This window comes from Pseudorca crassidens, chromosome 14 (genome assembly GCF_039906515.1).
Source record: "Pseudorca crassidens isolate mPseCra1 chromosome 14, mPseCra1.hap1, whole genome shotgun sequence".
NCBI lineage: Eukaryota > Metazoa > Chordata > Mammalia > Artiodactyla > Delphinidae > Pseudorca > Pseudorca crassidens.
This window is the reverse complement of record NC_090309.1, coordinates 33,057,697-33,129,785: the sequence shown is the minus strand read 5'-3', so window position 1 is coordinate 33,129,785 and position 72,089 is coordinate 33,057,697. Positions and strand designations below refer to the sequence as shown.

The following is a 72,089-nucleotide window of genomic DNA, read 5'->3' as shown; positions in this document are numbered from 1 at the left end:
GCAAATCATAGCATGAAAATGGATGCTGTTAAGGGTGAGGGTTTCAGTCATATCTCTGTCTCTCTCCAAAAAATGAAAAGAGATCCCAGATCAGGGATAAAAGGAGCTAAAACTTGCAGAGCTCTCTCTGCTTCTATCTCTCTGTCTCTCTCTGTCTCTGTCTCTTTCTCTCTCTCTCTCTCTCTCTCTGTCCAACCCAGGATGAGAGTACCATGAGAAGTCAAAGGAAGCTTGGGCTCTTCACACCTCAAGCCATGCCCTAACCCATCCAATGCTACCAGATCTAAAAACCATAGTTATAGACGCAACTTTGGTCCCTAGTTTGGGTCCAGAGAAAACAGTTCTGTGATGGTTGTTTACATGCATGATCATTGGACGTATCTCAGGTGAGTTCTGCTGAAAAGCCAACTTAAGACATATAAATGTAAACTTAAAATATAAATCCAGAGGATGTTTTAAAATCTATAGAGACAAAAAGTAGATGAGTGGTTGCAAGGGTATGGGTGCTGGGGTGGGTGGGACTCAGGGGTGTTAGCTAAGGGATGCAAGGTTTCTTTTTGTGGTGTTGAAAAAGTTCTAAAATTGACTGTGGTCATGTAGTTGCACAACTCTGTGAATGTACTAAAAGTCATTCAATTACACACTTTAATTGGGTGAGTTATATGGTGTGTGAATTATATCTTGTTTAAGACCTTTAAAAGAACAAATGGGAAAAAAAAGAAAAAAGGAAGAAAAAATTTAGTTCACAAATCTTTCATCCTACTATGAAGATATATAAACCCTGTAAGCATTCTGGTGTGTAAGTCTTTCAGTCTTTTTTCCATGCTATGAGAGCTGTGTAGTAACCTACCTTTTTAAACTTAATGATATAACTTGAATATCTTTTTGTGTCAATGTGCATTTATATAATCTTTATTACATGGCTACATAATACTCCATTTATTTGCACAGACCTACATTTCCTTACCCAGTCTCTTATTATTAAATATTTAGATTGTTTCTTTCTTTCTTTCTTTTCTTTTCTTTTTTTTTTTTACTATTTAAATACTTCTTTGTACCTAAAAAACGAAAATGAACAGGGAGAATCTTTGATAAAAGACTAGATGATCTCATAAAATTGTCAGTGATAGAAGCAGAAAAACTGACTTTTTCCTTCCATTAAAATGCAGGCTTACATTGTGTAAACACGTCTCTATAATATGCATTGGGCTTTGTGCATCTTCAAATGACAGCAACTCTCTGTCCTTAAATCAGGCCTGAATTACCACTTCATAGGCAATATTCCTAATTCCTTTCAGATAATAATTCAAGGTAATGGTATATCATACACCATATAGTAGGTTGTTCTCTAAGACGTGTTTTGCTTTCACAAGCTAAACCATAGAATCCAATAATGTTAGTGCCTGAAGATCATCTATTGAAGCCCCACATCATTATATAGTAGATGTGAAATCTTAAGCCTAAAAATGTTAGATGACTTTTCCCAGGTGACTTAGTCTCTAATAGAACTGAGATTTGAACCCGATTCTCTGTGAGTCCAGAGTATTTCTGCCATTTCACATTGGCACCCACAGCCAATACCCTCTCTGTAATACCTTCCCTGCAATGCCCAGCTCTAAAAACACTTTCCTCTATCAACTCGTGGTGTGAGAGAAGGAGCTCGATCTGAAACAAAATTCTCTTTTTCCACTGCTAATTATAGTTAAGAATTGAGAGAATGCTATCTGCTAATGCAATTAACACTAAGATGTGAATGGCGATAGGTTACTCCTCCAGGGAACATACGTGTTTTAAAAGAAAAGAAGTCACCAGTATCAATACGGCCGTCTTCCAGACTAAGATGATAGACAATTTCCTCATCTCCAAAAGGAGCACAAGGCACTGAAAACATTAAGCTTATTTAAAATTCAGTTTTAGTGGGGGCCAGGTTGAAAGATTAAAAGGAAACAGATATGAGACGTTAAAAAGATAGATTTTATATTTCTTTAAAAAATTATGCACAGGGAAGCAAGACCTAATTCTCTCTAAATTCTTCCCCATGACCTCATCCCCCACTTGCTGCCCACATGAGGATCACCCCCTTTGCATTATGGGAATCATCTGCCCTGACACGTCCTGGACGCTGCTTCTCCTTCCAGCCTTTCAGCACCAAATATTGGACACACATTCTTTACAGGCTGCGGCTGCTGCTGCCTCATGCGACCAGAAGCCACACACCACAGTCTACCAAGAGTGATGGAACGGGTTATCACAGATCAAATTCCTGCGGCAGTCACTTCCTTTCCTTATCGGGGAATCGAGGCTTTTTATGAGGGACGGGGTGGATGTTAGCCCGTGCAGAGCACCAGCAGTCCTAACAAGCCTGACTTCTTGCAGTGCAGTCTGGGAGGGAGCTCTCAGCTGTGTTAAGAGAGGATGCTTTTAAAGAGGGAGACCAGACCGGCCAGCCTGGGGCCATCAGTCATGCACTCACTCACCCACAAAGGCCAACTGAACGCCTATAGTTGCCAGACCTGGCTGGGCACAGGGGAGATGATGAGTGAGGCTTGCGTGGAGGAGGGTGCGTGGACAGTACGATAAGTGTGCAGAGTGCCGTGGGGACCCTACACTGTCTGACTGTAAGAGGACCTAGGGATTATCAGGCTTTACTCACAAGAAGACCGACACTCAGCAGGTTTAGCATCCATCGTGTGGCCCTCCTTGAATGGGTTGTGCCGCCCGTATTAGAACTCAGAGCGGGCTCCCTACTCAGCAGACTCTGCGCCCTGTCCACAGTCGCCTCCCCCGAGAATCTATAGGATAAATCATAAAGAGAGAAGTTCATAGGGTCATTATTCACACACTGCTTCTCTCATTTCTGCGCTAGATCATCACGACATGTTGAGGCTGTCTTTAAACAGAGATTACCTACTCAGGGACACTTCTTGGCATAAAACTTTCGGAATATCATTCCCAGATTTATTCCCTTCAAGTCTAAACCAGCTCAAATATTCACCATTAAGAACGTTCACATAATACAGTGTTATAGTAGAAAAGCTCTCCTCTCCTTTACTTTGCCAAAAAGAATATATAAATAAACAAACGTGTTATTTCTAATCTTTTTCCTTCCCTTCCTAAACAATTTCTTCCCAGACTCATAAGGTGAGACCCAGCAAAGTTGGTGTCCATGCTGGAAGCATGGAGAGTGGGAACCATGGTGACCCAGAGCAGGGAGTCAAGGTCTGAGTGGGGTGCTTCCCACACAGGGAAGGGGTGCTGGTGGCTCTGGAGGAATCGGTCACTGCAGGATGATTGAGTCAAATCATCAAACAGGAGTCAAATCCCTCACTGTCAAAGAAGGGAGTTACAGATATGGAAAGTGGGAAACTGAAACGAACCCCATGGTGTTAAATTTAAATCAAGGTATTGGTGTTAACTATGATTTTCAATTAATATAGATCTAAATGATATATGATTGATAAACTGAAAAATTATCAATATCTATAGATATAAAATGCAGTACATATACATCTATTTCTAAACTTGTATGACTATTTTAAAATATGTGTATGTACGTACATATCCTCCCTCACTCTGACCACTGAGAAGGTAAGGGCAGAGATACTGCGATATGAATATCTCTGTGGGTACATCTTGAGCCCAGATCCTGGCTTCTGAATGTTATTCTCCAGTAAAAGGAACCAGAGCTCCTTTTAGAAACGGCTGATTCCAGGACTGGAGCAGGGAAATTACAAGATGAGCCTGGAACATCTGTTGTCCTCAAAAGACAGTAAGGAAGAACACAGGAATGATAGGGGCACTCAAAAGGAAACAGAGGCCAGCGGAAAACCTTCCCTCTAGCCAAATCAAGGACAGTTTGAGCATCCAATAAATAATCATAGTAATAGATTGCAACCCATTGAATAAAATCAGAGACCTGGCATTGATAGATACAAATAAATAAATGAATAGATTGAATATTCAATGAGAGATGGAATAGTTACATGGTTCCCGAGTATCTCGCAACAAAAACCTCATAAAGTATAAAGAGAAAAGGAGTGACTACATGAAAAAGCTTGGGAGAAGCCACCTTAATCAAGGGATCAAAGTGAGCATCTTCAGTAACAGAACAAGACAAAGCCAAGCACCCGCTGTTGGGATGCGGTGAGAAGAATACAGCATCACTTCAGTGGTACTCCTGCCAGTGGTGTATAACCTGAATTTAACCCTAAGGAAATATCAAATAAAAGTAAATTGAGGGCTTCCTTGGTGGCGCAGTGGTTGAGAGTCCGCCTGCCGATGCAGGGGACACGGGTTCGTGCCCTGGTCCGGGAAGATCCCACATGCTGCGGAGCGGCTGGGCCCGTGAGCCATGGCCGCTGAGCCTGCGCGTCCGGAGCCTGTGCTCCGCAACGGGAGAGGCCACAACAGTGAGAGGCCCGCGTACCGCAAAAAAAAAAAAAAAAAAAAAAAAAGTAAATTGAGGGACGTACTACAAAATAACTGGTCTGTAACCTTCAAATGTGTCAAGGTCATTAAAGTGAAGGAAAGACTGAGGAACTGTTCCAAACTGCAGGGAACTAAAGAGGCATAACAACTAAATGCAACTCGTGATTCTGAACTGAATCTTTTTTCTAGAAAGGACCTTAATAGGACAGTTGGCAAACTTGATTGGGAGCTTAAGAATTCGTTGGTAACAATGTACCAATGTTCATTTCCTGACGTGTGGGTTGTATTGTGGTTACACAGGTAGAAGAATGCCCTGATTTGCAGGAAATGCAAATAATTCATAGGTAATGGGCATCAGGGTGACAATTTGCACTCACGTGGGTCGGGAAAATAAGGTTCTTTTCCTTCTACTTGCAACTTTTGTATAATTTTTTAATTGTGTCAAAATAAAGATGAATTATAAATAAATAATGCGGAACTAGTGCTCTTCTGTTGATGAAATGTAGAAAGCTTTCTGCTCCACTGATTCTTTCTTATTTATATTGGCATGTGAACCCCTGGTTCCCACCCAATGAGACCATTAAAATGGGATATTAATTTGCTCAATATGTGATGTTACTTTGAACAAGAAAAGCCCCTAAGAGTGAGCGTTGCAGCATTTCCTTTTCAGCAAAGGCACGAGAGGTGACATTCAGTTGACAAGCACACTGTTGAATTATTAAAATTAAGTATCCCAATGCACATGAACTGGCTCTGGTGCTCAGTTTTTGTCTCAATGCAGTAAATAAATTGGAATAGACCCCTTGGTCTGGGAACATGGGAACAGTGTGGAGCTGTAGCTGGCCCCCTGCCAATCTTTTGCTCTGTGGCAACTGACATTGAAAATCTGCTGTGTGTGCGTGCGTGTGTGCGTGCATGTGTGTGTGTGTGTGCACATATGCACACGGAGCATAGTGGTAAAAGAGGCCCAGAAACAGCAGGCATTTGATAATCCTCCCAGCTCCAACATTCTAACATTTTCAAATCCCTTTAGGAGGGAACCCTCCTGCACTGTTGGTGGGAATGTAAATTGGTACAGCCTCTAGGGAGAACAGTATGGAGGTTCCTTAAAAAACTAAAAATAGAATTACCATAGGATCCTGCCATCTCATTCCTGGACATATATCCAGAGAAAACCGTAATTCAAAAAGATACATGCAACCCTATGTTCATAGCAGCACTATTTACAATAACCAAGACGTGGAAATAACCTAAATGACGAATGGATAAAGAGGATGTGGTACATATATGCAATGGAATATTACTCAGCCATAAAAAAGAATGAAATAATGCCATTTGCAGCCACATGGATGGACCTAGAGATTATCATACTAAGTGAAGTAAGTCAGACAAAGATAAATATTATATGATATCACTTCTATGTGGAATCTAAAAAATAGTACAAATGAACTTATTTATGCAATAGAAACAGACTCACAGACATAAAAAAAAAAACTTATGGTTACCAAAGGGGAAAGCAGGGAAGGGATAAATTAGGAATTTGGGATTAGCAGATACAACACTGAGGTCCTACTGCATAGCACAGGAAACTATATTCAATATCTTGTAATAAACCATAATGGAAAAGAATATGAAAAAGAATGTGTATATATATGTATAACTGAGTCACTTTGCTATACACCAGAAACTACCACAACATTGTAAATCAATACTTCAACAACAAAAAATATTGGAACCGTCGCATCTCCTTTTGGATGTGTAGGATCTGAATTCCCTCCTGCAAGATACAGAATAGCTCTCAGACTGAATTTCTGAGTTTTACAATACTAACTTTTATAATATAACTGAACAGAATAGGTAATAGAGTCAATTATGGAATCAGATTTGGGGCAAGTTACAAAAATTATCTGAGTCTCAGTTCCATCATCTTTAAATTAATAGTAATAAGACTCACCTCGTATACCTGATGTGCGAATTAAATAAGATGTTACATGGCAAGAGGCCAGGATGGGACTGGGCCCACAGGAATCCTTCAATGAACTGTCACTATTATGACTGTTTAGTTTGAAAGGAGGCACAGAGACAATAGCTGTGTGGCCTTCAACAAGTCCCACAGCCTCTCTAATTCTCATTTTTCAACATGAAACACATACTTAATGCTCCATTGAAAGCCATCGTCCTCTTCTGATGGAGCAGGTTGACCCACTAGCTTTAGGAGCCTGGGGTTGAGGATGCCATGGAGGTTCTATTGCTACCATCACTCCTGCTGCCCCCCAGTCTTCCTTGGTTAGTTCTTCAGAGGGAGGCAAGGGTCAGAGCTGAGTGTTGCAGAAGACAAATGGATTTTCCAAGGGAATGGACCTGGGCAAAGAGGTGTGGACCAGAGGTGCCGTCCAGGACCCCTTCAACCATATATTGAGTCCCTGTTTGGGGTTATAGAAGCAGTTTGCTGAGAAATGGCATGGGGAGTTGGATAAATGATGACTTCTGAGTTTTAATGAATCTCGAGCAACAGCCCTCTGACCCTACATGGGCAGCTTCTTCTCTGCTGCAGTCAGAGCGGTAACAGCTTCCTTACACCATCTTCGGTTTGCTGGGCTGTGCCCTCTAGTCTTTCTGGATGGTCAAAGATCCCCCAGGAACAGGTCTGGGGATGTCACTGATGCTATATGATAAGATGCAGGAACGGAGTTGGGCCACATAGATGCTGTGTATTGGAGTCTTAAGGAGCAAATATATAACACCATTATTTCCAGGTTCAGATATGGGAGTTAGACGCACTCACTAGGAGCAGATATACGGAGATCAAAATATCATCTTTAGGGCTTCCCTGGTGGCGCAGTGGTTGAGAGTCCACCTGCCCATGCAGGGGACACGGGTTCATACCCCGGTCCAGGAGGATCCCACATGCCACGGAACGGCTGGGCCCGTGGGCCATGGCCGCTGAGCCTGCACGTCTGGAGCCTGTGCTCCGCAACGGGAGAGGCCACAACAGTGAGAGGCCCGCGTACCGCAAAAAAAAAAAAAAAAAAAAAAATCATCTTTATTACCAATAAGAGGTGGGTTGGTTTCGATGTTTGCCCACAGACAGCTGCACGCCAACACACAGGGTTTGTCCCTAGGGGTTTACCACACAGCTACATGCAGAAGATGACAAGTCTGCAGACAGACATATCCTGAAGGGAGCCTGGAAGGAGGGGGCTACCTATGCCAGCTCCCTCTCCCCCATCACCAATCAGATAAGGTGCATCTCCTCCCCTAGGAAGGAGGGAGGAGGAATAGGGCAAAGCTGGAAGCGTTTCTACTCTATTGTTTCCCTCCTGAAGAATGGAAGAAATGCCCTCCGCTCCCGGGAAACGTGAGGGTGAGGGGTTACTGCTCCCACCTACCTGGCATGCCGTAGCAATAAACAACCCCCAAAGCTCAAAACTCCGACAACAAAGGTGTATTTCTTGCTAACAGTACATGTCCATTATATATCAGCTACAAATCTACCCGTCTTTTTCACTCTGGGACCCAGGAAGACAGAGTAGCCTCTACTTGGAATATCACTGTCACTTGCGGCAGCAGGAAAGGGAATATGGTGCCACAGGTGTTGGCTCCTAAAACTTCTGCCTGGAAGTGACACATCCCACTTCCCTTCACATTCATTGGCGAAAACAAGTCACGTGGGCAAGTCTGATGTCCATGGGGCAGGGACATAAAATGCTTTCCTCCCTCTCAGGGAGGGGCATCCCATATCTGAAACAATAATACAGTCTCCTTTACCTCCTTCCAGTGAGAATAGGGGAGATCGGGCTGGGTGAGCACAAACAGTTCTGCTCTGATAAGGAAGGTGGACACTTTCTATGGTAACAGGTAAATAGCTGGTGACCTGCCAGGAGAGTATATCTGATATTTTATGAACTGCTGTACTTGGCAATTAGTCTGTAGGTCATGGGCAGTAGATAGGTAATCGTGAAGGGCCTTGAACAGCATTTTCCAAAACCAGGACACTAACCAGGGAAAAAGGTTGGATATCAGGTAACTTGGGGGTCCTGGGTGTGGAAGAAAGAGGCAGAGGAATAGCTCGTTAACAAGATGGCATTATAGTTGGAGCTTGGGTAAGGACGTAGGATGGGCCTTCTCTTTATAAGGACAGGGACTTCCCTGGCGGTCCAGGGGTTAAGACTCCACGTTTCCACTGCAAGGTGCACGGGTTCGATCCCTGGTCGGGGAACTAAGATCCCACATGCCTTGCTGTGTGGCCAAAAAAAAAAGGTTTTGAAGATGGGTACAGAACAGTATTGAGTGTTGGGTGGCTAAGTTGGAAATGAGATACGATGTAAAGGAATCTCAGGGGCTTAGAGAGGGGCAAGGCTTGCAGCTGTCGTCCGGGGGGCTTGGGGTGGTCCTTGATCTTTGAGTAGGAACACGGGTGGAAGCATACGGACCACAGCCACCAAACATCTCCATCAGCCACATACAGGGGTTAAATGAACAGTGGCTGCACAGGGAGGTGACTTGACCCAAGAGAAACAATTGGATCAAGTGTTTCTTGGTCCTCCTCAACCTGCCCTAATAGTTCAAACCTCCTTGTCCTTCTCCAGGGGCCAGACCACTCCCCAATTCACTCAACAAATTACGCAGCATCCACTGTTGCCAGGCCACAGGGTCAACTGGAGCCCAAAAGAGAGGGGAAAGTGTCTTTTGCCAATTCTCCTTATTTTATTCCACTTACGTAGGAATCTACCACCATCCACTTGGGGTGTAGGGTGGGATTAAGGAAGGATGGAGTGAGGATGCTTTTGCTTTTATGACTCTTCAAATAAAATGTTTTTTTTTTTTTTAAGGTTGTGGAATGGTTGCTTTAAAAATGTTTGCTGTCTAGTGAAATTTTTTTAAAATCTAACACAGTTTCTGATTCTGTTCACCGGACTGGCTAACGCTTCCATCTTTTTCCTGCCCCTGCCCCGTGCTGGGCCCTTCGAGCTGATGTTCTCCTTTCAGAGGCATAGTTCCTGTAGATCTGCTTCTTTAGATGGTGGGAATAAACACCTCCCCTCCCCATGCCCATACCTGCAATAATGAATCCAGATTTTGTGAATTTAGAGGAAAAGAATTCACAAAACACAGAGGAGCTATGAGGCTTGCATGTGTGTGGTGGGTGAAGGAATCCTATCCTTTTCCCAACCAGAGCACAGCTCGTGTGTGTGTGTGCGTGTGCATGTGTGTGTGTGTGAACATCTGTACTACACTTGCACAGAACCCTTCTCTCAGTCCCCCCTGCAGGCTTCCCTGAGTCACAGCCCCGCCTTCCCAAAGAGTTGCCCCAATTTGCATTATAAGGCAAAACTGGGGTTTCTGACTTCTCTTCTTAAAGCTGTAGGAAGTAGAAGCAGCCGGTGCTGAGAGGCGTGGCCCGGGGTCACATTTCCACCGTGACTCAGGGGGACTTCTTGGAAAACAGGTCCCAGAGGGTGCTCTTTTTCAGCTGCCTCTCAGTGATAAGTGGTGAGGGGTTGCCCCGTGCTGCCTGGTGCTGCCTGGTGCTTCGCCCAGCATGACTGCCTGCTCTGCCCATTGCCTGGGGTCAATGGACTACATGCCCTTGGCCTTGGAGGCATCTCAAGAGGCTCCTTGTGGGTGACAGTAGAACCGAGAAAGGTGCCACGGGCGGGGCCGCAGCAGATGCGGGGAATGCTGTGAGGCAGGCAGAGCCCAGTGGGTCGGGGCAGGTGTGCAGGTTGGGAAGTTCCAGGAAGGGAGTAAGGGTCACAGAGGGAGGCGCCCTGGCCTGGGAGTAGAATCAGGTGGCAAGGAGTCTAGGGCCCAAAAGAGTTGGTGCTCCAGGGAGGCAGATGTCCAGGGAGGGTCAGGGAGACCTGCGAGGCTGGGTTAGCACCAGGCCCTCAGGACCCGAGGCAGGACCCTGGAGCTGAAAGAACTGGGGAGTTGAGCTCACAGCCAAGTCCGCTGCTCAGGTACAAGACCATTATTGGGTCCAGATATAAAATAAAGCCCCAATCCTGAGGAATAGGACAAGGGCTCAGTCACCAGATCCCTGAGTCACCAGAACCTTGAAGCAACTGGCTCAAGGCTGCCGGAATTAGCATGGCCTAGAGCACAAGGGATTCCAAAGTCTGGGTCATGGTTGAGTGTGACTGTGGTCCTGCTGACCCACGAGACATGAACTGATCTCCGGGAAAACCACAAGGTCCCTGCCTACCTATCTTTGAACAGCCCCTCACCTGCTTCCTGTTGCATCTTCCCTCCCCGAGCCCTACCAGGTAATCAGATAGCGACGACCACCTGACCATGTCACAGCTTCCCACGCCCTCGGCACCTTGTACTTCGACCCACCCAAATGTTCTCGGAAGGTCCCACCTGCTTTGAAAGCCCCACCAACTTCCCATTCAACCCCAGTCATCCCATCCTTGAAACGATAACCTTCTTTGTCCCAGTTTCCCCATCTCTGACTGACAAAAAGTGTTACCTTGGTGAAGCAGATGAGTTGGAGGGGAAGCCTGGAGTCATGGATGCCATCAGAAGTGAGGTGAAGATGATGATGTTGGGAGGAGAGAAAAGGCAGATGTGAGATATGTCACAAAGGAAAAAGCTTTAGGGACCACCTAAATATGGGAAAGAAGAGGGGGACACACAGAAGTGACACTAAGATTTTGAACATAGGGATGACGGTCCTGCACACATTTTCCTGCTGTCGTTTTGAATTTTAGCTTTCACTAATTTTGTTTTCCTTTTGTCTAGTGTGGAGAAGTCTGAAATCTGCACGAGGATGAAGTGGAAAGAGCCCTGGGCTTGGCACGGAGGGTGTGGGCACTGCATCCTCCCAGACTGGCTGCATGTCTTCATGTTTCATTCTTTCACCTCTAAAATGGGGAAAGATCACCTTCATCACCTATTCCAAGGGAAATAATGTAAATGAAATATTTGTAAACTGTGCAAAGTAAGTGTAAGGTGTTGCGTGCAGATAATTGCCGGCTCACTCTGCCACAAGCGTTCTCCTCTCTCAAGGGCTTCCTGGCTTCCCAGGTCTCTCATGAGGGGCCCGAGTTTCACCTTCTTTGCTCCTACCGCCGCCCTGTGGCTACTTTGAGAATTGCATGATACAGTTAGGGATGTTAAGCAAGAAGGGAAAAAATGACAAGTTTACAAATAGAAAAGTATTTGTTAAGTCTTTCAAAGTTAGTTAATAAATTCAACGCATTGCCAATCAAAAGGTCCTAATAAGTTGATTCTAAATTCCTATGGAAGACTGAATTGGTAAGAATAGTCAAGACAGATTTGAAAAATAAGAATAAAGAGGGGGAGGGCTTCCCTGGTGGCGCAGTGGTTGAGAGTCTGCCTGCCGATGCAGGGGGCACGGGTTCGTTCCCCGGTCCGGGAAGATCCCACATGCCGCGGAGCGGCTGGGCCTGTGAGCCATGGCCGCTGGGCCTGCGCATCCGGAGCCTGTGCTCCGCAATGGGAGAGGCCACAACAGTGAGAGGCCCACATACCGGAAAAAAAAAAAAGAGGGGGAGAAAAACATGTTAGAAAGCTATAGTTATACAAACTGGGATATTGTCACAAGAGTAAGTAGATGGATCAGTGTGGCACAACGGAAAATCCAGAAGGATCTCTGAATATATGGGAATTTAGCATACAATAAAGATACTTTAAATAAAAGGGGGAAGAATTCAATAAATGGGATTAGGACAACTGACTGCCCATTTAGACCTAAGTGACACTGTCATAAAACTTACTCCTAAACGAATTGTAGATCTAAACTTACAAAACACAATTATATAGTATTAAAGGAAAATATTTGGGGAGTAACAAAGACTTCAAAAAATTTTAAAACACACAAAACAAAACCATAGACTAAGTGATTGATAAAATTGATTACATCAACATTTTAAAAATTCTGTTCATCAAAAGAGTATAAACAAAGTTAAATAAGTGAAAGTATGAGAGAAGAATTTTGCAACAAATGAATATTATATAAAGAAACTCCTACAAATGAATTTTTAAATGACTCAGAACAGGAGCAAAGTACAAAAATAAGCAAGTCAAAAGAAAAGCAAATGGCCAATAAACTTACGAAAATATTCACTTAATAATCCAAGAAGTGCAAAGTAAAACAATTATCATGTCATTTTCACCAATTCGACTGCAAAAATTGAAAACATTTAACTGTCAGAGAGAGTCTGGGAAAAGGACACTCATTTTGTGTTGGTGCATAGTGTAATTATTCAATAAACTATGTTATATCTATATTGTGCACAAATAGAAAAGGATGAGGGAGATCTTAGCGCATGACATAGTACGATCTCTGGATGTGTTGAGTGAAAAATCACATTGAAATGAAATACATATAGTACGATACTATTAATGTGAACCATTAGAAACGCTACAGATTTTCTGTGGATGCCGGTGGGCATGTGTGTATGTGTGTGTAGGTATGCACAAGCAAAATGTCCCACCAGATGTTCACCAAACAAAATACGGTAGTCACCTTTGGAGAAGAGATGGTAATTGAGGTGCTGGTCAAAAGGGACGCTAGCCTTAACTTTCATGTTTTAAAAGGATGCATTATTTGTGTAATTAGAGACTTATTTAAAGAAGAAACTGACTAACGTGATAGATGGTATTTTCCAAAGATGGCCACAACGATATGTCCAATCCCTCCTGCTCTTGGTAATGTGAACTTGCCAATCCCCACCTCCATCAGCTTTCAAATATCAGAGCTGGCATCCAAAGCCAGATAATCTAGATGACATCCAAGCTAAGCCTATGACCACTATCCAACACTGCTCTGGCTAATTAACCCTTACAACAATCCTATAAGGTAATACTGCTAACATACCCATTTTACAGAAGAGGAAACTGAGGCTCATACAGGAATTACAAATAGCAAGGAACTAGTTAAGAAAAGAAAGAAGAAAGAAAATGTTATGGAAAAATATTCAGTCATCTCATCTATAATCAAGGAGATACAACTAAAACAAAAATAACATTTGATGTCATACTTAAACCATTAAAACTTTTAAAAAAGAATAATGTTTATTGCCATAAAATTTGTATATGCATACATTATGGGTGAAAGTGCAAATAAACACAATACTTTGAAAAGAATTTGGGCAGTGTGTATCATGAATCATAATGTGTTTCAAACACATAATGTGTTTCAATTTCAATCTACTTCTGGGAGTTTATCTTACAGAAATAATACAAAAGAATAAAAATGTTTTCACACCAAGACATTCATTGCAACATTATGCATATAATTAGAAAAAAACCCTTTTGGATTTTGTATTTATATATCCTCTGCTTCCCCCTGCTTTTTAAATGTCTTTAAATGATTAACTGAAATATATCGTTATAAAAAAAGTAGAACACCACATTTATTTATGGAAATTATATTAATAAATTCCCATGGGAAAATACCAGGAGAAATTATTCAAGAATAATCATAACTTTGTGAGAGTGTTGGGGTGAACTTTATCTTCAAGATGCTTAGTAATGGTCTCATCCTGTTTAAAGATTTATTTTATTTTTTTACAGTAGCACCTTGTTGTTTATCCATTCTATATATAAAAGCTTACATCTGCTAACCCCAAACTCCCACTCCATCCCTCTCCCAACCCTCTCCCCACTGGCAGCCACCAGTCTGTTCTCTATGTCCGTGTAGGACAAAACTGTTATGATGCTTGTCTGTCTGCCAATCTCTTTTCCTAAATCATAGTTTTTGCCTTAAAGAGGCTGGGCCAGGAAATCCCACCGTGCAGTCTGGCACAGGATGGGTTTCTTCCTGCCCCTGGGTATGATGCCGGCAGCCAATAAAGCATCAGGCCATCCAGAAGCTCGTGGGCCCCTCCCCTGTGCCCACGGAGGGGAGTCAAGCCTGGAACGTCCATGGTCCACAGTCCCAGCCCTGCATGTCTGGCATTCTTCATCATCCAGGCCTGTCTGCCGGCAGCCGAGGTCCTTGACAGTTGGTTCAGCTGCAGTGGGGTTTAAAGCCAATGTCTGCAACTACATTATTCTGTTATCTAGATTGAGGATTAACACCTCTATTGATTTGATGGGGAAAATGGCTCCGAAATCCCCCTTGACAAGCTCTCTCTTTATCAAGAAACCACTCCGATCTCACCCACTTAGCAATTCACAGTAAGTGCCTATATGAACTGAAATTAGGCAGCTCCCAACCTGCCGGCTCTGTCCAACCCCAAGAGACAAGGTAGCAATAACTCAAGCCTGGAGCCTCACCCTCACCCCAAGGGCCTGGAATGAATCTGAAATGAAGCTCATAAAACCCAGGCGCGCTTTCAGAACCCTTATTACCGGGAGATAACACGTCTCCACGTTCATTCCTACTGGCCTCCAATCAGTTCTCCGCAGAGAGCTAGAAGAGGTTTATTAAAGACCCTCTGGTGGCTCCCATCACACAGACAATAGAAAATCACCCAGGCCCAGCCTCCACGGCCGCCCAGCCTGCACCCCCCACCTTTCCCGCCGAGCCTTGGCACTTTTCCCAGCCTCTGCTGGGGACACCCTCCTGCAGGGTGACCCACGCAGCCTGGTTCGCCAGGCGCTTTCCTCTGACACTCAAGAAACCTCTCGGTCCCCAGCAAACCCAAACCGTGGATCAGGCTGCTTCCCCACCCAACCCCACACATCTAACTGGCCACACCCAGGCTTCTGGAAGGTCTTAGCCCAAAAGTCACTTCTCAGAAAGGCCTGACCCTTCCCCAGCTACTCCCCTGGCATCTGAATTGGGTCCTCATTGCTATTCTCTCTCGTGACACTCTTTTTGGTTGAGGGCACTTACGGAAATTATTTACTGCTTCACTCACCGTCATTGGTTGAGGACCTAGGTGCTATTGGTTCATGGGCTGGGGATACAGCAGTAAACAAAGCAGACAGAAGTCCCTAACTTCAGAGTGCTTACATCCTACAGGAAGAAACGGTATGAGTTTTAGAGGCAAACTGTATAGACTGATCAGTGTGACAGAGAAAAAGAAAGCAAGAGGGGAAAGAGAATGTCAGGGGTGGCATCCTCAATCTTAGACAGGGCTCCCAGGGAGGTTACATCTTGATCACAAAAGATGAGGAAGTGTCTTTATTCCCATCCTGCCAGACCTACTAGAGAATGGACTTGAGGACACGGAGAGGAGGAAGGGTAAGCTGGGACAAAGTGAGAGAGTGGCACGGACATATACACACTACCAAATGTAAAATAGATAGCTAGTGGGAAGCAGCCGCATAGCACTGGGAGATCAGCTCGGTGCTTTGTGACCACCTAGAGGGGTGGGATAGGGAGGGTGGGAGGGAGACGCAAGAGGGAGGAGATATGGGCATATATGTATATGTATAGCTGATTCACTTTGTTACACAGCAGAAACTAACACACCATTGTAAAGCAATTATACTCCAATAAAGATGTTTAAAAAAAAAGGATGAGGAAGCAAAACTCAGATTCCTGGGAGTAAATGTTCCAGACAGATGGAACAAAACGTGCAAAGGCCCTGAGCAAAGAACAGTGAAGAAGCCAGAGTAGCAGGAGCTGACAGGTGAGAGGAACACGAGTTGCAGGTGAAGGCAGAGAGGTAACAGGGGTCTGACCCTGTGGGACCCAGTAGGTCCCAGTAACTCATGTGGCTTTTATACTGCATGAGATAGGAAGCTACAGCTGGGTTTGGTCTGCCTTGGGATTTAACCGGGGTGCTCTGACAAACACTTGTTAGGAGGCTTTCAAAAGATTCCGGGGGGGCGGATTAAACGAGGGTAGTAGTAGCAGAGTTGATGAGAAGTTATTTAATTCTGTATATATTTTGAAGGTACAGCTGAAAAGATTTTCTTCTCAGTTGGATATGGGTGGGAAGGAAAGAAGAGTCAAGATGACTCCAATAGCACTGACCTTAGTGGAGAGAAGGATGGCGGCTCCATTCACTGAGATGGAGCCTGTGGGCAGCAGATTGGCAGGGGTGGAGATCAGTTCTGAACGTGTTGACTTTCAGATGATTAGGCATCAAGTAGAGAATTAGATGCGTGAGTCTGGGGGTCGAGAGAGAGTTGGGCTGGACATACACACCTGGGAATGTTTAGAGCCGAGACTGTATTCAAAGCCATCACACGGTGGGTGAAATCACTAAGTGAGCTAAGTGTAGACAGAAAAGAGGAAAGGGCCAAGGACTAAGGTCTAGGACCATCCACATTTCGAGGCTGGGGAAGTGAAAGGGAGAAGGCTGGTCAGAATGATGGAAACAAACAGGCAAACGTGTGTGTCCCGGAGGCTCACTGAGGGCCACAATGGTGTCAAATGCTGCTGTTTTCTCAGATAAGAGGTCTGAGAAATGACCTTCGCGTTTAGTGTTGTAACAGTCATTAGATTCGTTAAGGGCAGTTTCAGTAGTGTCTTTGGGCTAAGCCTGATCTCCAGAACATCAGTGACAGCCATCCACTGGATGGATCTGTTGGGACCCAGGCATCCATTGTCCATGCCTTTCGAGGTAGGGTCAACATCCCAGTCAACAATGCTTTGATTGAATGGGATGGAATCTTGGACTACGAGAATGTAAGATGTGGAACACGTTCATTATAAATGCCAAAGAAAGCCTTGCCTGCTCCAGCATTTTGCCTTGTGCTTTTCCAGAGAGAAGAGGACCCTGTCTACATAGACGTTCTCTGGGTTTAGGATCTTGAGGGAATACATCTCTTTAGATAAGGGACCAGCTTTCTTGCATCTGCAGTGACTTCTTTTTGAGCCAGTGACCGCAGTAGGAACTTCTGTGATCTCTAGGGATCCCACATCCTTTTGTGTTCGTCTCCTGCGTTGATTTCACAGGGCTCCTGAAGGCCTCTGAAATAAGAGAACCATTTCAAGAACCCAGATTTCTTATAACTGGTAATGTGCTATGGAGGTCTTTTGTCTTGATCTCAGATTTTAATCAGTTTATTTCAAAAGCAGGAGAATAATTTATTTTCACTTTTAGAAACCTTGCTTCCACTTGCCCAGATGGTTGGGTACGGCGAGGTAGGACCTGGCAGAAAGAGGCAGGATTGGGGAGGGACACCTCCCTGATAGAAAAGCTCTATAACCAGAGATATGGCTCAGCCTTTGTGAACCTCAGTTTCCTCATCTGTCAAGCAGAATCAGCAGCTGTCTTTCCTACCGGAAAGGACTCTGAGAGGATTAAATGAAGGAGAAGCCCACACTCCTTACTCCCTGGATGGGCTTCTGCTGTCCAGCCCCTGCTGTTTGGAAGCTCCCCTCCTACTTGCACACTGGACATCTCAGGACACACCCCGCAAACACAGGCTTTCTCTCTGCACCTTCCTAGACCTCCCATGCTCTCCTTCCCAAACACCATCCCCTTCACTCTTCACCTGACCTGCTCCTGATTTCCTTGAGGACACGGTTCCCTAGTCCTCCTTAAAGAGAGGCAGTCCAGGGATTTCCAACTCTGTTTTAAGCCATAGAGACTTTTCTTCCAACGAAAGATGTCACAAAATGCCACTCCATGGAATGGAAGTCAGAACTGCTCTGGCTGGAGGAGGGAGGTGGGCTCAGTCAGACTCAGCTGGAGAACCTCGGCTTTACTGCAAAACTCAGAGAGGCTGAAGGTCAGGTCCAGGGCCACGTAAGAGGTGGTCAGTGGCAGACCCAGAGCCAGGATCTGAGTCTAGAGGTCCGGACCGAGGCCTCTCCTCACCCGGTGCCTCCAGAGAGCCCTCTATCTCACACACTGGCTTCACAAGCAGGCAGTATCTTGTCTCATCCTTTCATGGCATCCCTGTGGGAGAGGGTCTATTTTCCTGCCTTACAGATGGGGAAGCTGAGGGTCATGGAGGCGGCTGAGGGCCATGAACAGGACCTTATATTTAGCTTTGTTTCTGGGGCTGACGCCCTACCCCTCCAGTCCCACTAGTCTGTTAAGGGTATGCAGAGTGCCCCGGGGGATACCTTCCCGTGGTGCCTGCAGCAGCGACAGTGCCACGGCCCCTCGGGGGCAGCAGGGCCCTGTGTGCATTGTCAGTCCTGCTGCTAGCGCTTTGCTCTGCCGCCCAGGGCCGCGCTATGCCGGGATGCTCAATGCCACAGTCTGAAGGACCAGCTATGTGCAGCACTGATGGCAAGCAGGAGGCTACTATATTGTGACTGAATGAATGACAGGGTTCTGCTGTGTTGCTTTAAGCCCCTCTGGCGGCTAAGCTGTTTAGCAAGATGGCCTGTGTCCTAGCCAAGATGGATGAAGCTGTCCAACTTTGGACGATATTAGTAAGGCCCTGGACCACCAGGTAAGTGAAACCAGTTCACTGTGGTCCCTTCCTAGTTTGGTGTTTTCCAACTCTACATCCTGACCTCCTAGGATGGTGCTGTATACACAGGGGAATTCAGTTCATACTTGTTCTTAATGCGCATGAAATTCTATCACCGTGCAAAGGACTCCAAGTTCAGTCCATGGCCCATTTAAATTACATCATATGAATGAAAATGGACCACTGAAAACTCCATACAATGACATAATTTTAGTTTATTCCAAAAGGGGTGTGAGCTACATGTTAGTGGATATAAGTCGTTGAATATAAATATTAGAGTGAACTAATAGAGTATTTTTACCCTCATGCCTTCTCTCCTCCCCTGCACACCCTTTGCACACATACACACGTGTTATCTTTAGTTTAAAATGAACCCAGACTGCTGAAGCTCTCTCCCTCCCAGCCTCTTAAATGACAAGGGCTGTCAAATAAATTCAAAAGCAGCAGGAGGTCCTTGGCAAATCATTGAAATCCGGCACCATTTGCTTAAATAACCCGCCCAGGACATTTGGGCAAAATGAATGCTGATTCTTGGGGAAAAGAATGCATTTTGGGTCACATAAAAATAAAACAGGGGCTTCCCTGGTGGCGCAGTGGTTGAGAGTCCGCCTGCCGATGCAGGGGACACGGGATCGTGCCCCGGTCCGGGAAGATCCCACGTGCCGCGGAGCGGCTGGGCCCGTGAGCCACGGCCGCTGAGCCTGCGCGTCCGGAGCCTGTGCTCCGCAACGGGAGAGGCCACAACAGTGAGAGGCCCGCGTACCGCAAAAATAAATAAATAAACAAAATAAAAATAAATAAAACAATTTGTCAATTTTTTTAAAGAGAGGTAGAAAGTATTCCCCTCATCTGATTTATAACAAGTAAATGCATGATATAAATGAAACACATTATTTTAGAGATGAGAAAAGCACTGGAGGCTGGAAGAGTTGAGAATTTAAGGGTGAAAGGAGCACAGCGTTACAGGGACACACAGGCTCACACACAGATTTTTTTGGAGTAATGTCATCACCTTGTGGTCAGACAGGGTATTGCTGCTATAGACAAAACTCAAGGGCAAGTTCATGGCTATTTTTGTGCACTGGAATAGGTTTCTCGCTCTTCTTCCTTGCTGCACCACCTCTATCTGCTGTCTCACCGTTTTGAAATGCCACCTCTTCCAGGCTTTAAAGCATTATCCATCCACTCGAGGCCTGACCTACACTGTTTTACCCAGCCGGGTCAAGGACTTAGCCCAGTACGGAGTGCCCAACAAGGACGTGTGCCGACAGGTCCCCACCTACTTTGTCCTAGAGCAAAAAGAAGGTGTGTTAATAACTTAACTAGAAACTCAAGACCATGGTTGAGGCAAATGGTGCAGTATGATTTTTAGGTGCTTAGCAAATTCTAAGGACAGTTTTCTTTGCTACTGGGTATAAAAATAATGAGCCGTGAAATGCATTTCCCCCTGGTGGCAGCGAAGATTTCCTGATACCAGGGATCACTGAGAACAGGCAGCGGAGTTAACTTGGCTTTACCAGAAGGTTGAGGACAGTCATTTCACCATCGGGATTTGACAGCTGGTGATACTCTCACCTGACCCAAAGTTTCATCCTCCCCTCCCCTCCCCCTGCCCAAGCAGCACTGTGTCGCGCATCCCCCATAAGAGGCCCACTTCTTTGGGGTTCTCAGTCCTCCTCTTTCTCTGGCCGTCCAGATGCTGGAAGGCAGGACCCTGATAGTTATAGACCACATGCTGGGAAAGGAACGGCTCAGTGGCTGGCATCCCTGCTGGGGATATGGCTGGGGGATCAATGGTGACGGGCTTGCAAAGCTACCAGATAAGACTGCAAAATCTGCCTGCCGCTCCAGATAGAGCCAGTAACCACTTCCCATTAAGCTGTTGCCTGTCACTTACATCTTAGCATAAACTAACCCATTGAACAAGGCTTCTTCATAACAGGAACTTCCAGCAGGAAAACACAGAGAGCTTGAGAGGCTGGGGGGTTAAAAAGGGTGCTTAAAGAGCAATAAAAGAAATAGGAAAAGGCATACGGAACCAGTTAGTGCAGCACCGGTGAGATCTTCCATTTTGTTCCCAAGTCTCTGGCTAGTCAAGTTGTTTTGAACATCACATCTAATTTAGGTGCAACTCATAATATATCCACTCTACTTAGGGGTCTTAGAGCGATTAAGTGATCTTTTAAATAAAATGCTTCTCTTTCTTCTTAAAGGTACTGCACTGGCTATTGACCCCAATTCCTGTTTCCAAGTCCAAATTCTGTCCTTCCTGAGACTCTCCATCTGTGGGGAGCTCCCTGGGCTCTGAACCTCCAGGTCGGCCACGTGGAGAGCGGACCTGCCTGGATGGGACCGCTGACCTGAACCCAGAGCTCAGGGACCCAGCCCACCTCTGCCGATGGGAAGCAGCTCATTTCAGACCTCCACCTTCTACTTTTTGACCCAAGATCTAGCTCTGTAATCTAAAAACGGGATACACTTTCTCCCTCTGGATTAGAACAATAAAGTTTCTTGCCTCCCTGGTCTAGCAGATGAGCCCTCCCTGCCTGCACTGTCCTCTCTCGAGTTACTGGGTTCCCATCCATGTGCCGTCCACGCCATCACACACCAACATGGTGCAATGGAGGACGTGTCTCTCCTAGAATGTCTCATTTCCAAGGGCCTCTCTTTAGGGTGGCCCTTGATGAATCCCTTCAGAATTTGGGCCGTAAATAAATAAATAACAAAAAGACACTAGCCACAGCACAGACTTAAGCTTTCGGGTCTGAGGTCACATCTCTGTCGCCTGCAAATTGATGCTGAGATCTAAGGAGGCCTATTCTGGCCCAGCCGGCACCATGAAAATCCCTGGGATCCAAGCATATGAACAAGGCCTCCCAGACCTCTCTTTGGAACTGGTCTAAACCCCTTTGTGGGAACCCCCAGGTATTTCTCTCTGTTACAAATGAATAAGGGACCTGGCCTCTTTGCACTGGTCCTTTAACTGTCCATCCTTATAGCTGGGAAGGACAGAAAGTGAGCCTCCCCCACAGCACACAGAACATCCCTGGTCCCCTCACCTTAGATGCCGGGATAAACAAGGAAAGAGTACTGGAAATACAGACACAGATGTCCACCAAAGGTCGTGCTGGAGTTTGGAGTAAATAGGACAGGACCGGGGTGGGGTGGGCTGAACAGCACACGCGGGTGGAGTGGAAGGCCTCAGGGTGACGTCAGCACCGATCTGCCAAAGAAAGAGCTGAGTGCAAGCTTTGCAGAGTCGTGATGTGGTGTGGTTACCTACAGTCATGAATGGAAAAGTGACTGCATGGGAAAGGCCCAAGATAAACCTCTAACTGGGCTTAAATAAGTTATGGTTGGGCCGGCCAGGGGCTCTGAAACTATGGATTTGGCCACATGCAGCTTGTCGAGGATAAGGCAGATGGAGATACCTGCACGGAGCATTCAGGGTAGAAGTATCGGATGTGACAGGCCAAGGCTTGGTCGACCAGAGGCCCAGAGAGGACCACAAAGCAGGGTCCGGCCCCCAGGGCTTGGCCCAGTGAGTCCCGGAGTTAGGTCCCCATGGCTGTCAGTCCATCCTTGACCGGTATCTGCCGTATCCCTGACCTCTATCCTCCAGCAACTTCAGGACCAGTCCCTGTCTGGTCCCATGTGCCTGAGTCCCTGTTACCATTGTCTGGACCCCTGTTCCCGAGTCCTCTGCGATGGCATGTGGGCTGCTGTCTACTGACAGCTCTGATGTCCATCGAGCCTTCCCCTCCGGACTTCTGAGCTTCAGCTGCTCCTGAATTTCCCATCATCTCCGGGTTCCACCTGATCATTATAACATACCTGTTACTTCCGGGAGACTTTAGACAACCCCCACCCCCAGGCACCCACCTGCTTATCTCCATCTGTTACCATCCCTGCAGACACTCTGCCAGCTAGACTGCTTTCCTCCAGGAAAATCTAGGTTCAAGGCCTGCTGCCCTCCTAGGAATCACCACCCTTGGCTGTCGTTGACTCCCCCGTAATAGCTCTGTACCAGCTCTGAGAAACTGTAAGTACAGCCTTCTAGACCTTACAGGGCTTGTCAAGGCAGATTTTGGTCCTTCAGGTTACAAGCTCAATCTTTATCTTATAAAGAATCTTCTGTGCGTGCAGCAGGATTTAGATCCTTTGGGAGTTGGGATTGGAAGGAACAAAATTCCAAAATGTCATAGGCTGGGTGACTTGTAAACAGCAAGCATTTATTTCTCCCAGTTTTGGAGGCTGGGAAGTCCAAGATACAGGCACCAGCGAATTTGGTGTCTGGTGCGGGCCCACTTCCTTGTTCACGGACAGTTGTCTTCTCACGGTGTCCTACTAAGGTGGGAGGGACAAGGGAGCACTCTAGGGCCTCTATTCTAAGGGACTAATCTCATTACATTGGGGATTAGGTTTCAACATATGAATTTTAGGGAGACATAAACATTCTAGTTTACAGCATCACCCTACTGATGACCACTGTTAACGTTTATCCTTGAGTTCACCTAATCCATCACTCAATGAAATTTACCATATTTGAATCTCAAACCAGTGCCCATCATCCTGACCCAAACGTATTCCATGTGTATCAAAATGTTTAAAATACAATTCTGTTTAAAATACAATCACACTGATATTCACAACAGACTGTTTCCTCTATCTGTGATTGAGGAACTCAAGCTTCTTGCTAAGTCCTTTGCGGTAATCTTGGAGTGTCCCTGGAAGGGCCTAGGAAGTAGCTAAGAATTAGCTCACTCATCTTCTAAGCGGGGAAATCTTTTACTCTCTCTCCCTTTTTTTTTTTTTTTTTAACCTTTTTTCCTGTCTTGGCACAGCTGCTGTTACTGACCTCTGCCGACATCTCCAACGCTTCCTCTTAGGACTGGGCCGAGGGGGCTGGGAACCCACAGCCTGCTGTGCTCACCGCTGAGCCATCCCCACCACCTGCCGCTCCCCCACTGACCACGCGGCCTGGGCAGACGCCCCCGTCTTAGCCTCGGCAGCCAGAGGAACTTGGGCCTCTGGACTCATCTCGAAATAAGGAACTGTGTCTCTCCCGTCGCTTTGGTGTCGGTCGTTCACACTGCTGCAACATATGCGCTGGTTCCTTAGTGAAAAACAGGCATTTCTCTTCTTTGGCTTCTGTTGTTTCTACTTACAGTCCCCACCCACCACCCTGGGGCCTGGAGCATGAGCCCTTTGGACACTGGACTGGGGACACATCTGAGCACAAGACATCACAGCGTGCTCGGCATTTCTCCTCCCGTCTAGGACTTGTTGGGTACGACCGTATCCCAGCTCCCTCTCTCCTGAGAGTTCAATCTCCCTTGGCTCTGTCCTTATCTTCCTGCAGACATGCACTGGAAGGATCATCAGAGGTCCTTGGTCATGTCTACAGCCCAGCTGGGAACTGCACAAAACCCTCCCTCCAAGAAATCTCTGAGATTCTTGCAAAAATTCCACCCTTGCCCAGGAGGCCCTTCTCAGAAAGGAGGCCCAAGACAGAGGTCAAATTCCCTGCCTCCCAGTTCAGAGAACGATGCTCCAATGACATGGTTCCTTGTAGGGGGAGTCTTGCTCCCTTCACTAGCCCCACCCCTTCCACCCTAGATGGAGGCAACCCTAACTGCCCTCATCGCGCCTGCCTCTCCGCAGCCTCGGGGGAGAGCCGACTGGCCCCGAGCCCCAGGTCTGCGTGGGCTGGCTCACCAGCCGAGGCTACTGGCTGCTCAGTGCTCATTCTCTGGCTCCCTGCCCACTCCATGCTCTCAGCTTCCCCAGGGGTCAGGAGTGGGGCCCATTATCCTGCCAGGAATGTGCTGCTTCTCTTCCTGCTGCTGCCTGGGGTAGAGAGACCGTCCCACAGTTTAAGCTGTATCTGGGCAGTTATTCCTATGGGGCATCTTCATTGGCCTCGTCAGTTTTGGGGATGCTTTTCATCCAGGCAGTGCCCCCAGCCCTCCTCCTGGAGCTGACCTGTTGCTCATGGTGGACCCGCGTCCCTCCACAGCACTCGGCCCCTGGCCTGGCTCCGGGCACGTGGGGCTGGAGCACGAGCCTTTCAACGCCGCTCTGGGTTTCCTACAGCAAAGGCCAACTTGAGGTGTTTCCTAAGACTGCCACAGACTGGGTGGGCCTTCTTTGTATTCAGTTGTGTTTTACATTTTAAAAATATATAAACGTTTTAAGTGAGGTATAACATACAGTAAAGCATACAGATTTTAAGTACAATGAATTTTTACGTATATACACCCATATAGCCATCACCTAGATGGAGATGTAGAACGTTCCCTACACCCTAGAGGTTTCCTTCATGCTATTCCCAGACATACCCTCCCCCAAGCCTCACCCCAAGGGAGTAGAAAGGGACATTGATGGAATCTGAGGAGCTCTTAGCAAAAATCAAATACACCCTGGCAGGACACATAGAGTGAGGGCCAGCTTCAGACTGTAAAGGGCTGGCGACTACCCCAGGATTCTCCCTATTATAGCAATCAGTCAGGGCAAACAAGAGAATAGCGAGGCTCCCAAAGGTAATTAACAAGAGGACAGGATGCTTGTCCATTGACCAGGCACCATGTACCTGAGGCCATGCCCTGATGGGTGAGGCAAAGGGAACTTTTCAGAGGAAGGTTGAGAGCTGGGCTACATCATTAGAGGTAGTGAGGTGTGTCACTTCACTAGGTCACATGCTACAGCATGAGCAGAAGGGACCCATGCCAGGGAACCCTTCCCCAGTGGTTAAAAGGAAACAGGCTTACCACCTTACAGTGGGGTAGACCCCTAGACCCCCAAACCCCAAGAAACCCTTGATTCAGTTCCTGTATGTGTCCTGAGCCCTTCACATCAGAGTTTCTGCAACCTCACACATGGTTCCTGAGGGAGCAGCAGGGCATGGTGTCTGGACTAATAAAAGGAATAGCAGGCCAAGCAGAGCTAGACAGTGGGCTCCAAGTACCATTTATTTCTCAGTCATTCTGTGAGTGGCACAGAGCACTGCCTTTCTACGGCACATGTGCAGCAATGTGGTGAGCCCAGAATTTCCAAAGGAGTTGTAGGGGTAAGAGAAGTAGAGGCAGTAGTGTTGGGGTGGACCCAGATCCTGGGATATGTGTGCCAGTTGGACTAACTCCACCTCTTTCAGGTGTATTTGTAAGGAATGCTTTTTAGCTGCAAATAAAGAAAATACAGTCACAGTGACTTAAGCAGGGACTGATCTGTATCACATGAGTCCAGGGAAAGAAAATCCCAGCTGGTGCTGCACTAGAATGATGTAATCAGGCATTCTAGCTCTTTCTTTCTTTCCTGAACTTTCCTCTCCAGGATCGCTACCTGGTGGTCCCCAAATGGCAGACACATCTCCTGGCATCAGCATCATGTCCACATTGAGAGGAGGACAGTAGGAAAGGACAAAGGGCAGAGTTGCATGACACCTGAGTCTGTCGCTCTTTTTCCTGGAAGCCCCACTTAGCAGACTCCCACTTAGATCTCACTGACCAGAAGTGAGGATTCATGACACCCATAGACCAATCATAAGCTAAGGAAACTGACATTACCTTCTTTTCTTAAGGGAAATAAGATTTAGCCCAGGCTTTCTTAACCTAAACGCTATTGGCGTTTGGGGTCAGAAAATTCTTTGCTGTGGTGATGTCCTGTGCATTGTAGAATGTTTAGCAGCATCCTTGACCTCTCTCTACCCACTACATCCCAGTAGCACCCCCTTCCAGCTGTGACAATGTCTCCAAACACTGTGAAATGTCTCCAGAGGAGAAAAGAAAAGACCATACTCCAACTGAAAAACCACTGATTTAGACCAAGCATTACTGAAGACTTGGAACTAAAGTAAGGAATATATCCCTAAAAATAAGGTTTTTTTTAACAGATACTTAAACAAACTGAGGTTCTGCTGGAAGGAAACAGGTGGATAGGGAATGGAAATTAAGTAGTCAGTGGATTTTTTTGCTATAGAAATTAGGAAATTCTGATCAACAATAGATGAATAGGAGTGGCCAAGACGGTGGAGTAGGAAGACCCTGTGCTCACCTCCTCCCACAGGCATCCCTCAAATTAAATGTATTTACAGAGCAACTATTGATGAGAATGACCTGAACACTAATAGAAAAGATCTTCTACTAAAGATGTAAAGAAGGAACTACAACAAGATGTGTAGGAAGGACAGATGAGGTAGAGTCAAGACCCATACCCCAGGTAGGTGACCCACAAACAGGAGGATAATCACAATTGCAGAGCAAGTGGTCCAAACCCTACATCGGGCTCCCCAGCCCAGAGGTCCTGCCCTGGGAAGATGAGACCCCAGAATACCCAGCTTTGAAGGCCAATGGGGCTTGCATTTGGGCAAGCCTGAAGGCTGTAGGGAACAGAGACTCCTTTCTTAAAGGGTCCACACAAAATATCACACACTTCAAAACCCAGTAATTTGAAAGAAGCCTAGGTCAGATGCACTTTTTGACCTTGGAGGAATTCTTGGAGAAGCAGGAGGCAACTGGGACTCACCCTGTGGACATAGGTGCTGCCAATAGCCATTTCTGGGAGCTTGTGCTCCCACAGGGGCACTGGAGCTGGCAAACACCAGTTTCAAGTCCTCCTTCTAGCCTGTTAATGCTGGGATCAGGCCTCACTCACTAGCAGTCCAAGACTCCACAGTCCACCAGCCATGTGGGGACAGAGCCCCATCAACCAGAGGTCTAGCACAAGCCAAAGGCACCCCCACTAGCAGGCCAGCAATAGCCCTGGAGCCTCCAGGCAGCCACTTCCAGTCATGTTAGGGCCCAATTTCACCCACCAATAGCTGTCAACCTCTGCACTAGGCAGGGCCTGGCATCCAACCAGCATGCGGGCAGGACCCACCTACCAGTGTGCCCATGGTAGTCAACCCCACCACAAGAGAGGGGCCCACACAGCCCATATAGAGGACACCTCTAGAGCATATAGCTCTGGTCACCAGAAGGGTGTGTGCTGCGAACCCCATAAGATGTCTCCTACATATCACTTCACCAATACAGGGAAACATAACCAACCGACCTAATACATAGAAGTAAAAATAGAGAATCAGGCAAGATGAGGTGACAAAGGAATACTTTCCAAATGAAGAAATGAGATAAAACCCCAGCCGAAGAACTAAGCAAAGTGGAGATAAGCAATTCTACCTGATAAAGAGTACAAGGTAATGATCATAAAGATGCTCAACGAATAAACAACCTAACCTACTATCTAAAGGAATTAGAAGAAGAAGAACAAACAAAGCCCAAAGTCAGCAGAAGGAAGGAAATAATAGCGATCAGAGAGGAAATAAAATAGAGACCAAAAAAACAATAGAAAACATCAATGAAAACGAGAGCCAGTTTTTTAAATAAGATTTAAAAAAATGATAAACCTTTAGCCAGGCTCATCAACGAAAAAAGAGAGAGGACCCAGATAAACAAAATAAAAAATGAAAAAGGAGAAACAACAAGCAATATCAAAAAATCATAAGAGAATACTATGAACAATTATATACCAAAAAATTGGACAACCTAGAAGAAATGGACAAATTTCTAGAAACATACCACCTTCCAAGACTGAATCAGGAAGAAATAGCCAATCTGAACAGACAAATCACCAGTGGTGAAATTGAATTTGTAATTTAAAAAACTCCCAGGAAACAAAAGCCCAGGGGTGGACAGCTTCACAGGGGAATTCTACAAAACATAAAAAGAAGAACTAATACCTAGCCTTCTCAAACTATTACAAAAATTTGAAGAGGACGGAACATTCCCAAATTCATTCTACAAGGCTACCATTTGCATTTTGATGTATTTCCTCCAAGTGTCTACATATTTTTTAATTGAAATATAATTGACCTACAACACTGTTAGTTCCAGGTGCACAAAATAGTGGTTTGATATTTCTATACATTACAAAATGATCACCATGATAAGTCTAGCTACCATCTGTCACCATACAAAGATATTACATTATAATTGACTATATTCCCCATACTATGCTCTTATTTTGTAACTGAGGTTTGTACCTCTGAATCTTCCTCAATTATTTCACTCATCCCCCTTACCCCTCTCCCCTCTGGCAACTACCTTTTTGTTCTCTGTATCTATGAGTCTGTTCTGTTTTGTTATGTTTGTTCATTTGTTCTGTTTTTTGATTCCGCACATAAGTGAAATTATATATATTTGCCTTTCTCTGTATGAACTATTTCACTTAAGATAATACTCTCTAGGTCCACCCATGTTGTTGCAAATAGCAAGATTCATTCTTTCTTTAGGGCTGAGTAATATCCCATTTGTGTGTCATTTACTGTGAGGAACAAAACGTCATAGGAAATAAGAACCCCATCTACAAGCCTCACCAAGATTTCTGCAAAAACACCTTTGGCACACTCATATTCTGGATCATGCCTGCTCTCTTGGGCCAGCTTTATTAGAGAGATAAGCTCCTCTAGCATCCTTGATGCTTTGTTGTGGTTCGAAAATTTGATATCCAAATCAAAAAATATAGAGTGGTTAAATAAATAAAGAACAAGATCCAACTATGCTGTCTAAAAGAGACTCACTTTAGATTTAAGGACACACATAGGCTGAAAGTGAAGGTATGGAAAAAAGATATTCAATGTAAATGAGAACCAAAAGAGAGCAGGAGTAGCTATACTTATATCAGACGAAATAGACTTTAAGGCAAAAACTGTTACAAGAGACAAAATGTTGTGATATAATGACAAAAAGCTCAATTTACCAAGAAGATATAACAATTATAGATATATGTGCACCCAATGCACTAAACATAAAAAGCAAATATGGATTGATCTAAAGGGAGAAGTAGACAGCAATATAATAATACTAGGGGACTGCAATACCCCACTTTTAATAATGGGTAGATCATTCAGACAGAATATCAATAAGGAAACAGCAGGCTTGAACTACACTATAGAGCAAATGAACCTAACAGACATATACAGAACATTCCATCCACGAGCTGCAGAATACACATTCTCCTCAAGCGCACAGGGAACAGGATTCTATGCTATTCTATTCTCCAGGATAGATCATATGTTAGTCCACAAAACAAGTCTTAACAAATTTAAGAAGATTGGAATCTTTCCAGCTATCTTTCCCAATCTTTTCCAACCACAGTGCAATAAAACTAGAAGGCAATAACAAAAGGAAAACACAAAAACTCACAAGTACATGGAAATTAAACCACACACTCTTAACCATTGGGTCAAAGAGAAGTCAAAAGAGAAACTAGAAATACCTTGAGGCAAACAAAAACAAAACAGAATTAATATTTTCCCTCCCCAACCCTTAAGAAAGGGCTCCTTTCTGGAGAAGGTTTAATGGAGCCCCAGCTTCCTTTTAGCTTACATTTGGACTCACTCCTCTTAGGCATGTGCCTGGCCTATTCCACCTGCTTCTTGTAATAGGTATTCAGCATGACACCAAAACTGAGCAGGGTCAACTGATTTAAGGAAAGCAGAGGTAGGAAAAAGCAGAACTCAAAGTTCTGTTTTGAGTTTCACTTTTTAAATTTTCTGCTTTTAAAATGGTAATAATATTATAAAAACTAATAAGGATAACACAGTTCTAAGCAGTAAATTCCAAAGAAAGTTGCCAATCACAACCCTTCCCCTACCCCACTCCCACCAGCCCCAGCCAGAGGAGTAAGAACGTGTACCCACATGATTCAGTGAGGCTCCTTTCCAGAGATTTTTTAATTAAAGCTAATCTGAAATTAGAACTAAGAGTCCATTTCCTTTCTGATGATGACACAAGGAAGATGGGGACCTTGGGGCTCAGAGTGATGTTGGTTTTACCACCATGGAGAAAGCCAGTGTCAGATCCTGAGGCAGACATGTAGAGAGAACGAGAGTTTAAAGTGGAAAAATATAGTCTGGCCACCTTCAAGCCTCTAGTTCTAACTACCCAACCAAGACCAGAATATCCCTATCCTTCTATGGTGAGATGAGACAATAAATTGCAGCCACCCCCACCAGAATTTAGCTCAGTTATTTTAACTTTCTTTACTATTGTAGTTTTGCCAGCATACCTAGCCCAGTACTAACGGTTATTAAGGAGTAGATGTATAGTGTTAGGAATAGGAGCAGTTGATGAAGACAGAAATTCTTGTTAAAGTAGTTCCTCTTTGCTCTGAACTTGCACTCACTGACTACTCCATACGATAACCAACCATACGATCTGGGAATTTGCCCACATTATGCAATTTATTTGAAATATTAAAAATTGTTTTCCTTCTATATATTGACTTGACATTCCCAGTTAGGGCCTCACTCCTGTAAAGATTTTCAGTAATGGGCATCTTTCTCTGGGTGACGTGTGTTCCTCTCTATCTCTCTCTCCTCACTCTGGGATGAAATATATCATGATAGTGTTTATTAAGTTTGAGTCTACTGCTTTGATGAGCTAAAAGGTATGTGAATGGCTCTCAAAGCTGGGTGCTCTGTCAGAGGGCACAGTTTTCTTCACCTGAGCAGTCAAGTTGTCTGATAAGGGTATAAATAATCCATCCCCTTCACTAGGTGAAGGTCAATGCCACCTGAGCCCCTGCTCTACCTAGGCTGCCCAGTGTGTTGGTTGGACAGATGGGCAGCTGGTCTAAGTGTCAAATGCAAAACTGAAGACGTGTACATAGCTGACCAGACTGTATGTGACTCACATATATTACCTGGGAATTTTCACACTATGCACTTTACTTGAAATCCTGGCAATTTCTTTCCTTCTATATATTGACATAAACATTGTTTGGCTTCCCTTTGCTGCTTACAAGAAAAGAAAACACCCAGATATCTATAAATATCGTACTTATGTTTTACTACTGAATCTCAAAATTTGTTGGGACGTTGACAAAGAATTTAATTTGGCCGTTGAGTGGAAACGTGTATTTCTCTGAAAAGATGAAACCAGTGGGCTGATGCCTTAAATGTGAAGGTCTGCACAGATGGAAATTCCCAAGATGCCCAGGAGCCCAGCCTTTGCACAGCCTTCAGCCCAAGTATCATCTGAAAAGGGGAGAAAATTTTAAAGAAAGAGAATTAAGAAATTACTAGAATTCAGCAAACCAATGCCCTTTTGTAAATGTCTTGACTAGGGGGTGTACATGTAATTTCATGTTCCCCAAGATTTTAGCTATACTTGTATTGCAAAGAATAATAATATATTAGCTTAAATATACTGACAATTCCCAGAAGTGCTCTCTGGCTCAACTCGATTAATGCTATGACATTCTGCATTAATGGCATGCCTGCATGCCTTTACTTATAAGTACTAATGACCTTATGAAAAGTAAAAATATCTTAATTTTTTCTGGGCAATAGGTAATAAATGCTAATTCTTTTCTTCTTTACCTTCCACTACTCTGGGGAATTTCTCTTGTTACCTTTGTCATCTGTGATCCAGCTTTTCTTTCACTCTGTCACTCTGCCATACTTAGCAATTTTGTGTAAAAATACCAGTAATGACTGCAGTGACGTATGTTACCTGCATGAATCAGTTTTTATTCCCTGTCAGTCCACTTTGCCTGCTCTTTCTTGGACCAATTTTATCTTAGATCCTGAGACTATTTTTAAACGTTTTTGAGAAATAATTGACAAGTATATCTGTATATATGTGAAGTGTACAACATGATAATTTGATATACATGTACATTGTAAAAGCTCAAGATAGCACATCCAACACCTTGTGTAGTTAACATATGTAACTTGTGTGTGTGTGTGTGTGTGTGTGGTAAGAATGCTTAATATTTACTCTCAGCAACTTTCAAGTATGCAATATCATATTATTAACCAGAGTTACCATGCTGTACTTTAGAGAATCCAATAGCTTTTCATTTGTCCTCATGAATCTTTTTTATTCCATCTTCTGTCTTAAGTCACTAACTTCTCCATCAGACTATGTGTTCCTTGGAGGCAGAGTTGTTTCATTTCTGTCTCTCCCTAACATTTAGCACTATTTCCACACATGGTAGATATTTAATTCCCAAAGTAAACCAAACTGAGTCATGTTTCATGTTTATTTGTATTTCACACAGCACCTGGAAGAGTGGCTGACATATTGGAGCTGTCAGAAAATATCTGGTGAAGGAATGATTTATTGGTACTCACGTGTCTTTTCAGCCACTTCCCCTTTGTACAAGGGGATATGTTCGCAGAGCTGCCTGATGGGTGATCCAAACAGGAACCAATCCACATCTGTGATCAGAGACTGCAGTGGGTTATACTTGACCCAGATGTATTTGTCGGAGAACATGTTGTTCAAAGCCTAGATCAGTAGGAGTGGAATAGGATGAAATAAATTGACATAATCCGGTGTAACTTATTCTAAATTGTGACTTTTTCTCTTTTGAATTATTAAACAGGAGGTGGTCAGGAATCTCAAGATATCATCTCTTTTTGACCACTTGGTCTGTAGAGAAACCTCATTATTACCAATGTTATTTTGCAGCTGGTGACAATGAAACCCAGAGAGGGTGAATCCTGTGCCCGATGAAAAGACACAAAAGGAGAAATAAATCTCAGATTCCTAGCCTCACACAGTGTTTGTTTATTCTCACTATGCTGTATTTCTTTGCACCATTGTGTCATTGGATATCATCACTCATTTTTTCTGCCCATCACTATTTCTTAAAGCCTTGCTCTGAGAAGAGAATGTTTAGTCCTTTCTACAAAGACACTGGAATTTATTGTAAGTTTTTGTATTGGGGGCTGTAGGGTGGAGCTCAAGCTAAGAGATTTATTCCTGCTCTAAAATCAATAAATGTGAAGATGCTTTAAAGTGGAGGGTACCATAGCCACAATAAGGTATGATATTATGATCTTCTCCCCTTACCCTCTTCATTTCTCTATGGGCACCAGTATTCCCTGGCTCAAGAACAAGGAATACTAAGGGTTACCCCAGACTTACCTGCCCCTCAAAGATGTACCGTTGGAGTTGGTCCAGAGCAGGGATGGCCTTATGGTTCATCTTCAAGATGTAGCAGGCTCTTCGGGAGAGCACCCTGGAGGCGATGTAGCCCTGAAGCAGCAAGAGCACAGTTACTGCCCCTCCCGGTTCCCTGGATTCTGAGCTTGGTGAGGATGGGCCTTGCAGAAAGCCTTGAGCATGCGTAGTGATATTTTCAAGCTGCAGTCAGTTCTATCCATTCGACTTCTTTTACATAGTCGTTTTACTTTTTCACTTGTCATTTCTATCTCTGAATTTGTGTAAACCCACGATGTGTGCCCCACTTTTCATTTTGGGTCTACAGTTTGGGGTTTGAAAGCTTGAGAAGAAGGCGCTCTCTGTCTCTTTCTATTGATTTTGTTCTGCCTTTTCCTCCATTTGGAGTAAATACGGTATTCTTTAGAACTGTGCTTTCCAATATGTTAGCTACCAGCCACATGTGGCCATATAAATTTAAATTCAAATTAAATAAAATTTAAAATGTATTTCCTCCATCACACATTTCAAGTGCTGAGTAGCCGCAAGTGGCTAGTAGCTTCGCAGAAAGTTCTACTGGACAGTGATGCTTTAGAAGCTCTCCTCAACATACCCACACCCTGCACACCCACCACACATACATTTTCATTGACTCTCCCCTCCCCTCCTTTACCATCCATCTTCTATCTTTTCTCCACCTAAGACTGGATTAGGATGGGTTGGAGGAAGTTGGGATTGGAAGAACAATGGAGGGTGAGGTCCTTGGAGCCAAAAGGAACCTTCTGGAATCTTCATACAGAGTGGAATTTTCTGTACATAGTTCCAAATAATTACACAGCCTATAAGAGTGCAAATATCATAAATCTTTCTAGTTCCTATTTTTCAGTTCTCACAAATTTCTAGTCCTTAAAATCCAAAAATTGACTGAGGCTGAACCTGATGATAGTGGAAGAGGTTTTAACCAAATTCTCACCTATCCTCACGCTATTTTTTTTAAAGATACTTTTGTGATTTCCCTGACATCTGCTTAAAAAGAATTTCAGCACAACTTCCTTGTAAAGCATATCTTTCAAAGACTCTATGCCTTCAAATGTGTCGTGGAACTCCCGCTACCAGTGGGGCAGAGGGAGTGAGGAGGTTTCTATAAGAAAAGGAGAAGAAAGTCACGTTCAAATGTCCAGTGCAACGGACTCCAGACTACTTATATCCACAGTGCATAGCTCTCTCCATAGGTGAAAGCGGGCTCATCACCCAGGTGGAACAAATGGAAAACAAACAAAAGAATAAATGAATCAAGGACAGAATAAGTTTCCTGAGATTTATTGTTAATACCAGTAACTGAAACTTGGAAATAGTTTAATGTTTTTAGTTTAGATATTTTCATTCTCCCAGAAGCAGTATGATTTACTGCATATACATAGTCAGCTGTGTAGAGTTGTTCTGGATTTCTGCTACTTTGTGACTGTTTGCTGCATTATTGTTCTCTGTCTGTATAATTTTTTTGTATAAGAAGCCCTACTTCATTCATTCAGTCATTTGACGAATATTTTTGAGAGCCTGTGTGCCAGGCCTGGCCTTGGGTTTTAGTCACTCTTCCAGGCGCTTTCTGAGCCTGTAGTTAGCCAACATGATTGTGCTTTCCACCTGAAAAGGTCAAGCGAATTTGTATGCTTCCTGTCTCATCACATTTTTTAATTAGAAATGGTTTTGTTTGATTGGTTTTTAATCAATTGCTTGATTATTTAAGGGGAAAAGCAGAAGGAAGGATATTGTGAAAGAATTGCAAGGATAGATCCTGGAATTCAAATGCACAATAAATGGCTGCCCCTCCACGCTTTAGAAGTGCATTCTTGAAGAATATAAAATATTGCTGCTTACATGTTTATAGTCAAAAATCGTGGTAGAGGAGCATGATCCTGCATGGATGTTAATCACGGCGGTATTTTTTTCATTGTCAATTGTCATTGTCTCCTGAATAGGGCCACCATTGTCAGTTGGGCTGATGATGTTATAAACCTAGATTGACAAAAGACATAATGGTTTTTTCATAAACTATGTGCATTGGAAAGGCAACCGTCCCTGCAAAGTAAAGCCTTCTATTGCTTCAAACAAGAGATTGAAACTTGAAACATCTCCACTGGCATCCCAGACCAAAAGCCGATGCTAAAATTAGAATGCAAAGGTCTTCCTCATAGTTCACTGCATTATATATGGGCAAAGCAATGGCATTACATGAGAAATGAAATTAACCACATTTAAAGCAATGGGGTATGTTTTTTAAGGTATTGTGATTGGAAAGAAATAATCAACCTCATTGTTTCTGTTATTGGTTATTTCTGGAATTTCATCCCCCATAGGACATGTGGACTCTCTACTGTCCTTCACATTATCTCATATCTTCTTTTTCCTCTCCCAATACCTCTAAGATATAAAGTCTATAGTGAACCAACTCACCTCATATCCATGAGATTGTGTCCCAAAGATGGCCAGTGCCACCAGAAATAGCACCTGAAAAACCAACCAGTCACATCTATTCACAATAGGGCTGTCACTTAGGGTGGGAACATGAGGTGACATTGGACAAGACAAGCACAAATATCACAGAAAACATATGCTTAAGACACTGGTGGGAGGCCATGGATGGTCAACACTCCACTTCCAAAATGTGAAATACACATTCATTCATTTGACAGGCATTTGTTGGGTTCATGCTATTTTTCAGACACAGGTTCTACCTTTGTTACCAAATTCCCAACCCTTCCTAACAACACAACCTTCTAGAAATCATAGTTCTTATGCCAGAAAAAAAAAAAAAAAAAAACCTTGGGGGAGGTGAGCAGTGAGGAAGGACTCATTTTACTAAGGGGAGGACCCTAGTGGTATTCACACTGGCTTTAGTATACAGGAGTCAAGTTTTGTTTTTTTGGTTAAAAAAATTACTTAGTTCCTTGAGATCGAGAGAGTAAGACAGATTTAAGTGGATTCATGGGTGATAGCGATACAATCGATTCCTAAAGGCAAACTATGAAAATCCGATGCTTGGAGGCATGACTAACTTCTGAGGCTGACATCAAGGAAAACCTCCACAGTCTCCTTAGTGATACCATCAGACAAGTGTTAGGCCAGCAGACCGTGAGACTGACATGGAGGCACTGCTGACATTTTGTTGCAGTTATATGAGAGACTCATCCAACCTGCTGATCCCAGTTTTGTGTTCTCTCTTCTGAACATCACAGTGTACTGCACGGTCATCGAAATTGCTGATGAAGGAGAAGGCAGATATTTTTAGGACCTGTCAGTGGGATTTTCCTCCTTCCTTTTGCATCTCACCAATAACATTTTTCTGCTGGTGACTGTGGGTAGAATGTCTAACATGGACCTATATGCAGCTGTCCAACCTGCCTACTTGCATAGAGACAACCTGGACTCCTGGACAACCTCTGACACTCCTATGTATTCTGTTTAATGGATCTAATACAGAGGTCTGAATAGGTGGGTGAAGGGCTAGCCACCTTAGCAGTATGATTAGAGAGAGCTCAGGAAGTGTCCCCTGCCCCCAAGTAACCCCTCACCCAACACCATGATTAATATACCACTGTTCCAGGTTTGTGTTTTAGGGTTAGGTATCCTCTAAAAAAATCAAGATACCTTGGGAGAGGCGACTCTTTAAGCTGACAGTCTTTAACACCTTACGGGGAGGTATTATTTTGCTTTCTCCTTCAATAGCTCAATGAGAATAAGGGATAGAGACTGGGGGAAGGAGTTCCATTCTGGATCAGAACATAGTCAACTAACCATCCATGGAGTACCGCAATGTGGAGCTATGGGAGAATGGGATCAGGGCTGGGATCAGCTGCAGTGGTCATGGCAGGATTACTTTGCCATGATTGCTTGGTAAGTGGAGCCTAAGATGGGGAAATTTCAAGACTAAATCCCACATTTACTGGCCTGGGGAAATCACATTCCTCTGTGCCTCAGTCTCCTCACCTATAGAATGGGGCAATACTACACAGCTCATAGAATTGCTTAAGTGAATGGATGAAATGATTCATGCAAATGTTTAGCATAGGGCCTAGTACACACTTGGGAAATGACGGCTGCCATTATTATTATTATTATGGATATTATTATTTTAAAATCACCACTTCTTTTTTTTTTTTGTGTGTGTGTGTGTGTGTGTTACACGGGCCTCTCACTGTTGTGGCCTCTCCCATTGCGGAGCATAGGCTCCGGACGCGCAGGCTCAGCGGCCATGGCTCACGGGCCCAGCCGCTCCGCGGCATGTGGGATCTTCCCGGACCGGGGCACGAACCCGTGTCCCCTGCATCGGCAGGCAGACTCCCAACCACTGCGCCACCAGCAAAGCCCACTACTTCTCCTTTAGATAGTAAATACAGTTGTCCTAAAATGCCTACATTCCCTCCAAGGTTCATAATAAGGAATTATTACCAAAATATTACAAATTAAAGTTCCCTAGATATTTCCAGTTTTTTTCTTTGTAATTTTTTAGTAAACATCTCAAGAAACAGACAATGGACAAATAAATATGGACAAATTAATATTCAACATTATTCCTGCCAAAGACAGCATTAATTCAATCACAGAAGTTTAGAAGCATGCAGTGTTTGTCCGAGACCCCTGAAAGCCAAGGCATATTAGATATGAGCATTCTCTGCAAGCAGCCACCATAAGGGTATAAAGAAACATAAACAAATACTCACAAGGATTTTCATTTTGCCTGAAAGGCAGAAGCTGCTGGAGCAAATGAGGCTGCCCATGCAACTTCTACCCTTTATACTGGCTTTAAGGTGTGGAAATCTCTTTCCAGAATGATCACTTTGGAAAGAGCCATGTCCACATCATTAACACACCCCAGCAAACTCCTTTATCGGGATTGAGACCCAACCACATAACCTGATATCAGCAAAGTTCATTATTCACTAGTAAAAATTTGCCACTTGGTTACTCTGTAAATATTCCCTCTTATCTGCTCTATGGTACATTTGAGATTTCAATGTCCACCCTTTAAAAATATTACAAGATGCTTGTTCTACACAAACATCTTGTCGTCATTTATATCTAATATTCCTAAATCTCCCCTGAAGGTAAAGTCCACCCTTAAGACCTAAGTTGAGCCCTCACTCAATGCCTTTTCATCCCTGCCTTGTTTGTTGAATTCTTCCACCCAAGGGATGGATATGGGACTAGAGGCAAGGACAGTGTCTGGGGCCCTGATTTGAGGCTTTATGACTTTATTTCTCCTCCCATTTACAGTTGGTGCCAATTTCCAGAGATCCATGAGGAGCGAGGCTCAGACATCTCTCTGCCCAATTAACATCATTAACCGAATTTATCATTAAACCTTGCCCAAAACTCCATCAAAACTATGACATATAATTCTCGTTACCTTGAGATGCACTGAGAAATCCTCAGATTAAAAAATAGAGAGAATACAGTTTAATTCGAGTAATTTTTATAACGCCACGTCAGAAATGGCTAGCTAGCATTAGGGTGGAATCATGAACTTAGAGGTGGGGAAATACAAAAACAAATAGTACCTGTAAATGGCAGAATTGTTCAATATTGAAAATTATTACAGTAAGCAAAGCAATAGCATAAATGATGCTCTTGTTCTACAGCTGGAATGACGTCCAGCAGCTTTTTAAAAATAGGGCTTTGGGCTTCCCTGGTGGCACAGTGGTTGAGAGTCCGCCTGCCGATGCAGGGGACACGGGTTCGTGCCCAGGTCCGGGAAGATCCCACATGCCGCGGAGCGGCTGGGCCCTTGAGCCATGGCCGCTGAGCCTGCGCATCCGGAGCCTGTGCTCCGCAACGGGAGAGGCCACAACACTGAGAGGCCCGCGTACAAATTGGGCTTTTACAAACTTATGGTGACCAAAGGAGAAATATGGCAGGGAGGGATAAATTAGGCATTTGGGATTAACATATACACAACTACTGTGTATAAAATAGATAAACAGCAAGGATCTACTGTATAGCTCAGGGAACACTGCTCAATATTCTGTCATAATCTATATGGGAAAGGAATCCGAGAAAGAATGGATATATGTATATGTATAACTGAATCACTTTGCTGTATACCTGAAACTAACACCACATTGTAAATCAAGTATAGTCTAATATAAAATAAAAATTAAATTAAAAAAACAAAAGGCAAGTTGGAAAATATTCATATGAATCCAATTTTCATGGCAGAAAACTTTACTCTATGTGGATAAGCATGAATCAAAAGGGAAATATGTATTGCTTGGGGGAATGTAAAATTGATAAAAGAAAGCAATTTGCAATATTTATAAGCTCTAAACATGACCATTACCTGAGGAAATAATTCTACCATTAGAATCAATCAGAAAAATTAATCAGAGGTGCAGCAAGTGACTTAGTGTATATGGTATTTATTTATTTATTAATTTTTTTTTTTGCGGTACGCGGGCCTCTCACTGTTATGGCCTCTCCTGTTGCGGAGCACAGGCTCCGGATGCACAGGCTCAGCGGCCATGGCTCACGGGCCCAGCCGCTCCACGGCATGTGGGATCCTCCCGGACCGAGACACGAACCCGTGTCCCCTGCATCGGCAGGCGGACTCTCAACCACTGAGCCACCAGGGAGGCCCCAATATGTGGTATTTATTTTTAAAAGATGTATATCAATTAACTGGAAACAATTAAGTTTCCAGTGATATGCTTATATTTACATTATGGCACATAAACATATTACTATGTTCCATTATGTGTGTGATGCTTTAAAGCTCATTGTATGACACAGGAAATGCTTAAAATATGGTATGTTAAACAGTAGTACAAAGAACCTGTAACAGAACATAGAAAGAGTAGCACGTAACACATGTTTACCTATAACACCAATGCTGTAAAAATATTGAATATGTATTTATGTCTCTGTGTTTAATATATATGTGTATATATGTGTGGTTCAGGGTTTTTAATATAAAAGTAGTCAATGGGGGCTTCCCTGGTGGCACAGTGGTTAAGAATCCGCCTGCCTGGGCTTCCCTGGTGGCGCAGTGGTTGAGAGTCCGCCTGCCGATGCAGGGGACACGGGTTCGTGCCGTGGTCCGGGAAGATCCCACATGCTGCGGAGTGGCTGGGCCAGTGAGCCATGGCTGCTGAGCCTGCGCGTCCGGGGCCTGTGCTCCACAGCGGGAGAGGCCACAACAGTGAGAGGCCCGCATACCGCAAAAAAAAAAAAAAGAAAAGAAAAGAATCCACCTGCCAGTGCAGGGGACACGGGTTCAAGCCCTGGTCCAGGAAGATCCCACATGGCGCAGAGCAACTAAGCCCGTGTGCCACAACTACTGAGCCCGCACTCTAGAGACCACAAGCCACAAATACTGAAGCCCGCGCACCTAGACCCCGTGCTCCACAACAAGAGAAGCCATCTCAATGAGAAGCCTGCGCACCACAACGAAGAGTAGCCCCTGCTCGCCACAACTAGAGAAAGCCCGGGCACAGCAATGAAGATCCAACGCAGCCAAAAATAAATTAATTAATTAATCAATTTTAAAAAATAGGGCTTTTAAAAAGCAGACATTTGGGCAATTTTGGGGTTACCCTACTTCACTGGAATTCCCCTACCCTGGCTATTCAGCTGGGGTGATTGTAAAACGTGGTGTCTTATTAAATCTTTCTAAGATAGCAACAGCAAGAAGGATTACAGTTTTGTAGTACATCTGCAAATTTTCTCCCATAACTGGCTCCAAAGTCCCCCAGAATCACACCTATAGATATTAGGACAGTCAGAGATGTTATACTCTACCCTCTACTTTGTCTCCTGTCCCCAGGAGTTCTGAGTCTATAGACCTAATAATGACAATAGTTAGCCTTTATGGAGCACTTAATGTGTTCTAGCACTTTGCATATATTAATTCATTTGATCCTCATAACAATCTTATGTGTTACTTTCTAACCATGTTTCATTTTACAGGTAGGAAAACTAAGGTCCAGAGAAATTAAGTAACTTTTCAATGGTACACAACTTTTAAGGGCAGGAGTCAGGATTTGACCGCAATCAGACATCAGAGTTCACACTGGTAACTATTACAAGTACCATCTGTCCTCTCTTATTTGTTGCTAAGTGTAACTTATTGCCTTGCTGAGATGGAGGCATTAGCAAGGAGACTTCTGGTTCCAGAAAGCTTCTTGACCAAAAGATAGACTTGAAAATAGGCCTACCCACAACTCAAGGGTGAAACTTTTAAACTAGATGAATAAAACACTGTGCTTGTAAAAGTTGTTATAAATGAAATTCAAGAGTAAGCTGCCCAGCTCCTCACTGAGGGTGTGAAATAGCTAACATGGAAGAGCCTCATGCTGGCCTTACCCACACCTTGGACACTCTGATTCAATGTGTCTGAGAAAGGGGCACAGCCATGTGGACTTTTAAACGCCCATGGGTGATTCTAATTGGAAGAACTGTTTCAAGTCCTTCCCCAACCCCTCTTGAGGAAACTAAGACTCAAACAGGTTAAGAAACTTGGCCAAGGTCATTTTAGATACAATTAGTGGCAAAGATAAGACTTTTTCTTGCTATTCTATTGTTCATACTAAATAGTAAGTCCACTCCCAAATACGGATTTTGTTAGTTGCCTTTCTTTACGTAAGTTTGAACCCATTTTATCTATTACCTTTTTATTATGAGACCTACATCCCCTATTTTTTCAATCTTTCTTTCTCTCTCTTTCTTCTCTCTCACTCTCTCTCACACACACACACGTGCACACATGTGCACACAATTTACTTCTGCAACTCGTTTTTTAATTCGTCAGGCATTTACATTTAGATATACTATAATATATGAGACTCAATCCATCTAAAATAAAAGTTGTTATATTCTTTCCCCCAACACAGTCTTTTTTTCTGGACATTGTTATTTCTGCTAACAATTTCCTCCAGGAGTTTAGGCTTACCTTGAATTCATCCTTCCTTCTTCTGCCATTTTTCCTCTGTAATGCTTCGCCCATTTGTGTTTTTCTTTCCAATCCATGAGCTCAAACTCCATTTCTCATCCTCACCACCACACACTGTCCCTGTCAAAATGACTTTAATTAGTCAGAATGGTTACACTAGCTGCTGTAATAAGCAACACCTAAATCTCAGTGATTTGACAACATAAACTTTTATTTCACATTCACATAAAGTCCAACACAGATGACTTCATGGTGGATGGCTCTCCTCCAAGGGATGACTTTTGTGGCTTCCATCTTCTTCTTTACGTGGCTTCCCCATTTTCAATATGTAGTTTCGTGGTTATCCTAGCATCAACAAGCTGGCAGTTGAGAGTTTAGACTAAAAGCATGAAGAAAAAACATCTGCTCTTAGCTTCTTCAGAATGAAAATGACCACATCTATGCATTATCCATTGGTGAGAACCAGTCACAGGCCCTATCCAGATGTGAGGGAAATGAAACTTAGCTCTGTGCCAAAAAGAGGAAGTCAGTCTTTGGGTATAAAAAAGGCCAAAACTGTCTTCCTGTTTCCAGGCTTTCCATTGTTCCATCCTCAAAACCAATTAATTCAAGACCTAAAAGCACCATTTTGCCTAAATTGCTCTTGTGTTCAAAGAATTTTTAAAACTCTCCATCAACTGTAGGATGAAGTTGAAGACTCTTAGCTTGGTGTTTAACTCACTATTATAGTCTTCTCCCAAACTAACTTCCCCAAGTGCTATGAGTGGGAACTACTCTAAATGAAGGAGAGAAGATGTGTTTATAGAAGTAGAGAGATGTTCATGTATTCAATTGCCACAAAAGACACTCAAACCATTCAACTATACTTTCCTGTCCTTTCCCTCCATATCTTAGACTCCCTGCCTTTCTCCATGTTATTTTCCTTTCATATTACCTTTACCTATTTTGTCTTTCTTCTTTTCTCCTTCCTTCATTTATTTCTCTTCTTCCTTCTACTCTTAATGACAGCCTACCTTGTGAAAATCACCATAAACATATTCTGAAATGGATAGAAGAGTAAACCAGACCAAATGAGTATCTGTTCTCAGTTTGCTATTATAGACATAAATAACTATTAAAATATAGTAGATGTTATACACAATACTATATATAAAATAGATAACCAATAAGGACTTACTGTATAGTACAGGGAACTATACTGAATATTTTGTAATAACCTATATGGGAAAAGAATCTGAAAAAGAATATATATATGTGTGTGTATATTATATATACACATATGAAACACTTTGTTGTACACCTGAAACTAACACAACATTGTAAATCAACTATACTTCAATTAAAAATAATAATTTAAAAAATATAGTAGATGTTAAGTATCAGAAGGGAGGCACAAGTAATTTGCAGTGACATGGATGGACCTAGAGATTGTCATACTGAGTGAAGTAAGTTAGACAGAAAAATATCATATGATATCACTTATATGTGGAATCTAAAAAAAGGGTACAAATGAACCTATTTACAAAACAGAAATTGAGTCACAGATGTAGAAAACAAACTTACGGTTACTAAGGAGTGAAGGAGGGGAGGGATAAGTTGGGAGATTGGGATCGACATATACACACCACTACATATAAAATAGATAAGTAATAAGAACCTACTGTATAGCACAGGGAACACTATTCAATACGCTGTAATGACCTATATAGGAATAGAATCTAAAAAAAAGTGGATATATGTATATGTATAACTGACTCACTTTGCTGTACACTTGAAACTAACACAATATTGTAAATCAACTATACTCCAATTTAAAAAATTAATTAAATAAAAAACAAAAAAATAAAAGAGAGGCACAAGTAGAATGATGTAATAATTCAAAATACAAATTGCATTGGCCATCTCTATCAGCAAAAACACATTTATATTCTCCATTGTTTCTACATTATATAATCACCTAAAGTCTTTCCTTTAATGACCCTAAATTCACATACTGAGGCCCTAACACATCCCTGCCCCTGCTCCCCCACTCGCTTCTACTTTGATATGGTGCAGTCAGCCTATGAATTCATTTCTATGTCATTTTTTGCCATACCCAAGAAAGGGCTCAAAACTGATGTTAGAAAGGAAAAAAAATCCAAATCTAAATGGCCCTGGGATGAGGATATAGCTATTTGGGCAAGATAATACAGATCTTATGTAAGAAAGATTAATTCCAAAGTAATTTTTTAAATACATACAAACAATGTACATGATGTAAAAGAAAGAAAAAAGTAGAAGAAAATACAATAAACTTTGATCCGATTTTGGCAATGCAAAAGAAAAAAGATTTTCTAAGCCTAAAAGTATTAGAATAAACCACAAGAGAAAAGATACATAAACCTAGCTGTATAAAATGTAAAAGGTAATTAATTGGTTCTTTTAAAGCAAAACTGTACACTTGAAACTAATATGTCATATGTCAATTATATCTCAATAAAATTTTTAAAAAGGAATTTATTCATCCTAATAAAGGTCAAGTATAAAAAAATTTCACCTAACATCATGCTTGAAAAGTCATGAAAGAAAATTACTATATTGGACTTCAATAAAGTTTAAAATTTCTGCCCTTCCAAAGATACTGTTAAGAAGATGAAAAGGAGGGCTTCCCTGGTGGCGCAGTGGTTGGGAGTCCACCTGCCGATGCAGGGTACTCGGGTTCGTGCCCCGGTCTGGGAGGATCCCGCGTGCCGCGGAGCGGCTGGGCCCGTGAGCCATGGCCGCTGGGCCTGCGCGTCCGGAGCCTGTGCTCCGCAAACGGGAGAGGCCACAACAGTGAGAGGCCCGTGTACCGCAAAAAAAAAAAAAAAAAAAAAAAAAAAAAGAATATGAAAAGGAAAGCCGCAGACTGAGAGAAAATATTGCAAAATACATATCTGATAAAGAATCTATCTATACTATATATAGAACTTTCAAATTTAATAATAAAACATACATTTCAATTTTTAAAATGGGCAAAAAATATGACAAGATGGTTCACCAAAGAAAATATACGGATGGCAAATACATACAAAAAAACAATGCTCAGCATCATTGGTAATTAGGGAAATGCAAATTAAAACCATTATACTTCTATTAGAATGGCAAAACCACCACCACAACAACAAGAAAACAAAATTTAAAAGTCCAAGTGTTGTCAAAGATGTGAAACAAATGGAACAATCATACATTGTGGGCAGGTGTGCAAGATGCTACAACCACTTTGGAAAACAATTTGGCAATCTCTCATAAAATTAATATACACATTGTATAACCCAGAAATCTCACTCCTGGGTGTTTACCTAAGGGAAGTGAAAATATATGTATACATTAGAACCTGAACATAAGTATTTATAGTGGCTTTATTTGTAATCACCAAAAACAAGAAATAACCCAGTTACCTTTCAGCTGGTGACTGGATAGGTAACATGTGGTACATTTATATAATGAAATACTACTTAGCAAAAAAATAAAAATAAAAAGGACCAACCACTGACACACAACTCAGATGAATCTCAAATGCATTATATGGAGTGAAAGCAGTGAAGATCAAAAGACTACCTACTGTATGATTCAATTTATATGGCATTTTGGAAAGATAAAACTAAAAGGACAGAAAACAGATGAGAGTTTGGCAGGGGCTGGGAATGAGGGGTAAGATCACCTATAGAGGGCACAAGGAACATTTTGGGGGGTAATGACAATGTTCTATATTGATTGTGCTGGTGGTTTCATGACTGCATGCATTTGTCAAAACTCATAGAAATAAGGATAAACATTCTAGATATTTATAAATTATATTTCAATAAACCTGATTAGGAAAATAATATTCATTAAGTGTAAAAAATAAGCAACATTTACAACAAATTGAAAACTGAGGGAAATATTTTCCACATATATGAGGGACAAATGATAATATTCTCAACTTATGAAATGTTTTACAAATCCACAGGGAATAAAGGGAATAAAATGAATACACGTAACATGTCTTTAATGGACAAAGATATGATTAGAGGGAACGAAATAATAGGAGATGGTTATGAGGTAACCACACCTGACACATCTTGCCTGGATTTGAATTGTCTAGGTTTTCCAGTTACTCACTGTGTATTCTTTGGCAAATTATTTAACCTCTCTGTTCCTTAATATCTTCATCTCTAAAGAAAGGGTAATAAAATGGCTCCTCACAGGGTTACTGTGAAGATTAAATGAGGGTACACATAGAAAGCACTTAGAAGAGTAGCTGACACAGTAGGTGCTCAATAAATGTTATCTAATAGTATGGTCACTATTTATTATTCATAAGACACATTCAATCTTGTTAGTTATTAAGAAATTGCAAACCAATTATTTAATAAGAAACTATTTATTTCTTTTAGTGAGCATAAGGTGAAAAAAGGTCCATCTTCTGCACACAACCTCCATAATTACTCCAGCTTAAAGAGCTCACACTCCTCTGAATGTTTTGTCTCTACTGCTCATTTGGAGAAGCTGCAAAGCATAAAAGAAACAGTACAGGCTCCTGGATTACATGAAAACATTATTCCATTTTTTAACTGCCATGTGACCATGGACAAGTTGAAAAGCCTCTCAGTAAGAAAATGGCCATCAGAGAGGAAATGAGCTCTCGCCAGATTATGGATCTGTTGGACTTCCCAGCCACTAGAACTATGAGAAATAAATATGTATTGTTTATAAACCACTAAGTCTGTGTCATTTTGTTATAGCATCCTGAATGCCTAAGACAATCAGACAAGGAATAAATGAAGGTAAAATCAAATCTTTTTTTCCTTATTCTTGATTGATTTAATAGATAACTGTTCAAATATAATGATAAACTATTGATTTTTGGGTGGTAATGATGTGCCAGTGTAGGTTCCTCAGCTGTTAACAAACGTACATTCTGGTGTTCATTTGATGAGGGCGGCTATGCATGTGAGGGCAAGGAATGTAGGATATCTGTACATTCCACTCAATTTTGATGCTAACTTAAAACTTCTCTTTAAAAAACCTGTCAAAAAAACAAGGCAAAAAAGAAGGAAAGAAAAAATAAACAAATGTAACGAATACAAAATAGTTAAACATGTTAAATATTAATCCAACTATATCAATAATTACTTTAAGTATGAATGATCTAAATATACCAAGTAAAAAAGAGATTGTCAGAGTGGATCAGAAAAACAAGACCCAACTATATGTTATATTCAAGAAACTCACTTTAAATACACAGACACTGATTATATGCAAAAGTAGGTTAAAGTAAAGGGGTAAAGAAAGTTAACTATCTAACACTAATTTTTAAAAGTTAGAGTACCTATATTAATTTTAGAGAAAGCAGACTTCAGAACCACAAAAATGTATGAGGGATAAAGAGGGGCATAGGGCTTCCCTGGTGGAGCAGTGGTTGGGAGTCTGCCTGCCAATGCAGGGGACACGGGTTCGTGCCCCGGTCAGGGAAGATCCCACATGCCGCGGAGCAGCTGGGCCCGTGAGCCATGGCTGCTGAGCCTGCGCGTCCGGAGCCTGTGCTCCGCAACGGGAGAGGCCACAGCAGCATATTTATTTCTCATAGCCCGTGTACCACAAAAAAAAAAAAAAAAAAAAAAAGAGGGGCATAACATCATGATAAAGCAGTCAGTTCTTTGGGAATATATAACAATACTTAACACCCATGCACCTAACAAGAGCATCAAAATACATGAGGTTAAAAACATACAACTACAATGAGAAATAGAGAAACATTATTCTAGCTGGAAACTTTGAGTAATTGGTAGATCAAACTGGCATAAAATCAGTAAGCATACTGGTGCTGAACTGAACAACAGCATCAGTTGACTTGATCTAATTGGCACATAGAATACTTCTTTCAGCAACAGCAAAATACACATTCTTCTCAAGGTCATGTGGAACATTCAACAAGGTGGACCAGGGCTTCCCTGGTGGTGCAGTGGTTGAGAATCTGCCTGCTAATGCAGGGGACATGGGGTCGAGCCCTGGTCTGGGAGGATCCCACATGTCGTGGAGCAGCTAGGCCCGTGAGCCACAGCTACTGAGCCTGCGCGTCTGGAGCCTGTGCTCTGCAACAAGAGAGGCCACGATAGTGAGAGGCCCGCGCACCGCGATGAAGAGTGGCCCCCGCTTGCCACAACTAGAGAAAGCCCTCGCACAGAAACGAAGACCCAACACAGCAAAAATAAATAAATAAATCAATAAACTCCTACCAACAACATCTTCTTTAAAAAAACAAAAAAACAAGGTAGACCACATTCTGGGCCATAAAACACACCTTAACAGTTTAAAAGAACAGATATCGTACAAAGTATGTTCTCAGACCACAATGAAATTAAGTTAGAAATCAATAGCAGAAAGACAACTGGAAAATCCCAATGCACTTGAAGACAAAATAACACTTCTACATAATGCATGGATCAAAGAAGTCTCAAAAGAAATTAAAAGGAAATAACCTAAAAAGTAACAGTGATTATTTCTGCAGAGTAAATATGTGTCAATATTTTCTTTAATAATTTCCATGTTTACTATAATTTACTTTTATGATCAGGAAAAAAGGTTTTTATTATTTCTTAAATGAAATATTGAAAAGGTAGAATTTATAGGCTCTGGTGACCTATAGTGGAGGAGGAAGGGGGTGAGAAATCAGAATTGAGGATATCCTGATTGGCTGTTAGAAATGCCACTAAACTAAACAGAAGTTATAGAAATGCCGCGGAGCGGCTGGGCCCGTGAGCCATGGCCACTGGGCCTGCGCGTCCGGAGCCTGTGCTGCGCAAAGGGAGAGGCCACAACAGTGAGAGGCCCGTGTACCGCAAAAAAAAAAACAAAAAAACCCTATCAGTGAGTGGCAACTGAATACAAGCTCGGAGCTCCCACTGATTCTGCATTATGGTGAGTTGTATAATTATTTCATTATATATTACAATGTAATAATAATAGAAATAAAGTGCACAATAAATGTCATGAGCTTGAATCAACCCAAAACCATCCTCCCCCACCCCACTCCCCAGTCCGTGGAAAAATTGTCTTCCGCGAAACCAGTCCCTGGTGCCAAAACGGTTGAGGACCGCTAATAATACATACAGTTGTAAAGTCAAGTCTGAAGCTTGGTAAGGTTTGATCTGTTTTTCCAACATGTCGGGGCGGCTCAAGTGTTCAGAATAGAGGAGGTCTTCCAGCAAGAATGAGACAGGTAATGAGAGAAAAGGATCAAGCGTAGAATCCAACGGCAACCCTGAAGGGACAGTTGGAAGAAGAGAGGCAAGCAATTGTTCAGGTGGTAGAAGGAGCAGTTGAAGGAGAAATGGGTGAAAGGGGTGTCACAGAAATTAAGCTAGGAGAGAATTTCAAGAAAAGAAGAGACTATCATGGTCAAAAAGTAAAGAGAAGTCAAATCATGAGTACTGAAGAGATACGAGCATATCAGAGATTTCAGGGTTACGCTCCTTGCCTGGTTCACTTTGAATCCCGGCCCTACCAGTTACCCTTCAGACTTGAAGCCAAATTTCAATGGGTTGAGCTAGGACTGGGAGGTGAGGATGTGGACTTGGAAAAATGACATGATCCTTTTAAGAGATGTAAAGGGAAGGGAAGTTATAAAGTCTCTGTTTATGAGGAAGGTAGAGTTAAGGGAAGGTTTTCATGTTTATTTTTGGCTTGCTTTTTTAGTACTGGGGAGATTTGCCCATACAAACCAAAAAAGAAGTAGCAAACCAACAGGAAGATATTAAAGGCTGAGAAAAAGGACAGCTATCTGATGGAGGAAGGTGGGCATTGGAGGTGGAGATATTGTTCTTGGAAACTGTTAGGCACACATTTCTCCAAAATGAGAAAGAATGAAGAATGGGTGAAGATAGTGATCAGTAGATGAAGGCATGTCAGTTCAAGAAGCCTGATACCAGGACTTCCCTGGTAGCACAGTGGTTAAGAATCTGCCTGCCAATGCAGGGGACATGGGTTCTAGCCCTGGTTGGGGAAGATCCCACCCAGCACAGCCAAGAATAAATAAATAAATAAATTTATAAAAATAAAAAAATGAAGCCTGATACCGTTTATATTCCTGGTACAGTAGGCAGGGTAGGAGTGATGTTGAGGACTTGAATAGGTTGGCAAACTATTTTGAACATTTGCTGAAAGGGAGAGGGAAGAAGCTTGCTAGAGATAAGGAAAGCTGAATTCCACTGCGACTATTACAGGCCCAAGGAGAATAATTTTTTAGTTTAAATTCTTTTCTTTTTTTTTGCCTCCCATCCAAGAAGAGAGAGGAAATTGTTTGGCTTTTTCTAGATTTGAGGAAAGTGGCCAAAATTAGGAGAATCTTTTTTGTACATGAACTTAGGTTGAAATCATCCTTGATTGAGCCCTACTCATATGGCAAGAACTATGATAGACACACAGAATATGAGTTCTGTCACAGCAGACTAATAGCCTAGTACACATCCAAGACCCAAGGCATCCATCCCACATCATCTACACACACATTCAATCTATTTTAGAGTGAGACATGAAATTCTACACAATAAATAGTATCTGCATTTCTAAAATATGCATACCTGTTTAAATAACTCCCTGAATATGTGCCTTCATGAAGAGATCAAATTTAAAGGTGTGTCAAAAAAAAATGAGTGATTGCTTTTTTAGAGAAACACCCATGGTCACCAACTAAAATATTATTTTACTGGGAGGAGCTCAAGGATATTGGAACATATTGGTGTGGGAAAGAGTCAAGAGCGTTCACACATGCAGGGAAGTATGAGATTGGCATACCTGAGCTCAGAGGCCAGGGAGGAAGAGAAGTGTCTTGTGGCTATTGGTGAAGATTAAATCCCTACAATAGTTCGAGCTTAGTTAGTGTGTAGCAAATTGTCGGTTCTTGATAAGTGGAATAGTTCTGACTCAACTTTTCTTTATCTAATTGTGATTAAATGGGATCTTTCATAACCATAAAGGTGAATCTGAGAGTACTAAGAACATTATAAGGTGGTCCTCACTGAACGCCCCCCTACAGTTCACACCACCTGGCTCTGCTGCTCCCCTAGGCTGATGCTTCATCCCTAGGTGTCTATACGGCGTGTCCCACAGGTCTCAACCAAAGGTCCATTTTCTGCATGAAACCTCCATAACGACTCCAGTTTAAAGAGCTCACACTCCTCTGAATGTTTCGTCTCTACTGCTCATTTGGAGAAGTTTCAAGTCATAAAAGAAAGAGTGCAAGCTCCTGGATTACATGAAAACATTATTCCATTTTTAACTGCTATGTGACCTTGGACAAGTTGGAAAGCCTCCCAGAACGTTCCTCTTACCTTACTTTGATATATCCATGTTATGTGCATGTCTTGTCTCCTATCAGAGACAGCTACTTAATCTGTGAAGCCCAGTGCAAAATGAAAATATGGGACCCCTTGTTCAAAAAACAGAAAAAAAGCTTTTTCCTTTCTTCCATAGTTTCTCTCTTTCTCTCAACCAACGATGGTGTTTTTGATTTGCTCTTTAATATCACACTCCCTTGCTCATGGGGATACTTGCAAGATAATTGCAAATCCTCAAAGGCACACAGAGCCCCCCACTGTGACTCAGCATGCAGGTGTACGTGTCTGACCTTGATCTTTCCTGCATCTGCACCCAGACCCCACAGTGGAGGTAGACGAGTGGGTTGTGGAAAGCACACCCAAGGAGGTAGGGAGAAGCAGGAGGTGGGACCACACATGAGCCACAACTCCAAGTCCCCAGGGCATGCTGCATTGTCCCATTGGACTTTACTTACAAAACACAAATTCAGAAATATAACTAATAAGAATTTCAAGTTGGCAACTTTAAAGTCTTAAATATGGGGCTGTCTTCTGAGTATGAGTCCTGGGTAACTACGTTGATCACATGTCCAAAAAGCCAGCCCTGCTCTCAGACAGATTTCAGGATCTTGGAGTATTAGTCCTTGTTGTTTTATATCTTTGAATCTTCTGTAGCACTTGTGCTTACTACATTAGCTGGAACATGGTTAATTTCTGTTAATTGATTACTTTTCAATATGAGAAAATGAGTAAAGAATTGTAGGCCAGCACAGCAAATGAAAAAATTTCCCTGGCCTGGATGAGGGGAGTTGGTTCCTTATTTAAATGCAGTGGGACCTCTGAAGAAAAATTACACTCCAGAATAAGTCTGAATAGATAGGTTTTATTAAGCATTTCCAGGAATTGGAGACTGCAGATGTGGGTAGGAAGAGTATATAATTGAATAAACATGGAGCTCAAAATTCCCTGAAGTACCTCTGAGGATCCAACATTTTCCTCTGAGCATGTGTTCTTCCAGACGTGAACAGATTACACACCTGTGTATATTTTCTATCTGGGATGCAGAAAAGCAAACCAGTTCGGATCAGTCACTCTGCAGAAAACTCAATGATTCACAAAACCATGCTTCATTGTTCAGTCTTAGGGCAAGTCTTTTACTTTGGCCTCTTCTGCCAGGGAAGCCATGGGGATAGTTCCATGTGGGGACCACGGGGTCCTCACAAGACCTGGCCTCCAGGTGTGGCCTTCGCAGCTGTAGCACTTTGGTCCTCACCGCTTAGAATCTGATTTTCATCTTCCAGTGTTCAGTTCAGTCCTTTCCAGGCCTGATTGCTATGGCTGAAGGACCACAGCATCTGCATAGCTTTCACACCACTTTCTCTAAATTGCCTCAATATGAACAATGAACAAGGAAAGTGTTATTAGCTCTAAGATAATTATAAAGTAACATGTTACTCTCATTTTGTGATTTCTATTCCTCACGTGAGCATATTTTCTCCAATTCCTTTTCAGAATGAAAGTACTTAACCAGGTTCGATTATTCTTCATAGTGATGAAAAATGAACTTCTTAGTCAATATTCTCTTTATCTCTACTTTCATGTGTTTTTTAGAAATGATGTCATCACTCAGCAGACATTCTTTTAGCAAGATGCTTCCAAACTCTGTTTACAGCGCTCTCAAGGTTAACAACCGATCAGAGGTATAATATATCTCTGGTTGCCTCTGAGGGGATCCAGAAGGTTCAGCAGATGCAATTGGACAGACATACAAGCAGCAACAGAAAGGCAGGGTTATATATATTTTGGAAGGCCATCGTCCTGAAGGAAATAACAAAAAGAGAAGGCTTTGTGATGCCATAAGAAAGAGCTCCTTCCACGTTGCTGTAATTTGAAAAGAATTTCTCTCTTATACAAACAAACAACTATGTAATAAGCACGGATTTTCTGGAATTAGAAGCTTTCTAGCAATAATTATTAAACTGTTATTCTACATGTATGTGTCATTCCTGGTCACAAATACATATGGAAGATACGATAGGAGTACCCCACTGCCACAAGCTCTGAAAACTGTAGCCACAGGGACAGTAACTAGAGTCTTAGCTGCAGACTAGTAAACTGAGACCATGGGATAGGACAGAAGTTCTCCGCCCCGACTCCCCACCACCAGGTGACAAAGTGTGTCCAGATCTCACAATGAACCACCTGACTTGGGATCATCACAAACTGGTGCTCAGCAAGACAACAGAGGCAGAGAGACTGAGACAGAATCTCTGCATGAAGGGGCTTCCATACGCCAGCAAAGAAATTATAGAGTGAAATGAAGCAACTGAACAAAGCAAATGAACAAAGAGGGCTCCCACCCATACAGGGTGTGGGGAGAGGTGAGGTCCTGGCTGTGTGCACTGTGAGATAAAATAGGGCCTGGTTCTTGGCATGGCCTGGCTTCGAAATCTGTGGGCAGAGCAGGCTTTATTTACTCAGGGGCTGATGTGCCCCACACTAACCCTGGGCACTGGGACCACCACCTCCTGGGACTCCCTTGGTGCGTCACCATAGCCAACGTAGGGCAGCACCTCTCTAGCTGGCTCTAAAAATTAGAAGTGAATAAATATTTTGCATTTTTTATCTTCTGGCTTGAGCATCTACTTTATGCAATTCTAATTTTAAAATAGGTCTAGGGAGCATCATATATGTGCCAGTATATTCTAGGTTCTATGGAGGTGACAAAAACACATCGACAGGTCCTGTCTTTCTCTCAAGGGAGGACAGGAAATGTATAAACCATAGCTCTCAGGGTGGGAGGGAGCAAGAGACTTGCTCATGCTTCCTTAAGACTTTTGACCTTGGATGAGACTAGGGTTGAGGTCAGGGTTGACACTGCCATACACACATATACACATTTTCATACATACCATACAAAGTACAGAGGAAGAGGTTCTTCTGATTTTTGAAGCTGTTGAAATAGCAATATTATATAAAGGAGGAATTTTTTTAAAATCCAAGATTTATCCTCAGAGGCAGCACAATTGTTTTCTCCCTAAGGAAGTTGCCCCACAGGAATGTTAATAGGTGTTAGGAAAAATAAATCAATAAAAGAAAAAAGAAAAACCAGGTTCTATGGTCAGTTAAGTTTAGAAGAATCTGGATGAAACAACATGATATAGATTTCTTCTCAACAGATTCCTGGGCACATCTGATATGTGAATGTGAGTTGTCTATCTCTAAGAGGGAGATTATTGAACCCTGAACTCTATCTATCTATCTATCTATCTATCTATCTAACTATTTACTTGTCATGGAGCATCTTCCAGACCAGCACTCCATAGGCCCACTGGAAAATATGTCAACCTCAACTCCTTGGTAAGATATGACACACAAAAATTATCCTAGGCACTGCACCATGGACCAAAGTGACTACCCATGGCTGAGTGTAAAGGCACCACGCTGTCCACTCTGACTTTGAAGTGACGTGACAATTCCTAAAGCAGATGAAAGCCTCTTCACAAAGCCCAGAGATAAACCCACACACATATGGTCACCTTATCTTCAATAAAGGAGAAAAGACAGCCTCTTCAATAAGTGGTGCTGGGAAAACTGGACAGCTACATGTAAAAGAATGAAATTAGAACACTCCCTGACACCATACACAAAAATAAACTCAAAATGGATTAAACACCTAAATGTAAGGCCAGATACTATAAAACTCTTAGAGGAAAACATAGGCAGAACATTCTATGACATAAATCACAGCAAGATCCTTTTTGACCCACCTCCTAGAGAAGTGGAAATAAAAACAAAAATAAACAAATGGGACCTAATGAAACTTAAAAGCTTTTGCACAGCAAAGGAAATCATAAACAAGACGAAAAGACAACCCTCAGAATGGGAGGAAATATTTGCAAATGAAGCAACTGACAAAGGATTAATCTCCAAAATATACAAGCAGCTCATGCAGCTCAGTATCAAAAAAACAAACAACCCAATCCAAAAATGGGCAGAAGACCTAAATAGACATTTCTCCAAAGAAGATATACAGATTGACAACAAACACATGAAAGGATGCTCAACATCACTAATCATTAGAGAAATGCAAATCAAAACTACAATGAGGTATCACCTCACACCAGTCAGAATGGCCATCATCAAAAAATCTACAAACAACAAATGCTGGAGAGGGTGTGGAGAAAAGGGAACCTTCATGCACTGCTGGTGGGAATGTAAATTGATACAGCCACTATGGAGAACAGTATGGAGGTTCCTTAAAAAACTAAAAATAGAACTACCATATGACCCAGCAATCCCACTACTGGGCATATACCCTGAGAAAACCGTAATTCAAAAACAGTCATGTACCACAATGTTCATTACAGCTCTATTTACAATAGCCAGGACATGGAAGCAACCTAAGTGTCCATCAACAGATGAATGGATAAAGAAGACGTGGCCCATATATACAATGGAATATTACTCAGCCATTAAAAGAAACGAAATTGAGTTATTTGTAGTGAGGTGGATGGACCTAGAGTCTATCATACAGAGTGAAGTAAGTCAGAAAGAGAAAAACAAATACCATATGCTAACACATATATATGGAATCTAAAAAACATGGTTCTGAAGAACCTAGGGGCAGGACAGGAATAAAGATGCAGATGTAGAGAGTGGACTTAAAGACATGGGGACGGGGAAGGGTAAGCTGGGACGAAGTGAGAGAGAGGCATGGACATATATACACTATCAAATGTAAAATCGATAGCTAGTGGGAAGCAGCCGCGTAGCACAGGGAGATCAGCTAGGTGGTTTGTGACCACCTAGAGGGGTGGGATAGGGTGGGAGGGAGGGAGACGCAAGAGGGAGAAGATATGGGGATATATGTATATGTATAGCTGAATCAGTTTGTTATACAGCAGAAACTAACACAACATTGTAAAGCAATTATACTCCAACAAAGATGTTAAAAAGAAAAAAAGAAAGAAAGGAAACCTCTTCACAGATGGCTGCCCTCCATCCCAGGCTTAGTGATCTTTTGCAGCTAAAGAGCAAGTTTGGAAGAGATTAGTGGACACATTAAAAACATAAACAAAATCTTACCACAGCTACACTAATCCACTCATGCTAACATTCTGAAAGTGATGTGGGTAGTTAATCAAGCTTTACCACCATGTGACCCAGTGCTGTGATTCCAATCCATGCATATACGGATAATCATGGGCTCAGGAAGGTTTCCAAAGGGGAAATTTATAGATCAGTGATTCATGAGACAGTTTTTCTCCTCAGCAATCTTATTTACTAGCTTCCATTTGTAAGAGAGAGCAGGAAAAAAATTGAAACTTTAATTCACCTCCAAGATTGTTTTGAGCATTTACTTGTTTGCCCAAGTGACAAAATCTACTCTCTGCTTCTGATGAAAACATTTAAAAAATTATTTTAACATCATTTCTGAAAATTAAATTATCTAGAAACAAATAAGAGGACAGGGATTCCTTTTATAGCTCCGGGAAAAAAAAGAAAAAAGTTTCCCCCTTGGATATGGGGAAGACATGATGGAGGCAGTGGCATGTGAGTTGGGCCTTGAAAAATAAATAGCAATTACCAATTAGAGAAAGGCAAGGGGTTGGCACTCCAGGGTGAAGGAACTACATGTGCGAAGGCATAGAGGCACGAACCACCCTGAATATTCCCACCAACGTGGAACTGTGGTGTAGCTGGAATATAGGTTTATAGAGCGACAGATACACCTGGGGAGACTTAGGAAACCTTATTATAAAGGACCCTCTGTGCCATTCCAGTGAGCTTGAAGTTTATCTTGTAGGCTGCCAGTGAAAGTTGCTAAGCATGATAGAGTCAGTTTATTTATACATGTATTTTTAAAAGACAACCTTAGGGAAAATGTGGGGGAAATGCACTGGAATATGAGAGACTGATGACCAGAATGATCAGTTACACAAGTGCTGTAAAAGTCCAGGTGAATGAAGCTGTGGGCAAAGCCAGAGTCGAGCATCGATTCTGACTGAGATGAAATGACAAGGTTTAGTAACTAACTGGAGGGTTAGAAAAAAGACCAAAGAGAGCCCCAGATTTTCTAACTAGATGTATGGTCCTGTCATCCAAAGAGCTCAGGATTGCAGAGAAGGTTATAGGTTTTGTGGGAGTAGCTAATAGAACATGTTTAGCCTAAGCAAAGGCAACACAGTGGCTTGGTTAAAGGTACGAAGAGGAAACCATTCCACATTCTTACAGGAGCTGTTATCTACAAGGCCCACAGTTTCTTGCCTTGTTTGATTTTAGGGATGATTCTTTTTCTGAATCTGAGTGATATCAATATATAAAATACCCACACCCACAGCTTCAGTTGGAACAGAAGTTATCATAAATCATACTGAGTTTTGTTTTGATATCTTCAACTTCAACAAACAGTGAGTCAGATCAACTCCATGTCAAAATACCTTGCTAACCAGACGGATATTCCAAAAGGCTTCCTGGCACACCAGAACGTAGCACAGATATGGAAAATGGAGAAAGATAAGTCTTGGACCCCACCTGTTCACACCTAGCTTGAGTAAGCTGGTCAAGTATAAATATGAGAAGACTTTTTTTCTGAGTCCATGCCTGGCTTCATTGCTTTGGTGAAGTCAAGATGAAGTTCACAGTGAGTAGATATTTCCTTTTGAATTTATTCCCTTATAACTGGAGACTGTTAATATTCTGAGCTAAGGGGGTCTGCTTCTTATGACAATATCACTTTAATGCAAAATTTTGTAAAAATAATAATCATCATCATCATCTCTTTTCTTTTCATGGAATCATGGCATTTATAAGCATCTCTATAGAGAAGGATAGTTATACTGGGATTGGTCAGATGCCTGAGCATCTTACACTATGCTATGTTTAAAAAAATTACTTTCCAGATCTCCTGATTCAGGTCTGGGCACAGAGCAAGCAGTCTCTAACCCTAGAAAATGTCCGACTTTTCATACCTTCTTAAATTCCCTTTTTGACCAAAACTTCTGAGTACGTTCAGGCAAGATAAAAAGCTTATTATCAAAACAAATTGGCAAGAGACTTACTGTCACATTCTCCCCTGTGAAATGGATCTCTAAGAAAGTTCTACCTTGGACCCTGTCTGTAGCCATTTATTCATGAAAACACTTGAAGCATGAAGCTAGTGCAACATCTCACTTGTGTTTCCATGTAAAAGGCTGAAGAGTGTAGCAAATGGACCACAAAATTCTGCCAAAGTAACTGGTGGTGCTGTGTGTCTCATAACAGGATGCAGAAGCGCTAGAGTCAGGTAAACATTTTCATGTTTTGGCATACTAAACATTAAAATATATTACAGCAGACTCTGCTTCATAATGGAGTTGCAAGTGTGAAATAATTTTCTAGAAATAAGTTCTATTTTTATGTTTTGGTTTTTTGACCACGAGACACGTGGGATCTTAGCTCCCCAACCAGGGATCAAACCCTCACCCCCTGCATTGGAAGGCGAAGGCTTAACCACTGGACCACCAGGGAAATCCCTAGAAATAAGTTCTACTAATAGGAAGGTTAAAAAAAAGAGCTCCAGACACAGGTCATATCTGGTTTCTCTTCTGGTTCTGCCTTGAGCAAAAGGTACACCTTTGGCCAAGTCACTCAACTTCTGAAGTTCAGTTTCCTCATCTGTGAAAGGATTATGTTGTACTAATCGATCTCTAAAATTTCTTCCACCTCTGAATTTTTTTTAATCTCCTTCTTAAACTATCAGGGGAAACATCAAACCAATTTTTTAAATTACCTTGAATTACTCGTGCAGTTCTCAAACCATTTTGTTCCAGGCAAAGGGAATGAAGATAAGCGCCCAGAATCACGCACCCTGCATAAAGCTCTGTGTTCTGACAACAAGCGTTGTGTACTCAATGACACATGACTACATCAGGTGTCCTGGGACAGTGATTGACTTCCCTTCTGCTAAGCACATTTGACAGCCAGACACCCCATCCTTGGCTTCTCATCATTCATATCCAATCTGCTTACTAATCCATTACTTGAAAACAATTTTTAAATAAAAAGACTACTGCTATTAGGGGGTCTAGGAAGAGAAGAAACATTCAGGGCAATAAATAGGAAAATTAAATTAAATCATTTTCAGATGTGGTTCTCAGAACTTAAAACCATTTTCATACCATATATGCTATTCATTTTCAACTTTATTTTTCAATATACTGACACTTCATCGGTATTTCATAAGACCTACATTAAAAATTCTAAAACAATCAACATAATTACTTATAATTAACCTACAATTCAACATTATCATTAAAACTTCCTATGGTTAAAAACATAGAAGACCAAAGAAGAAGAAAAGACAGACCACTCAACAGAGTGGTAAAGTTAGTAAGTATTTTTATAAGCTTAGATAAAGAAAGAAGACGAGGCCATCGTTTTGCCATTTAACAGTAGACCAATGTTATTTGTGATTTCAGACTGTCTTTGCTGGACTTGTTGGCATCTTTCTGACTCCTGCCCTTGCTAACTATGTAAGTCTCATTTTTTAAAGTGTGTTACCAAAATGCATTTGCAAAGAAATGTGGTATTAAATCAATGTCAATTTCTTGTAAATTACAGAATATCAATGTCAACGACAACAACAGTGGTGGAAGTGGGCAGCAGTCAGTGAGTGTCAACAACGAACATAACGTGGCCAATGTTGACAATAACAATGGATGGGACTCGTGGAATTCCGTCTGGGACTATGAATATGTAGGTAGCCCACATGCAATTTCTGTTCTTTGCAAAATGGCATTTCTTTTTTAACAACAGCAAAAATTGCCTGCTAACCATAAAAAAATTTTAAATGATGTAAATTCTAACTGCACATAAGCACAGAGTTATAAGGAAAAATGCTTATTTTGCTCACCCAGTTTCACTCCCTAGATATAATTGCTGTTAATAAGTTTCTCACAGTAAGTTAAAATTCATACCAGTGTGAATAGTAATTAGGATCCACTATGCTGTGAGGCTATAAGACAAATATGACATCTTTTGCTTTACCTGCAGAAACCCTCAGTAAAGACAAAAGACCTTCATAATATTACTGCTGCCAAAGCACAATCTATCTCACTCTATTGTCAATTTCCTTCTAAAAAGACAGAAATTGACATTTCATCTGTAACTCAAAAAGACCAAAGGAAATGTAAATGACAATATTAATTAGTAAGAGAGTAAAAACAAAACAAAAAACAAAAAAAAAACCCAGTTGTTTCTTGTTAGAGCACCCAGCTCTGCAATTACCAGCTCTATATTTAACAAACTTTGTACTTTAGAAAAGCCAATTCCTTATAGTTTCAGTTTTATCATCTGGTCAAATAGAAAACGAATTCCTGTCTTACCTGCCTCCTTGAAATGTTGTGAAGATCAAAGGAGATTAAAATATGATAGTATTTAAAATTTTATTTCAGCAGAACAGACATATGTTGAGGGACTCTTCCCAGGCTAGAACCTGAAGCAAGTTCAACACTCAGTCTCTCCCTCAAAGAGTTTGTGGTCTATCCTTACACATGCTAGCAATAAATATGATTGCAAAACAGGGTCAGATCCAGCACTTTTATCCCAGTTCATCGTGATCTCAGAGTTCCATTTCCCTCTGCTGGTGAAACTAATTTCTGATGAGAAAAGCACCTTGGAGAACATAACTCCTTACCATCTACCATCTTCTTTAATAGGGCTTTGCTGTAACCAGGCTCTTTAAGAAGAAGTCATGCATTGTGCACAAAATGAACAAGGCAGTCATGCCCTCTTTTCAAGCCCTTGATACGCTGGTCAAGGAAAAGAAGGTAAAAATAAAAGTCTTTTTATTTTTACTTGGAGAAGTCTTATGATTTCCAATAAATAATGAGAAGGTCACAGCTGTTCCCTCTTGACCACAGTATGTTGTTCTGTGGAGCAAAAAAAGGAAAAGAGGAATTGGTAATTGCCTGAGGAGAGAGAGCTGCCACCACAGTCAAATGCTGTGGCTCACACCTTCCTCCACAGAAGCCGATCAAAACACCTCACCTTTACTGTTAGTGGAGCAAAGCTCTGCTCACACCAGTGGGACCCCTCAGTACTTCAAGGACTTTTTTCTGCAAGGCTTGGTTAGGAGGCTTCCCTGGTGGTGCAGTGGTTGCGAGTCCGCCTGCCGATGCAGGGGACGCGGGTTCGTGCCCCGGTTTGGGATGATCCCACGTGCTGCGGAGTGGCTGGGCCCGTGAGCCATGGCCACTGAGGCTGTGCTTCGCAACGGGAGAAGCCACAGCAGTGAGAGGCCTGCGTACCGCAAAAAAAAAAAAAAAAAAAAAAAAAAAGAGTTGGTTAGGGTTATTTGATGTAGCAAATAAAAATAGAGGATACCCAGTTAAGTTTGAATTTCAAATAAACAATGGGTAATTTTTAGCATAAGTATGTCCTATGCAATATTTGGGACATACTTATACTTACAAGTGATCTGTTATTTATCTGAAATTAAAATTTAACTGGGTGTCCTGTATTTTATCTGGCAGCGCTACTTGGGGTAGGTGGGGAGAGGGGATCTATCATTCTTTAAAATGTCAGCCTGAGTTTATATCCCTATAACTGATAAGTGGGTAACTTTCACTGACAGTGTAGAGAAAACTGCATTCTCAGAAACTGATTATCATATAAATCAATCCAAGAAATATAAGATGACCAAATGAGGTTCAACCTTCAGAATAAATTTACCCTCAGACTTCTGTTTATACGAAAAGCTGGGGTTTCAAACCAGCGAAATTCCTTGGGACACTACAAAATTCTGAGATATACAGGGCTGGAATTGGTCCTTCTTCATTCTGATTATGGAAAAGTTATAGCCAAGCAATACCCCCTTGTTGACCTTGAACCTAACCCCCAACCCAACAGACCACTGGGCTTAGCACTCCTTCTCTCTCCTCCTTTCCACCTGTCTTGTGCACACTCAGCTTCAGGGTAAAGGACAAGGGAAACCATCTCCCAAGAGCCTGATATACACAGTCAACCCTGACAAAGTCAACAACCTGGACCAGTTTGGAAAATCCATCATTGCCATGTGTAAGGGGATACCAACATACATGGCTGAAGAGGTTCAAGGTGAGTAGCCTCTCTACTGTGCACTCCAAGTTAATGCTGGTGGGATTGTCAGACTATTTTCCGGGCATGTCCACAGAGGACACCAATTACTCGAGAGACGGTAATCAAGGTTAACACTTCTGTAGCGCTTGCTTTGTGCCACGCGCTATTCTATGTGCTTTAAGTGTGTTAACTCATTTGCTCCTGACCGCAATCTTATGTGATCGGTTTTATTGTTATTCTCACTTTCTGATGAGGAAACAGGCACAGAGGGAGGTCACAAACCCCTTGCCTGGGTCAATCCTAAGCATTTGAGCTCTGGACTCTGTGCTTTTAACCACCCTGAAATATTTCCTTTCAAGGGTGAATCTAGAGTAAACTCAAGACATATTCAAAGAAATGCATGAATCCCTAAATGAAAGGAGAATACCAATAGACTCTATTGGCTTTTTATAGCTCAAACAATCACTAATTCTGGGCATTCAAAGAGTAATTTACATAAAAACAAAGAGTTCACACGGGGACCTAACATAACAGCAACTTTCCAGATCTCTGAATTGATTGATTTAATCTTGATAGCTAGCTAGCTAAATCTTGAAATTACTGCAGAGCTAGTTTGAAAACTGTGTGACATTCCTTGCCTCTATCCCCTAAAAAAACAGGTCCTTGAAAAGGCATTGATATTGGTTTCTTCTTTTCTTTTTATCAGAGCCAAGCCAGATTTTATACATAGGAAATTGCTTCAATATTGATATACTCTGGATTCTGAACATTTCCTTCTGTGGAGGAACAGTGGAGAACTAAAAAAAAATGTTGCTGTGGGTTTAGCCATCAGAATATTCTACGCAGAAAAATACGGGTTCTAATGGTTTTTAATGATGTCATTCTGAAATGTTTTCTCCTAGTCCTGTCTGGTTTCTTTAAGTGTCAATAAACCTATTTAGCACTGAGTTCAATTTACACTAAAATTCTTTATGATTTCTATTTGGAAAAAAATGCAGTGTGGTGGCAGCAAGTTGTCAAAGTGCATTAGACCCAGCCATTAGCCTATACTCAGGATGTGTCCCTTATAAAGAACCCCTTTAGCTGCTTCAGATACTACTAACCACAGCTCTGGGAATAGTTCCAAGACCATCCAACTACCGTGAAGACAGCTCTATAATTGATGTGCACAGTAACGTTTTAAACCAGCAAGGGCAGAAATCCACTCAAAGTAGCTTGAGCCAGAAAAGGGGAGGAGGTGTATTACAAGGATATTGGAATATCTAAAATACTCTTAGGGCAAGAAAAGCAGCTGGTATCAAAAAGACTGAAAACAGGAACTATACTGGTACCAAGACTCAAGTCTCCTTCTCTCTCCCTGAAGCCACATATTAGCTCTTCTCTGCTCCTCTTAAATTCAGCTTCCCTCTTCTTTCCATCTTGATGACGTTTACTGTACTCATGGCAGAAGATGGTCAAACCAAAATGTGAGCCTCATCTCCCATGTCTATATGTCTTTCCAGCTCACGAGGTCAAGTCTAATATTTTTGAATCCAAATTCCAATTTTTCTTCACCCTGTATGGTTCAAGAGCCCACAACCTCTACTCTTTGATGGCCAGGGGAGTGAAGTCACATGGTACATGTACAGCATTGGGGTCTCCACTGAAGGAGAATGATCTCAGAGAAAACAGATGTGCCTAATGTTGTGTATTCCAGTATGAAACTACAGTTCATTTTTAAAAATTACTCCCATATATATTTTTTTAAATCCTGGATAGCATAAAAGAATAGATATCTAATCCATTCCCATATCTTCATATAAGGTATCCCTAAATAACCCTAACAAACAAAGCTAAATGCATTGAGTCCCACCATTTTGAAAAATACCAATATTTACCAGTCCTTATTGGGAAAAATTATTTTCTTTATCCTGAGGCAATTCCACTGCTGTTCATAAGAAGTGTACTACCAGTATAGTAGAACTTCCAAAACATCCTGAAGCCATGAGATGTGGAAACCTGTCAAAAACCCATCAAAGATCAAGATCTTAGATACTGCCCTCTTATGAGTGAGAAAGAAAGAAAACCATGACTCACCAACTGGACACAATGTCATGTAGCTGACTTCTGGGAAGCAGTGAATCCCATGTTTCTTAGAAGAATTGTCACATCACTATTTCAGGATAAGAAATTAAATTCACAAAAGACCCTGAGTAGTCAAAGCAATCTTGAGAAAGAAAAACTGAGCTGGAGGAATCAGGCTCCCAGACTTCAGACTATACTACAAAGCTATAGTAATCAAGGCAGTATGGTACTGGCACAAAAAACTGAAATATAGATCAATGGAAGAGGATAGAGAAAGCTCAGAGATAAACCCACACACATATGGTCACCTTATTTTTGATAAAGGAGGCAAGAATATACGATGGAGAAAAGACAACCTCTTCAATAAGTGCTGCTGTGAAAACTGGACAGCTACATGTAAAAGAATGAAATTAGAACACTCCCTAACACCATACACAAAAATAAACTCAAAATGGATTAAAGACCTAAATGTAAGGCCAGATACTATAAAACTCTTAGAGGAAAACATAGGCAGAACATTCTATGACATAAATCACAGCAAGATCCTTTTTGACCCACCTCCTAGAGAAGTGGAAATAAAAACAAAAATAAACAAATGGGACCTAATGAAACTTAAAAGCTTTTGCACAGCAAAGGAAACCATAAACAAGACGAAAAGACAACCCTCAGAATGGGAGAAAATATTTGCAAATGAAGCAACTGACAAAAGATTAATCTCCAAAATATACAAGCAGCTCATGCAGCTCAATATCAAAAAAACAAACAACCCAATCCAAAAATGGGCAGAAGACCTAAATAGACATTTCTCCAAAGAAGACATACAGATTGCCAACAAACACATGAAAGGATGCTCAACATCACTAATCATTAGAGAAATGCAAATCAAAACTACAATGAGGTATCACCTCACACCAGTCAGAATGGCCATCATCAAAAAAATACAAACATTAAATGCTGGAGAGGGTGTGGAGAAAAGGGAACCTTCATGCACTGTTGGTGGGAACGTAAATTGATACAGCCACTATGGAGAACAGTATGGAGGTTCCTTAAAAAACTAAAAATAGAACTACCATATGACCCAGCAGTCCCACTACTGGGCATATACCCTGAGAAAACCATAATTCAAAAAGAGTCATGTACCACAATGTTCACTGCAGCTCTATTTACACAAGAAAATTCCAGGCCAAGATGGTTTCTATGTTGAGGTTTTACAAACATTGAAAATACAGATTATTCTAATCTTATAAAACTATTCAAATGTATGGGAGCAGGGGGAGATGTACTCTCCAATTCATTTCATGAGAATACTGTTTGCTTGATTCCAAAACCGGGCAGGTATGAGAAAGGAAAAGTACAGGGCAATCTCTGTCATAAAAACAGATGCAAAACATCTCAACAAAACAATAGCAGACCTATTGAGCAAAGTGTAGAAAAGATAATACAGCGTGACTATGTGGGATTTTTCCTAGCAATGCCAGTTGGTTTGATATTAGGAAATCAATAATGTAGTTTGCCACATTAAAAGATCAAAAGACAACAAACTTATGATGTTTCTCAATAGCAGCAAAATTACCTAATAGAGTTGAATATTCATTCACAATAAAAAAGCAATTCTTAGGAAATTTGGAATTAAAAGAATTTCATTAAATAGACTAAGACCACCTAAAACTTCATTAAACAGACTCTAAGCATCATGTAAAACAGTGAAAGCATTTCCATTAAAACAAGAAACAGAACAAGATGCCTGCTGTCACAACTTCTAGAAATATTGTGCTGAAAGTAAGTAAAGTAAGAAAAAGAAATATTAAATATAAAGATTAGAAGGAAAGAAAAGAAGAAAAAACTATCATTATGTCCAGATGCCATGGTTTTCTGTGTAAAAAATACAAATCTATAGATAAGTTATGGGAGTCAGAGCATTTAGAAAAGTTTCTGAATACAAAAATAACCATCAAATATGAATTGCATTTCAATATGTCAGCAGCAAACATACAGAAACTTTAGTTTTTTTTTTTTTTTGCGGTACACGGGCCTCTCACTGCTGTGGCCTCTCCCGTTGCGGAGCACAGGCTCCGGACGCGCAGGCTCAGCGGCCATGGCTCACAAGCCCAGCCGCTCCGCGGCACGTGGGATCTTCCCGGACCAGGGCACGAACCCGCGTCCCCTGCATCAGCAGGCGGACTCCCAACCACTGCGCCACCAGGGAAGCCCGAAACTTTAGTTTTTTAAATAACATGCATAATAGCAGCAAGAGATATGACATACCTAGGAAAAATTGCTTAATTTATTTAAGAATATTTCTTAAGTATCTGCAATATGCGTAGCACTATTGCACACACTTGAAACTCATCAGCAAATAAAAATGAAAAGATCCTTGCTTCATGCAGCTAAAATATTAGTTACAGGAGGCAAGAATAAATGACAAATACATTCAACAGACAGACAAATACGTAAATAAATAGGATATTTGGTAGGATAGTATTGTGTACTATTAATTAATAGGATATAAAATGAGAAATGCTGAGCTTCCCTGGTGGCACAGTGGTTGAGAGTCCGCCTGCCGATGCAGGGGACACGAGTTCGTGCCCCGATCCGCGAGGATCCCACGTGCGGCGGAGCTGCTGGGCCCATGAGCCATGGCCGCTGGGCCTGCGCGTCCGGAGCCTGTGCTCCGCAACGGGAGAGGCCACAACAGTGAGAGGCCCGCGTACCGCAATGAGAAATGCTAAGGGAAAACTGCAGAGCAGGGTAAGAGGAATCAAGAATGCCAGGAGATACGAGGCAGTTTGTAATTTTTAGTAAGGATAGGCATTGTTGAGGAGGTAACGTGAACAAAGACTGAAGGAGATAGTCAGCCATGCCAATATCTCTGGGAGAAAAGCATTATGGGCAAAGGAAAATTGCCAGTGCTAAGGCCTAAGGCAGAAGAGTGCCTGGCATATTAAAAGTACAGCAAGGACGTCAACGTGGCTGAAACAGAACAAACAAAATGGGGAATAGAAGGAGATGAAGGCAAAGAGGTAACGGGGAACCAGATCATGAAGAGCCTTGCAGGCCAGTGTTAGAATTTTATAAAATAGAGAGGCGCTGCAGGAGTTTGAGGCAAGATAGGATACAATCTCACTAAGTAATAAATTAAACAAAAGATCTGCTAGACTTCTATGGAAACTTTATTGAGACACATTAAGGTAGACTGAATAAATGCAGATAAACCATGGTCATAAATTAGGAATTCAGGATGATAAGAAAGTCAGCTCTCCCTCAATCTATAGATTCAGTGCAATTCAAAACAAATTCCCAATAGGTCATGTGTATGCATGTGTGTGTGTTATATGACAAGCTTAATTTAGCATGTAATGTACCTCAAAGATCAAAGGGCCAGTTGTGAGACAATTCTCCAAGGGTCCTTGATGTTTCTTTACGTTTTGTAAGTAGAGGCATGGACGGCCCTTTTTTCTCAACTATTTTTGCAAGGCTGTTTGTATAGCAAACAGCCTGGGAAGGTAAAGATAGTGTCTCTCTTTAGAGCAAAAAGCAGGCATGCTCACTGCCTACTATAAAAGATTCTAGTTCCCTAAGCTCAGAGTCCTCTCTATAATGCAACCCACTGTGTGTGCAAGCATCTATCTAGGTCCATATGCATCACCCCTATGGGACTTGTGGGCAAGGGGCACTGACACATACATCTCATGCTCATACCACTTGCTGTGCCATGACTAATAAAGTCCCCTGCCTCTTACTCAGGAGTTTCATGTCTAATATCATCATCCATGAAACCATGGTGGGCTAACTTTTTAGATTTCAAGTAGAATAAAATCTTAAATGCTTCTTGAAAGGGCCAGGAAAACCAAGTTATTGATGCAGAACAACAAAATGAAAGAGCTTGATCTATCAAAATTATTATAAAGACATAGGAATCAAGACAAAGTGATATAAGTACTGGGATATGCAAATACATCAATGCAACAAAATAGAAAGCCCACAAATCCACAGACAAATGAAATAACATGTGGGTTGCATTCCAGGTTTGTGGAAAAAAGATGAGGTTTTTAAATAAGTGGTGTTAAAACAGTTAGATAGCCATATGGCATAAAAAGAAATAGAAAAATGAAACCACGACCCTACTTCACACTATATTAAAAAAATAAATTTCAAGCCTGATTATGAAAGGCAAAATAAAAAGCCTTAGAAGACTTTAGAATATAGAATAACTTCATGACTACTAAGCGAGGAAAGGATTTGCTACACTTTGAAGAAAAAAAGCCCTAGCTATAAAGTAAAATACCGAAATTTTCTCTACATTAAAACTAAGAGTGTCTGCTTGGGCTTTCCTGGTGGCGCAGTGGTTGAGAGTCCGCCTGCCGATGCAGGGGACACGGGTTTGTGCCCCGGTCCGGGAAGATCCCACATGCCGCGGAGCGGCTGGGCCCGTGAGCCATGGCCGCTGAGTCTGCGCGTCCAGAGCCTGTGCTCTGCAACGGGAGAGGCCACAATAGCTAGAGGCCCGCATACCGCAAAAAAAAAAAAAAAAAAAAAAGAGTGTCTGCTTATCCAAAGACACCAAAAATAGAGTGAGAAGGCAAGCCACAAATTAACAGAGATATTTGCAACACATAAACTGGATAAAGGATTAGTATAAAATTATATAGAGAACTCCTACATATCAAAAAGAAAAAGATAAATAACTGATAGAAAACTGGACATGAATAGGTTTCTAATAGAAGAAGAATTAGAATGGCAAATCTAGATACATATATCTTAACTTCCTTCATAAGAAGGAAAATGCAAACTTAACCATAATGAGAGACATTTCATGCCCACCTACTGGCAAGTGGAAAAGTCTAATATGAGGAGTTGCAGGGGACATAGAGTAAGAAGAACATAGCCAGGGCAAGAATGAATTGATACAACTGCTATGGGAAACAATTCAGCCTTGTCTAACAAGCTGATGGTGTGATTATCCTATGACCCAACAATTCCACTCTTAGGTATATATCCTAGAGAAATTCTTGCTCATGGGAACCCAGAAACAGGCACAAGAATGTTCATAGTCACAGCATTTGGAGCACCAAAAAAAACTAGGAATGATCCAAATGTTTGCCAACAATAGGAGAGATAAATAAATCTGGAAATGTTTATTTAGCAGCATACTAAACATCACAAAAATAAAAATTAATCACAGCCACACACAGCAACATGAATGACTCCAAAAAATAATGGTGAGTCCAAAAAGCAAGTTGCAGAGGAAACTATATCATATTTATATAAAGTTCAGAAGCAGACAAAACTAAACAACACATATTTTAGAAATACATGCAAATGTGGTAAAACCATGAGTAAAAGCAAAGGAATGATAACACAAAACTTGGTATAACTGTACAGCCCCGAGAGGGAGAGAGGGTTCCTGGAGGGGCAAATGGATGACTTCCAAGGTAGTGGTAACACTCTCGCTCTCTTTCCAACTAGATTGAGGGGTGGAGAGTCCATGGGTGTGTGTTGTATCATTATTCTTTACACTTTACATGTATTTAAAAACAGTCTTTTGCCCTTGCTCAATGCTTAATTACAGTTCTTTAAAGTTAAAAGCACAATAAGCAAGATAATGTTACTAAGACAGTAAGAGAGTAGAGCTATGTGGATGGAAAGAAACTGCTCTTTCATTCCAACATAAGACAGAGGCCTCTCACTTCTTGTTCAGCTCTGAGGCTGGTGATTCCAAACATTCAGCCTTTGACCCAAGTCCCCAGAAGAGTGGTGTAAGCGAAAATGACTGCATTCAGCACCAGAATGCCGAGAGGTCTGCAGAGAGAAGCCGCTGTTCCTGGGCTGTGCCAGTGCCAAGCCCTGCTCTCCACAAGACTCCAAATCACTGCTTGGAAGCCGGCTGTGCAGCTTCCCATTGACAGTCTAATTTGGCCTTGTGGATAACCTGAGTAACTCAAAACTAACCAAGGCTCGCCCTAGCACCTCGGTCCATCGGAGTCAGGAGGAAGTACAGACAGCACGAAGAGCTGGCTTGCAGGGTCACCCAAAGTTCTAGCGACTTCATAACCCCAAGAGGCACCAGAGAGGAGCAGACAATATCCTGTTACAAGCCTGACTCTTAGAGGGAAACGTTAACAAGAAATATTTTAGATAAGCTCTTGCCCATTCTTACATCTTTTTGGTGTCCTCCCAGTTGCTCTTCTGACATAACTACATGGTTTAAACCAAATCTTCAGTGGTTGAATCCTTCCAGAACATCCACTAATAAATTTTAAACTCAAGTCAATTTTTCCAAGGTATTTTCATATTGATAGATACCTATATCTCCTAACTGAGTTTTACACGTCCCAAATATTCAAAAGTTAGAAATAACCAATCAGGAATATTGGGAAGTACAACTAAATTCAAGCGAAAGAGAAATTATTCCAAACTTTACATTTAAATCACTTCTCATCAGATATTCTGATTAGGTTGGATCTGTTTTAACCATGCTCTTTCCTAGTATTATCTTGATCCACAGAATTCAAATCAGAAAACAAAAGTCATAGCTCAGTTCCCTTAGCTAAGATCATCATCAATAGCACGTCCCATTTGCAACTCTGTATTTATGCTATTTTTTTAATTGATTGAATATTTATTTATTTACTTACTTGTTTAAGACATCTTGTTAAGCACCTCCTATGTAACAGAGTTTTCCAGGAACTGGAGAAAAAGAAGGCAAAAAAGCAACTAAAGTACCTCTGTTCATGAAGTTTACATTCCAGTGGTGGGAAAAAACAATAAGATAATAATAAATAGATATACAATATGAATAATGATAACTGTTAAGGAAGGAACAGAATAACATGAGGGAAGAAGGAGAACCACCAGTGGAAGGCTGATGTTTGGAAGGGGTTGCTACTTTATATTAGACAGGCAAGTGTGTAATAAAGAACATGGCTGGCCTCTCCCCCAGATTCCTGGGAGGTAGTCCCTAAATCCTTGTAATTTCCCAGGTAAGAGAAATGTCTTTGT

At 42.0% G+C, this 72,089-nt stretch overlaps 3 protein-coding genes across 3 annotated transcripts; 2 read left to right on the top strand and 1 right to left on the bottom strand.

The window, feature by feature from the left end:
• Positions 1-16,310: 16,310 nt before the first annotated feature.
• On the top strand, positions 16,311-21,040 carry LOC137205530 (gastrokine-3-like). The gene is given in 6 exon segments (XM_067703848.1): positions 16,311-16,445; positions 16,853-16,994; positions 18,609-18,668; positions 18,671-18,711; positions 19,896-20,037; positions 20,946-21,040. Coding segments are annotated over 6 exon segments (615 nt in total).
• Positions 21,041-31,685: 10,645 nt separating this feature from the next.
• GKN2 (gastrokine 2) lies at positions 31,686-38,416 on the bottom strand. Its single transcript, XM_067703904.1, has 6 exons — positions 38,405-38,416; positions 36,138-36,191; positions 35,562-35,699; positions 33,669-33,779; positions 32,870-33,026; positions 31,686-31,768 (listed from the first exon to the last, which is right to left on the bottom strand). The coding sequence occupies exons 1-6, from the start codon at positions 38,414-38,416 to the stop codon at positions 31,686-31,688; spliced, it is 555 nt and encodes a 184-aa protein (XP_067560005.1).
• Positions 38,417-58,551: 20,135 nt separating this feature from the next.
• On the top strand, positions 58,552-63,827 carry GKN1 (gastrokine 1). The gene is made up of 6 exons (XM_067703903.1): positions 58,552-58,590; positions 60,407-60,460; positions 60,549-60,683; positions 61,646-61,756; positions 62,897-63,044; positions 63,733-63,827. The coding sequence occupies exons 1-6, from the start codon at positions 58,579-58,581 to the stop codon at positions 63,825-63,827; spliced, it is 555 nt and encodes a 184-aa protein (XP_067560004.1). The 5' UTR covers positions 58,552-58,578.
• Positions 63,828-72,089: the final 8,262 nt, after the last annotated feature.

What these genes read in the sequence shown, in the direction of transcription:
- GKN1 (XM_067703903.1), top strand. An exon ending in CCGTCTGGGACTATGAATAT is followed by an intron (nt 60,684 to 61,645) that starts GTAGGTAGCCCA and finishes CTTCTTTAATAG; the next exon opens with GGCTTTGCTGTAACCAGGCT. An exon ending in CGCTGGTCAAGGAAAAGAAG is followed by an intron (nt 61,757 to 62,896) that starts GTAAAAATAAAA and finishes GTGCACACTCAG; the next exon opens with CTTCAGGGTAAAGGACAAGG.
- GKN2 (XM_067703904.1), bottom strand. An exon ending in CACAATCTCATGGATATGAG is followed by an intron (nt 35,700 to 36,137) that starts GTGAGTTGGTTC and finishes TTGTCAATCTAG; the next exon opens with GTTTATAACATCATCAGCCC. An exon ending in CGATTTTTGACTATAAACAT is followed by an intron (nt 33,780 to 35,561) that starts GTAAGCAGCAAT and finishes TTGCTGCTTCAG; the next exon opens with GGCTACATCGCCTCCAGGGT.